The sequence below is a fragment of the Nyctereutes procyonoides genome, unplaced genomic scaffold (genome assembly GCF_905146905.1).
Source record: "Nyctereutes procyonoides isolate TBG_1078 unplaced genomic scaffold, NYPRO_anot_genome, whole genome shotgun sequence".
Taxonomy (NCBI): Eukaryota; Metazoa; Chordata; class Mammalia; order Carnivora; family Canidae; genus Nyctereutes; species Nyctereutes procyonoides.
Genome location: NW_026575122.1, coordinates 8,680,830 through 8,752,918, shown reverse-complemented (window position 1 = coordinate 8,752,918; position 72,089 = coordinate 8,680,830). Strand labels below are relative to the sequence as shown.

The 72,089-nt window shown below is 37.1% G+C and overlaps 1 protein-coding gene across 2 annotated transcripts; it reads left to right on the top strand.

The window, feature by feature from the left end:
- Positions 1-12,694: 12,694 nt before the first annotated feature.
- TMEM144 (transmembrane protein 144) lies at positions 12,695-47,114 on the top strand. Of its 2 annotated transcripts, none has more exons than XM_055336508.1 (12): positions 12,695-12,946; positions 16,962-17,133; positions 19,313-19,435; positions 19,978-20,077; positions 21,714-21,794; positions 29,359-29,440; positions 32,265-32,341; positions 34,439-34,557; positions 36,899-37,018; positions 38,141-38,238; positions 40,188-40,241; positions 45,417-47,114. In XM_055336508.1, the coding sequence occupies exons 2-12, from the start codon at positions 17,025-17,027 to the stop codon at positions 45,498-45,500; spliced, it is 1,047 nt and encodes a 348-aa protein (XP_055192483.1). In that variant the 5' UTR covers positions 12,695-12,946; positions 16,962-17,024; the 3' UTR covers positions 45,501-47,114. The 2 variants fall into 2 exon arrangements, with proteins under 2 accessions (XP_055192483.1, XP_055192484.1); XM_055336509.1 differs by lacking the exon at positions 12,695-12,946 and adding an exon at positions 13,635-13,712.
- The last annotated feature ends 24,975 nt before the right edge of the window (positions 47,115-72,089 follow it).

Sequence of the window (72,089 nt, the reverse complement as noted above, 5' to 3'; positions counted from 1 at the left end):
CATTGAAACACTACTGTGTGTCCGTTGCACTAAACTCCACGCTTCTGCAAAATCCTTAACTCTTTTCTTTTCTTCCTTTGCTGAAACACTCTACAATCCCTCCGATGTGCAGTCCCCCACATCTTGATGAATCAGTAAACCTGACTTATTTAGTCTACAGGTTTGTCCCACGGGGTCTCAGGCTGATTGAGCTAGGAAAAGACCATGTCTTATATTTTAGAGTCTCCTTTAAGCACACTAAATCATCTGTATTTTATCCTGTTCCAGAAACAGAAGTAAAAAAGTGATCTGATTGCAAATCAAAGTATGTTTACAGCTAAAAGTTTCCATGTTATAAACATAAAAATTTCTTAAGACCAAAGAGGAAAAAAAATAGATTTAAAATGAAACAAAACAATCAGAGTTGTTTTCCATTCACTTTGCTAAAACTCAGGCTGTGCCTCTTAGAATACAACAATGGTCAAAAAGAGGGGTTTTTCTCCTTTTTTTTTTAAAGATTTTATTTATTTATTCATGAAAGAAACAGAAAGAGGCAGAGACATAGGCAGAGGGAGAAGCAGGCTCCTTGTGGGGAGCCTGATGTGGGACTCGATTCCAGGACCCCAGGATCATGCCCTGAGCCAAAGGCAGACACTCGACCATTGAGCCCCCCAGGTGCCACAGTTTTTCTCCTTATTAATATGATGAAGCAAGTAATATGACAGGACCACTGCATCACTTGAGAGATACTAAAATACTTTAAATGTGAACCTCCAAAAACCTCTTTCCCCATCCTCATTCTTGACCTATGACCTTGTTTTCTATCTCACTGAGAGGCTAAAAAAACAAACAGGAGAATGTGCTCAAACTCCCACCACTTCTTCCCACCCCCCTGCAATTGCATCTGCATACTCAGTATCAGTGACCTCTCTGTGTACCTAACAAGGGCTAGCCTCTGCTCCCGTGCTAGATCCTGTCCGCTCATGCCCAGGCAAGGCCTTTGTTCCAGTACTTCTCTTCCTTTTTTCCCCTGGTAGTCCCCATCCGAATCAGTCCCCAGTGACCCCCCACTCCTGGTATCCATGCCGTTATGTAATCTCTTCTCTGATGGAATGTGGGATGAGCCCTGTGACCCATAGAATACTGCAGAAGCAATGGTGTGTGACTTCAGAAACTACGTCATAAAGGACAATGACACTTCTACTTTTTTTAATTTCTCACCCTGGGAAAAGCTGCACCATGTCATGAGATCATTCAAGCAGTCCCATGGCAAAGCCCGTGTGAAGAGGAACTGAGGTCTTCCACCACCAGCTAGACCCAACTTGACAGTCGTGTGAGTAAGGCAACTTGGATGTAGAGCTTCTAGGCCCAACCACATCTTTAGATAACTGGAACCTCAGCCAACATCGGACTGCAACTTTATGAGGGAATCAGTGGGAGTCTGCCCAAGGTGCTCCTGAATTTTTGACTCACAGAGACTATAAGAGATAATACATGGTGTTCTTAAGCCAGGAGAACTTGCTGTGCAGCAGTAGATAACTAGTACACCTCCTGTGATCAAAATACTTTAGTGGCTCTTGGTTTTCCTCAGAGAAAAAGCCAAAGTCCTCTCGATGACTGACATCTTCCATTACCTCTCCAACTTCATCTCCCACCACTCTCTTCTCACCTTAGCTCCAGCTAGAGTGACCTCCCTGCCTTCCTCAAATATGCCTCAGGGCCTCTAACCACCATTTCCTCCCCTCTCCCCCACCTCTTTCAGGTCTTTACTCAAATGTCCCTCTCTGGATGAGGCCTTTCCTGGCTACCCTTCCAAAAATGCAGTTTCCCTACCTACACCCACACCCACACACATTCTCCATTATCCCTTCCTTTTTCTGTTTTTGTTTTTTTTTCCTAGCATATATTACTATTTAATATACTATATATATATATATATATATATATATATATATATATATATATATTGCCTATTATCTGGCTCCCCTTATTAAGGCGAAAACTGAGCTGATGCAGCGATTTTTGTCTACTTCCAATGCCTAGGGCAGTGCGTGATTTATTATAGTACGTATTCCATAAAGATTTGTCCAATGAGTATATGAATGTGAAGGCTGTAAGAATACCTAACTAATAGTAACTTTAAAAAGGCTTCAAACATAGAACTTTTGCAACCCACTCCGACTTTATAAAGCTGCTTCTAAAATTTACTGCTAGAAAAAAAAAAACAAAAAAATAAAAATAAAATTTACTGCTAGAAAAGGCTTTTCTTTCTTTTTTGTTTCACACAAAAAAATGCAGTTAAATGGTAAACTTTTCTAAACAACTGTTTGCCTTTTTCCTTGTGAAACTCAGATCAAAATTGAAATGAAATTATAGTAATTATATGAGTCCTCGGGGTCTGTACCTTTTGTTTCCTCTTGATTTTTTTCTCATTCTTTCAAGTTCCCTGTTTTTAATCCTTTATTCTTTTTTTATAATAAACTTGTTTTTTATTAGTGTTCAATTTGCCAACTTACAGAATAACACCCAGTGCTCAACCCATCAAGTGCCCCCCTCAATGCCCGTCATCCATTCACCCCCACCCCCCGCCCTCCTCCCCTTCCACCACCCCTAGTTCGTTTCCCAGAGTTAGGAGTCTTTATGTTCTGTGTCCCTTTCTGATATCTCCCACACATTTCTTCTCCCTTCCCTTCTATTCCCTTTCACTATTATTTATATTCCCCAAATGAATGAGAACATACACTGTTTGTCCTTCCCCGATTGACTTACTTCACTCAGCATAATACCCTCCAGTTCCATCCATGTTGAAGCAAATGGTGGGTATCCTTCATTCTTATTATTTCATTGTATGTTCTCATTACACAAGTTCCAAAGACATTATGAAATTAATATAAATAAAAACAAGTAAATAGTGTTTGTGTTTTCTTAAACTCAGAACAGGAGATTAAAACCATCATTGGTTTAGTACACTTATAGAAATGTGAACTTTTTAAGGAACAAAGCTCTTTTTTGTGAATCCTTTTTTAAAAAGTCAACATAAGGTAATAGTTTTATCATCCATCAACTAAACTTTATTCTAAAATATTTTACTGGCATATATGCTGTGAATCAAGATAAGAATATTTATTTCAACATTAAGTCATCAATTCTCAGTACCGTAGTATATTTTACCCAATTTAAAATTATTCTTAGAAAATGTTGTTTGCTTTCATTATATAATATAACTCTTCTTGAAATTATTTGTGTTAAATTGATTCCTTCTTTTCCAAAGAACTCAGGATGAGCTCTTTTATATATTTTTTAAGATTTTATTTATTTATTTATTTGAGAGAAAGAGAGACAGAGAGAGTACAGAGGGAGAGTGAGAGGGGAAAAGCAGACTCACCGCCAAGCAGGGAGTCTGATGTAGAAACTTGGTTCCAGGACCCAGAGATATGACCTGAACCAAAAGCAGGTGCTTAACCAACTGAGCCACCCAGGCGCCCCAGAAGAGCTCTTTTAAACACTAAAGTACATGATTACACTATTTGATGAATCAGAAGGTTTTTTTTCTGCCTTCACACTATTCATAATTTCTCATTATATAGAGAGACCCTCAAAATGGGGAGCAGGAGCACACACATTCTGTAGGATCCTCTAGGATCACTTAGCAACTAGGGGAAAGAGAGAAAATAACTGAGATTTTTTTTAAAGCTGTTTTATCCATACACATAACAAAGGGGTGTGACAAATGAAAAACAGGAGTTCAGAGATTATATATGGAAAACATTGGTTTTGATTCTATAGAAAAGAATAAAATAGTACTTGACAGTAGATGTCTCACTTTATAAGTACTCATTTAGTGAATGGTTGAAAAAGACACACAAAATATATCAAAATATATAAGTACATCTATTATATATTTAAATATATATATATATATATATTAAATTTGATGTAGTTGGTATGGTTTACCTGACTGAGAAAAGAGTGTAACTGCTATAAAATAATCACAGACTCAAAATAATAATATTTTTGTAGATTTTATTTTTAGAACAGTTTCAGATTTATAGAAAAAAAATGAGCAGATAGGACAGAGTTTTCATAGACTGATTCTCTCCCCTCTCACACTTCCCCTATTGATAACATGTCGCATTAGTGCATATCATTGCCCATTAATGATGTGTTGCATCATTACAATTGATGAGCCAATATTGATACATTACTATGAACTAAAGCCCAGAGTTTATTACTATGTACAGTTCTTTGGGTTCTGACAAATGTACACTGTCAAATACCCACATTAGAGTATCATTGGAATAGTTTTACTCCCCTTACAATCCCTGTGCTTCACATATTCATCCATCCCCTCCTTTCCTTGAGCGCCTTGCAAACACAGACCTTTTTCTGTTTCCATAGTCTTGCTTTTCCCAGAATGTCTACAGTTGGAATCATATAGTGTGTCTTTTTTTTCAGATTGGCTTTTTTCACTTAGCAATATGCATTTAAAATTCCTCATCTCTTTTTGTAAATTTTATACTTCATTTCTCTTTATTTTTATATAATATTGCATTGTACGATATACTATGTTTTGTCTATCCACTCACCTAGTGAGAGATATCCCAGATGCTTCTAAGTTTTAGCAGTTATGAATAAAGCTGCTATAAACATTTGTGTAGGCATAAGTTTTAATTCATTTGGGCAAATACCTAGAAACTTGATTGCTAGATTATATGGTAATACTACGTTTAGTTTTTTAAAAAACTGTTAAACTGTCTTCCAAAGGAACCACACCATTTGCGTTGCCACCAACAAGAAATAAGAGTTTTGGTTGCTCCACAACCATACATACCATCAGGGGATATTGTCAGAATTTTGGATTTTAGCTATTCCAGTAAGTATACAATGATTTTAAACTGCAATTTAATTTGCAATTGCCTAATGATACATTATTTTGAGTACTTTTTCATATGATTATTTGCCATTTTTGTATCTTCTTTAGTGAGACATCTGTTCCAATCTTTAGTCTGTTTTTCGAGTTGTGTTGTTGAGTTTTAAGAGTCTTTTAAATATATTTGGATGGAAGTTGTTTATCAGGTATGTATTTTGCAAATATGTTCTCCCGTATGAAGGTTGCCTTTTCATTATTTTAATATCTTGCAGAGCAGAAGTTTCTTTAATTTTAATAAGTTCAATTCATCAATTGTTTACTTCATTAATTGTGCTTTTAGTGTTGTTTATGAAAGCTCATCACCAATCCCAAGTTCACCTAGATTTTGTCTTATGTTATCTTCTGCAAGCTTTTAACTTTTGTGCTTTACATTTAGGTTTATGGTATATATTAATTTTTGTGAAAGGTGGAAGGTCTGCATCTAGCATGGTCTTGCACACGGATGTCCAATTGTTTCAGCAGCATTTGTTGAAAAGCCTGTATTTTCTCCACTGAATTGCCTTTGTCCTTTGTCAAAGAACAGATGATTATATATGTGGAAATCTATTTCCTCGGCTCTCTATGCTGTTCCATTAATCTACATGTCTATTGTTTCATTCTTACCATATTGTTTTCATCACAATACTTGATACTAAGCCTTAAAGTTGGTTAGTGTCATCTCTCCAACTTTGTTCCTCATAAGTATTATATTGGTTATTCTGGGTATTTTGCCTTTCTATATAAACTTTAGAATCAATTTGTCAATGTTCACAAAATAACTTGCAAGGATTTTTATTCGGATTGCATTCAATTGATCGACCAAGTTGGGAAGAAGTGACATCTAAACATTACTAAGTCCTCTATTCATGAACATGGAAATAGGTCTTCTCTGATTTTACTCATCAGAATTTTGTCATTTTTCTCCTATAGATCTTGCATGTATTTTGTTAGATTTATACCATTTTTTATTTTACTGAGTGTTAATGTAAATGGAATTGTTTTTAATTATAAATTTTATTGTTCATTGTTGGTATACAGGAAAACAATTGACTTTTCTATATTAACCTTGTATCCTGCAACTATTGGTGTTTATTGGTTCCAGGAATTTTTTGGCAATTCTTAAGAATTTTCTATATATACAATCATATCATTTTGAACAAAGGCAGTTTTATTTCTTCCTTCCCAATCTGTATAGCTTTTATTTCTTTTTCCTGTCTTACTATATTAGTTAGGACTTTAATGTTAATTATATTAGTTAGGACTTAGTTATGTAGTTAGTTATTAGTTAGTCATATTAGTTTAGGACTTAATGTTAAAAAAAGCAGTAGTGAGAGCAATCATCCTTCTCTTGCTCCTGATCTTAGCGGGAAAGATCTAAGTTTCTCACCATTATATATGTTTGCTGTAGGTTTTTTGAGGATGTTCTTTATCAAGTTGAGGAAGTTCCCTGTCTGTTCCTGGTGTGTTGAGTATTTTTATCATGAATGGGTACTGAACTTTGTCAAACGCTTTTGCTGCATCTATTGGTAGGATCATGTGACTTTTCCTTTTTAATCTGCTGATATGATAGATTACAGAAACTGATTTTGATTGTTGAACCAATTTTACATAGCTGAGATAAATCCCATTTGGTCATGTCATATAATTCTTTTTTATACATTGTTGGCTTATATTTGCTAATATTTCATTGAAGATTTTTGCATCTATGGAACTATGAGACAAATTACAGAATTTTCCTTCCTTATAATTTTCTCATCTAGTTTTAGTACTAGGATAATGCTGGCTTCACAGGATGAGTTAGGAAGTGTTTCTGTTGCAGTTTTCTGAACAAGATCATAGATAATTAGTATGAGTTCTTTAAATATATGATTCGCCAGTCAACTCATCTGGTTTAGAAGGCTACTAATTATTGATACAAGTTCTTTAATAGATATATTAGATATAGATATAGGCTTATTCAGATTATCTATTTCTCCTTGAGTGAATTTGGCAGATTGTGTCTTTCAAGGAATTGGTCTAGTTCATCTAGGTTACCGAATGTGTGGGGGTGGGGGTGTTCATAATATTCATTATTCTATTAACTTCCAGGGGATTAGTAGTGATGCATCTTTTTCATTTATAATAATAGTAATTAGTGTCTTCTTTCTTTTTTTAAATTAGCCTAGCTAGAGGTTTACTAATGTATCTCTTCAAATAACCAAATTTTTGTTTCATTGGTTTTCTTTTCTGATTTCTGGTTTTCAATTTTATTGAGTTCTACTCCAACCTTATTTTTACTTCTCCTTACTCTGGATTTCATTTGTTCTTCTGTTTCTAGTTTCCTATTGTATATACTTAGATTATTAATTTCAAAGCTTTCTCTTCTGATGTGTGAATTCTAGAAGTTTCCCTCTAAGCACTGATTTCACTTCATCTCATAAATTTCATAAATAGTGTTTTCATTTTCATTTAGTTTGAAGTATATTCCATTTTGAGAGCTTTCCTTTGGTCTATGACTTATTTAGGTGTGTTGTTTATATTCAATATTTTGGGATTTTCCAGCCATCTCTCTGTAATTTATTTCCAGTGTAACTTCACTGTGGTCTGAGAGCATACTTTCTATGATATTTATTCTTTTAAATTTATCAAAATGTATTAAATAGCCCAGAATGTGGTCTATTGTGGTCAGTGCTCTATGTGAGCTTGAGGAGAATGTGTAGTCTCCTGTGGTTGGATGAAATATTACATAACTGTCAGTTAGATCCAGATGATGATAGTGCTATTCAGTTCAACTATATCCTTACTGATTTTTTGCCCGCTGGATCTGTCGATTACTAATGCAGGGGTGTTGAAAACTCCAACTACAACAGTGAATTTGTGTTGACTTCTTGCAATTTTAACTGTTTTTGCCTAATGTATTGACACTCTGCTGTGATGTGCATAGGTCTTACCTCTTATCGTCATGTCTTCCTGGAGAGTCAACTTCTTTATCATTATGTTATGCCTCTCTTTGTTCCTGATAATTTCCTTGTTCTGAAGTCTTTGTCTGAAATTAAAATAGCTATTCCTAGCTTCATTTTGATTAGTGCTAGCATGATATATCTTTCTCCATCCATTTTAATCTGTGTCTTTATAATTAAAGTAGGTTTCCTGTAAACAGCACGTATCTGGGTTCTGTATTTTATTTGCTCTATCTTTTAATTGGTGTATTTAAGTCACTCACATTTAAAATGATCATTGATAAAGCTGGATAAATATTTACCATATGTTGTTCCCTATTTGTTGTCCAGTTCTTTGTTTCTTTTGTCTTCACCTTTTTTTTTTCCTCTACTTCCTCTGGTTTCAATTAAGCATGATTCCACTTTCTCTTCTCTCTTGGCATATCAACTACACTTCTTTTTATCATTTTTTAAGGAATTTCCCTCGAGTTTAGAGTATACATTTGCAACCAATCTAAATCCACTTTCAAATAACACCATACCTCTTCACAGACAGTGCAAGTACTTGATAGTAGACTATTCCCCGTTCTGTTCTCCTGTCCCTTCTGATATTGCTGTCATTTATTTCATTTATGCTATAAGTTATATAACCATATAATCTATAGCCATCTAATACATTGTTGCTATTATTATTTTGAAGCTATCTATTAGATCAATTAAGAATGAAAAAGAAAAGATCTTACTTTGCCTCCATTTATTGTTTTTCTAAAGTTCTTCGTTTCTTCATCTTGATCCAACTTTCTGAACTACATTCATTTCCTTCTCTATGAAAAACTTCTTTTAACCCTTCTTCCAAGATAGGTCTATTGGTTAAAAAAGAAAAAAAAAACACCCAGTTTTTGTCTGAGAAAGTCTTCATTTTCTCTTCGCTTTTAAAAGAATAGTTATACTTGATTCAGATGTCTAGAATGGTGGACTTTTCTTTCAATATGAAGTATTTCATATAGTCTCTTCTTGCTTGCATGGTTTCTGAAGAAAAGTCTGATAAAATTTGAATCCTTGCTCCTCCATAGATAAAGTGCATTTTGCCCACCTCTGGTTCTTTCACTATTTTTAGTTTGTCTGATTTTCTGCTATTTGAATAGGATATGCCCACATGTCGATATTTTCTGTTTTTATCCTGTTTAGTGTTTGAGCTTCCTGGATCTGTGATCTGATATCATTTGTCATTAATTTTGAAGAAATCTCAGCCATTATTACCTCAGATACTTTTCTTCCTTTCTCTTTTTCCTTCTGTTGTTCTCACTACCTTTATGTTACACTTTTTCTCCCCATAGGTTTTAGATATTCTGTTGTGTTTTTTCAATTGTTTTCTTTATATTTACATTTGCAAAGTTTCTATTGACATATCTTCAAGATCACTGATTATTTCTCAGCTATAAAAAAAAGCATTCTTCATTTCAGTTGCAGTGTTTTGTTTTCTAACATTTTCTTTTGATTCTTAAAGTTTTTGTCTCTCACGTAATAAATCATTTTTTCTTGTATGTTAATTTTTTCTAATAGAGTTCTTAGCATATTAATTTTTTTCCAATAGAGCTCTTAGCATATTAATAATAAGCATTTTAAATCCAAAGTCTGATAATTCCAAAACCATATCTGACTCTGGTTCTGAGGCTTGCTTTATCTCTTTAGACTGTGTTTGTTCTTGCCTTTTATTATGCCTTGTAATTTTTTTTACAAGCCAGATATTATGTGTCAAATAATAGGCACTGTTGTAAACAGGCCTTCAGTGTGAGATTTTCTTTTTATCTCACCAGAACTTAGGCTGTGTTTAATATTTGCTATAGCTGTAAGGTGTCACAGGTTTCAAGTTCGCCTAATGTCCTTCCTTCTTTCTCCTCTTTTGTCTTTGGGTTTTCTTGGAAACTCCTTCTTAAACAGCGTCTGTGTCTTGCAGCTCTCTCAGTTGTAATCCACTGTTATTGTTGGAACACTTTAAATATGGTCATAAGATATTGAGGAGTGGAAGCACTCTATACTCTAATGAGTAAATCTCCATTTTTAGTGAGCCAGGATCCCTGGACTGTAAATCTGCTGAGGAATTTCCTAACCCTTTTTCCCCCTCCCCTCATGAGAGACAAGTAAGCTAGAAGGGGCTCAAATCACTCAATTGCTCTTCTTCCAATTCCAAGTCTGGTAAAGCTCTGATAAAGATAAACATCTTAAAGAAAGCATCTCTTTACGTAGAAAGTTCTCTTTATTTCAGAGAACAGAAGACTCTGAGCATGTTTCATAATGGTTACTTTTTCCCTTGCCTTTCCAGAAGCAAGAGAAATTTTTCTTTGATCTTCACTGTGAGAACTTAGCTGAGCTCCTGAAAGTAAACTCAAAGTATGCGTGCTCCCCTGACACTAGGTCCTCACCATTACTGTTGAAGAGTCCCCTGCCCATTACTGGCTCTAGTGGTCATAAGGTGTGATCTTCTGCATTCACCTACCCCTGCAGTTTTCAGGGAGGTGGTTTACCTAGAGTCTCAACTATCTGGTGGACCTAAGAAGAGTTGCTGATTTTCAGTGTGTTCAGCTTTCTTCTTATCCTGATGACAGGAGGGATCACTCCCAAGATCTTCAAATGCCAGAGCAGAAGCCAGAATCCTAATAATATTTCTTATACATTTTATCTTTTGACCACGAAAAAAGGGGAGGTCCCCAGATCTTATTATGTCAATAATAACATATGAAGGAAACAGGTTTAGAGAAATTTAATGATTTTTCCAGAGATAAATGACTAGTATATGAAGTTAATCTGGATCTTCTAGTGCCTCCTCAAACTCTTCCAATACAAGTCTTTATGTTTTGACATTAAGGCATATGAAACAACTTGAAAGGAGAGTTTAAATTAAGCAGAGAATCATCCATGTTCGAGTTGGATTTGTGGCATGATGTGAAAAGCACTGGACCTCGGACATCCTATAATAAATGTCCCCAATCCTGACTCAGCCCCCAATTCACTTTAAGATTTTAGGAAATTCACAATAATATGAGTCTCGATTTCCCAATGTGAAACTAAAGCAAGAGTGAACACATGGATTATTGAGGTCTCTTGTAATCATGAAGTGAAACAATTCTGGGTTGGATTCTGGGAGGAGAGACAGATTGTGACAAAAGGGCAACTTGTTTCCTCAAAATTTTACTGAAGTGCCAAATTAATTTCTTCCCTTGGGTGAAAATCCTTAGCTTCCTTAATTCTTTAAATAACGTGATACTTTTCCTTCCCATCTGCTTCTTACACTATTGGGGTTTTTTAAATATTTTATTTATTTTTTATTTATTATTTTTTAGAGGGAAAAATATGAGCAGGAAGGGATGGGGGGAGACACACACACACACACACACACACATGCACACACAATTGCCAGCAGGCTTCATGCTCAGCATGGAGCCCGAGGTGGGGCTCAATTTCACAACCCTGAGATCATGACCTGAGCCAAAATCCAGAATCAGCTGCTTAACCAACTGAGCCACCCAGACACCCTTGCTTCTTACATTATTGTTTATGCATATGAGTAATGTTTAAAGCAGGACTTCCTTCCAGGATACCTCATCTCTGAGCAGTCTTTATGCTTTCTCCCCCTTGTAACTCTGCAGTCATTACCAACTACTAAATTGTTTCTGCTAAATGTCACTTCCTCAGAGAGGCCTTCCTTGATCTCTTAGACTAGGACAGAGCCCGGCACTTCCCCTTTTCTAAATTTATTTGTTTGTCTCTGTGTCCCTTGTCCCTTGCCATTCTGGAATACATATGAAGCTAGGACTCCCCATAGGTTACCCTGCTGCACTCTCAGGGCTCTTGAGCCCAAAAAGTGTTGTCCAACAGAACCTTCTGCAATGATAGAAATGTTCTGTAATCTAAACATGCAGCTACTGAGCCCTTAAAAAGTGTCCAGTACAAGTGAACTACTGAATTTTTATTCTAATTTGAATTCAAATAGCCATATGTTACATATCTCACAGTGGAAGACTAAGGCAATGTTTCTCAAAATCGAAATCAAGATATCAGGAACCTGGATTTTTAACTCACTCTCCAGGTAATTCTTCCCAGGAATAAAACTTGACTCTTGATCTAGAATGTGATTCTGGACACTGGCTTCACATTAGAATCACCTGGAGGAGAAAAGGATTCCTAAGCCACATCCCCAGAGATTCTGTTTCAGTCGGTCTGCTGTGGGGTCCAGATATTAGTATTTCAAAAACTAAACAAAACAAAACCCCGTCTGTGAAGGTAATAATATGCAATCAAGTTTGAGAGGCCTGGAACACACGGTACTCAATACCTATTAGATAAACATAGAGGGGGGAAAAACCCGATTTGGGCGCATTTAGGAAGCCTTAGTGATTACAGGGGAAATCTTGTGATGTCACAGGGATGTTAGTGGTTCAGATGAATTTCTTTTATTTTTTTTTAATTTTTATTTATTTATGATAGTCAGAGAGAGAGAGAGAGAGAGAGAGGCAGAGACACAGACAGAGGGAGAAGCAGGCTCCATGCACCGGGAGCCCGATGTGGGACTCGATCCCGGGTCTCCAGGATCGCGCCCTGGGCCAAAGGCAGGCGCCAAACCGCTGCGCCACCCAGGGATCCCTCAGATGAGTTTCTTGAGGGCCACAACAAATCCCATTTTAGCCTTTTGCGGTTGTGTGAGATCCCTCAGCCTCCTGTGTCACCAGGAACGACAGGAATCCTACCCAGCCCCTTGACTTGTAGAGGGTGCCGGGCACAGAGCTCCCAGCAGGAACAACCGGCTCTACAAAGGCACAAAGGCCTTTCCAGGCTGATTGACAAACGGCCTGGGGGCGCCTCCGGGAGTCACGTGAGTCTCCAGGCCAAGGCGAGGGAGGGAGGCGCCCTGGGCCGCCCCGGCCTCCCCGGTTAGGGCCTCGGGGTTAGAGCCCCTCCGCGCCCGCTGTGCTCGTCCCCGCGACGGGGCGGCGCCGCGCCGCAGACCTGGGGGTCGCAGGTGCTCGAGCCCCGGGCCAGGTGGCTGTTCCCGCGGGGGGAAAGGCTGGCGGGCGGCGCCAGCGGCGGGGGACACAGGCGGGGACCGAGCGGCCTCCTGGGCGCGGTGCGGAGCCGCAGCGCGGTGAGTACGAGCACCTGCGGGGACCCGGGGGCGAGGAGGAGCACCTGCGGGGACCCGGGGGCGAGGAGGAGCACCTGCGGGGACCCGGGGGCGAGGAGGAGCACCTGCGGGGACCCGGGGGCGAGGAGGAGCACCTGCGGGGACCCGGGGGCGAGGAGGAGCACCTGCGGGGACCCGGGGGCTCAGGAGGAGCACCTGCGGGGACCCGGGGGCGAGGAGGAGCACCTGCGGGGACCCGGGGGCGAGGAGGAGCACCTGCGGGGACGCGGGGGCTCAGGAGGAGCACCTGCGGGGACCCGGGGGCGAGGAGGAGCACCTGCGGGGACCCGGGGCGAGGAGGAGCACCTGCGGGGACCCGGGGGCGAGTAGGAGCTTCTGCAGGGACCCGGGGACTCTGTACCAGCACCTGCGGGGGACCCGGGGACCCAGTACCAGCACCTGCGGGGGACCCGGGGGCTTTGCGGCGGAGCCTCTCATGATTTTCCAGAACACGCTGATGCTTAAAAGGAAAAACCAAAGCTCAGAAGTCAGGAGTCCAGCGCTGCCAACTGTACCCAAGAGGCGGGCGGAGCTCGCGGGGAGCGTGGAGGAAATTAGCGCGAAACTAAAAGTGAAATCTTGGCTGCAGTAGAACGAGCCTTAGTGACCAGAACGTGCCAACTACTAACCAAAAAAAAAAAAAAAACAAAACAAAACAAGACCCTCCATTAGAAGCTCACAGTGACAGGCAAAATCGAGAATAAAAAACATTTACTTAATAAATGAAGTAAGTATTAAAATACAAATGAATGTGGTTTAAAAAAATCTCAGAGGACACTGGAAAGCGAACATTTAAAAACTATGTTTTGTTTGGAAATGGTTTGAGAAATGGTTTGTTCATGCAACAGGTCTGCACTACAAAAGGATTGAAGTAACGTGCTAAAAGCCATCTGGCCTTACCTTTTCATATAAATCTTATTTTTTATTGACTTAGAGAGGCGGGTTCTTCCTTAAAGACCGGGCATATTGCCAACCCGCCAGCCCGCCGTGCAAACTAGACCCCTTGCTTTCTGAAACGTTCCAGAGTTGTGGGCAATACATTTCATTTACTTGCACCAATAGCTTTAAGTAAATTAACATTGATGATGTTCATGCAGCAGTCAAAATGCAGTTTATGCCCTCTGATTGGCACTTCAAATTAGTACTTCAGTTGGAATGAAAGCTAAGTTTAGGGCTGTCAATAGTCTTTAAGAAAGCCATCTTTTCACTAAAAAAAAATCTGTCACTTCTGAGGGTTAGGCCTTCTCTTATCAGTGTGCTTATAGAGGTTTTGTTTCACTTTGCTTATTTTAATTAAAATAGAAAAAAAAAAACGATTTCTTAGCCATCAACCGAATCTTCTTGGTCCCGTGAATCCTCCCCAGGTAACTCCCGCCCCTCTGGCCTAATCCGGTCCTGATACCTTAGCAGCAGTCCACCTGCCTGACTCTTGAGCAATAGTCCATGTAAGCAATTGCAGGGCTAAAACGTGGCACCACAGTAAGACTATTATTTTTATTGGAGTAGTGTTATTGTGTTAGTGTTTCAATACGTCTCAGTGTCTCTTTCTCACCTACGTCCCCAAGGAGGATATTGTCTTACAGACGTTGGTTTTGGTTTATTTCAAGACAGCACATACAATTTCAAATAGGTGTTTTTTCTTACTAAGATTTATTGAGCAATTCTGAAGTTATCCCTATTTTCAGTTAAATTATCCATAACAATGCCAAAGAATATATATTGTAGGTAGTTCTATATTTAATATTCTCAACAAGAAAACCTAAGAAACAATACATGGAAAAATGAAACACCTTTTTTTATGATTTATTTATTTGAGAGAGAGAGAGAGAAAGAGCGCCTGGCAGGGAGGAGCAGAGGGGGAGGGAGAGAGAAAATCTCAAACCTTCCCCAGTGAGCGTGGAGCCTGACTCAGGGCTCAATCTCATGACGCTGAGATCATGACATGAGCTGAAACCAAGAGTCGGGCACTTAACCGACTGAGCCACCCAGGCTCCCCCAAACACCTTTAAAGTAAATATCATTGTAAAATAAGGTAACAAGGAAAGGTGATTTCAGATGTCCCCAAGAAGTCATCACCCAACATTAAATCTGGAGGGAAAAAAAAAAGACTGGGTTGATTATCTTCCATTCCAGAAGGCTTAAGGAAGTGAAGCGAACCAAAGGGTCAATGTGCAAAATATGGTTTCACAATGGTATTGTGGAAAGACTCTGATTATCTCATGTAATAAAAGAGAGTCCTTTTGTGTTATTTTTCTCATGTAGGTTAAACAACTAAAAGGGTGAATCATGTTCCATAGCCTTTTCCAAATGTAACGAAAAATATCTGATTCTTGGCTATTTGTGATTTGGATCCTTTTCTTCATAGGGATTCAGACTTTTTAATAAGCTTAGCGGTGCTGTCCAATAGAACTTGCTGTAATGGTGGAAATGTTCTATAATCGGCACTGTTCAGAATGGTAACTACTGGCTACGAGGAGCTATCAGGCACTTGATATTTAATTAGCTTGGCTAAGGATCTGAATTTTTTTTTACTTAACTTTAATGAAAATTTAATTATCCACTTGTGGCCAGTGGCCACCAGATTGCACAGGTGGCTGACCAGCCGCCTCACATTGTTCTGCTGCCCAGGTGATGGTATCGTGCATCACACCACTTTAGGAGAGTCCTTGGGTTTGTTTCCAAATTTTAACTTAAATCCTACTTAGTTAACATATAGTGTAATATTGGCTTCGAGGGTAGAATTTAGTGATTCATCACTTATATACAACACCCAGTGCTCATCATAACAAGTGCCCGGCTCCTTAATCTCCATCATCCCTCACCCGTCCTCCACCCAGCTCCTTCCATCCACCCTCAGTTTGTTCTCTATCCTTAAGAGTCTAGGAGATTCCCGAAGGGATATTTCAAGGATCTAATCTTGAAGAGATTTAAGAAATTCTTGAAGAGATCTTTAAGAGATTGTTTTATCTGTGCAGTTTTCTTTAAGTTGTAAAGATATAAGGTTTCATGAACTTCTTAAATACACACCATGAGGGTACTACTGATGCAAAAAGTGCCTTTGCCTCTAGGTAGATCCGAGTATGTAAAAGCAATACAACCTAAATGTGCCCTTAAGCTCCTATTTGAAATAAAAAAAAAAAAACTTTTGCTTTTGACGCACTAACAGTTCTTTTTTTATATAAATATATATAAATAGGGAGAGGGAATCTTAAGCCGGTCCCACACCTAAAGCAGAGCCCAAGGCAGGGCTTGATCTCATGTGTGATTTGAAGTGAAAAGTCAGATGTTTAACCTACTGAGTCACACAGGTGCCCCAGGCTGGTAGTTCTGAAAGTTGTCACACATCCTCTCTCATTTGATTGTCACAACAACCAAATGAAGTAAATTGAGTCTCGGTCCATAAATCTTTTCATTACACCAGTCCACCTACACAGGAGAATTTTGTATAATATAATAAGAATTATCTCCAGGGGTGCCCAGGTAGCTCAGTTCATTAAGCATCCACCTGTTGGTTTCGGCTCAGGCCGTGATCTTGTGGTCCTGAGATGGCTTGAGGATTCTCTTTCCCTCTGCCTCTCCCCCCTCTTGTTCCTTCTCTCTCTCTCTCTCTCTCTCTCTCTCTCTCTCTCTCAAATCAATGAATGAATCTTAAAAAAAGAAAAAAGAAAAAAAATTATTTCCAGATCTTAGAAGAAGTGTTCCAGCTCTAAAGACAAAAGTTATTTTTCTCTTATTTGCACATTAGTGATCAAAAAAAGTATTTGTTGGTAAAATAAAAGAAGAAAACAAATGAACGTGGGGTGTGAACATATTACATAACTTCCTAATGTCCTAACTTTTTACCTGGAGGAAGGAATCCTAGCATACTTTCGAAAACCTCAATAAATGTCACATAGTAATCACAATTTGTTCACAGAACTCACAGCTTCTTAATGGTTTTATTTTTTTTAATGGTTTTATTTTTGATTTATTTCAGAAGCTCTTGAAAAGGACATCAAGTGTGAAGTGAACCGGCTTACTCGCAGGCAGCGCTGGAATCATGAGCAGTAACGGAACAGACCTAACCATTGGTTTCATCTGCTGCTTTGTAGCCGTCCTTTTGTTTGGCTCAAATTTTGTACCGCTTAAAAAATATGAGACTGGTGATGGTAATTATTTTTCCTTCGTTGCTAACTTTATGTTTAAATGTCAAGTTCTCTTTTTTGGTCTTTTTTTTTTTTCTTTTAATGATGGCCACAGATCTTCTTGTACCTGGCACCAAATGAATAGAGCTCACGCTAAATCAGTTGATGGTGCTCGTGCCAGTTTATCTGAGATTTAGTCAGTAGAGAATAATCGTGAGCGTGTGTTCCATGGTAAAGCTGAGAGAGTGACCAGCAGGAGAGCTTTCTAGCCATATCTGTCATGTTTACAAAAGGTTAGTCGGTTCTACTCACATACACTTGTTTTGAAAACATGAATTTCGAACATGCTTCATATAATAGAGAGCACATTGAGCCCAACACAAATGTTGTGTTTATGTGCAGTTTTGACTCTGATACAGTGTCAGGTGAACGAAGAAACCTGCACCCAGGTGAATAAAGAGGCCCAGTAAAGCCTGAAAGGCGCTTGCACACACACCCTGCAGCATCCCGAGCCCCCTCAGCACCACACCCAGTCCCATCTGAGGTTAGGATCCCCCCACCCCTCCCCCCACTGCCCCCCCATCCCCCAACGTCACAAGCTGCCACACTTCCAATGCCCACTTCCAGAAGCAAACCACCAAGTTCCAGTTCAGGTGCCATATTTTTGGAAGACTTGTGAATTTCTTGGCCACTAAGCCAGTGTAAAACTGTACAACCGTTTTTTATTGGGTTCCTGTCTTTTTTTTTTAATATGTTGTTGATGAAATTTTTTTTGAGTGCTATTCCCTTCTTCCCCATAAAAACTCTACAGTTTTTTATTATGTGATTTTGTGTAGTGCAATGTTTTTAGGAACACACGTGGCACATTATAGTTGCCCTGCCTGTAATGTGAACTTCAGGGAAGGAAAAGCAAGAAGTTTTCTCTCTCTCTCTCTCAATCTCTCTCTTTTTTTTTTTTTTTTTTTTTTTTTTTTTTTTGAATCCACATGCCTTTAGCGTTACAGCCAGGAGAAGGGGATGTTCAGATGTTAACGCTGAGCACCTGGTGGGAAGCAGTTACTTTGCCACCTCAGCTCCTTATGACTTGCTGCTACTTAAACAATAGGATTACAAATCTTTTTCTTTCCGAGCCTTTCTTCTCTTTTTCTTTGGAGTTAGGATGGAAACGGAAACGACTAAAATAAGAACAAAATATATACAAAGGGGTAGAGGAACTGGCTTTTAGGTGTCTTTCCACAACTGTGTGGTCCTGAACAAGTCTCACTAGCTCTTTTGTTCTCAGTTTCTCTTTTGTAAAATGAAGAACTTGTTAAGATGAAGTTCCCTTTCATCTCTGGGATCGTCCCTTTTTTGTCCTAGAGGTTAACAGCCATTTTTTGTTCTCTCCTCCACCATGAGACTGAATCTCAACTATCTTCCATAGGGGGAGTCAGAACTGCTACACTGAGTCATAACTGCCCTAATATTTCTTCCAGTGTCAACATTATATTTAACCTTTTAATCCCCAAACCCTTGGTGGTACAGAAGCGTCAGGTACAGACATACTTCTTATCACCGTGTCTTCTTCAGCTAATTGGCAAATGGCAACCCAGAGCACAGAAAGGAGAATGCCCTGACCCAGAATGCTAATTGTCACGTTTGTAATGTTTGGTCATCACAGGCATTCAACTCTAACTGGGAGAGGTCTACATGTGGCCATAAGTGGTTTTGTTTTTATCCCAAAGATGGCATAAACAATCCCAAAGATTTAACTTACTGTTGTGCTGTTCTGAAGTTCTGAATGCCATGTTTTGGTGAGAGATGGCACTAGCTGTGGCATTCGAATAAGAGTACGTAGACTTGGTCTTGCCAGCACTCTTTGGTAGAAAATTCTTGACTTGTCTAATAGGTGAAACAGACAGAAGAATGTTACGCAGGAACACACTGTGTTTGGTAAGCTGTGGACTAGACGGCGTAGGTTTAAATTCCAGCTGTACCAACCATTAGCTGCTGAGACAGGTTGCTTCATCTCACATTCATTTTTTCCATTTTTTAAACTAGAGTTAACTCGGATGCATCGTAGTTGTAAAAATTATATTGAGTGTGCAAAGTACCCCCATATAAACATTCAATAAGTTGTGGCCATTCCTGTAGTAACATCTCTTTGATACTCAGAAGCATTAATTTAGTTTGAACAACTGAAACCAATTTCTTTTCTTTTCAGGAATGTTTCTCCAGTGGGTACTTTGTGCTGCCATATGGTCAATTGCCCTTGTGGTCAATCTGATACTACATTGCCCTAAATTTTGGCCTTTTGCAATGGTTGGGGGCTGCATTTGGGCAACAGGTAATGTAGGATATAATTTATTCTTTAATTATTTAATACTGTGATCACAATAACTCTGAGGACACCTAGGTGGCTTACTGGTTGAGCGTCTACCTTCGGCTTGTAGTCCTGGGATCCTGGGATCGAGTCCTGCATCGGGCTCCCTGTGGGGAGCCTACTTCTCCCTCTGCCTGTGTCTCTGCCCCCTCTCTGTGTGTCTAGCATGAATAAATAAATAAAATATTTAAAAAAGAACTCTGGTTCATAATAAAATAGCACAAACAGCAATCCTGAATAATCCACCATAGATAAATAAAATCTTAAAAGAAAAAAAGAAACTGAACTAATTTCTATTATCAGGTCATGATCACGGGATCCGGGATCGAGTCCCAAGTCGGGCTTCCTGCAAGAAGCCTGCTTCTCCCCCTGCCTATGTCTCTACCTCTCTCTCAGTCTGTATCTCTCATGAATAAATAAATAAATCTTTTTAAAAAATTAATTCAATTTATAAATGTATTTTTGTCTTAAAAATAACATCTTTTCTCTGTATGTTACATCCGCAGGGAACATCGCTGTTGTCCCAGTTATCAAAACCATTGGTTTAGGCCTTGGAATCTTAATCTGGGGATCATTTAATACATTAACTGGCTGGGCAAGCTCAAGGTAACGCAAAACAATTTCAACTAAGATTCTCTACACTGATGTAAGGCAAGTTCTAGGGATTGGGCTAGCTAAGAGGAATAACCTGGTTTTTACCTTCACAGAGATTACAAATGGGAAGGCAGACACATAAAATATGCAATTTTTAATTATTATATGCCCTAAATTCTAATATCTGATCTAGATATTTGGTTAAGATACAGTAAAGCAGTATCTCCTCAGAACAGAAGGAGGAAGAGAGGAGGGGAACTGATGTTTATTTTCTCTTTTTATTGTGTGACAATTTGCTGGACATATTGCATCATTTTACATGCATCATTTTCCTCATTTTCACAAATATGAGGTGAGCACTGCCTTATAAGAGAGCTGAAAGACAAAGAGATGGAGTAACTTGCTGAATATCACAGAATGAATAAGCTAGGCTTCAAATCCCAGTCTCCTAGTTTTAAAGCACATATTCCTTCTAGAGCCTGGGCCAGGGTCAGCAAGCCATGGCCCACCTTCCCAGCCATTTTTGAAAATAGCATTTTATTGGAACATCCATCCATTTCATATTGTCTGGGGCTGCTTTTACACTACAGCGGCAGAGTTGTGTAATTGCAAGAGACCAGCTGGCCCGCAAAGCCTAAAATATTTACTCTCTGGCCCTCTAAGGAAAAGTGTGCCAACCCCGGCTCTAGAGGAGTCCAGCAGGGTCACCACAAGCCACATGTGTCCATTTATATTTAAAGTTAAATGAATTAAAATCTAATCAAATTAAACAGTTCTACAGCTGCACTGCCCAAATATATATATATGTCAAGAGCTCAATAGCCATAGAGGGCTAGGAACTCCCCTGTTATACAGTGCACCTGTAGAAGATCCTCCTCATCCTAGAAACTTCTGTATGACTGTGCTGCCCTTGGTTAGCATTAAAATTAACATTCAAGTTGAGTTTGGGAAGAGGAGTAGAAGGGAGGATGTCGCTCTTACTCTTTGGGCTCCTCTTCCCTCGCAAAGCATTATAACAACCTCAGTAATAATAGAACAAAATAACCTCCAATTTGTTCTTTCCTGGCCTTTCCCCATTCTCCTACCTGCTTCTCACAAGTGCTATTTTCTTTTGCTTTTTCTTCTTGCCTCTTTCATTCTTGCCCGGAGTGGTTCATAGTAATTGTTGGTCATGATTGCTACAATCTCAAGGTGTGAAAAAAAAAGGGGGGTGGGGGGGAAGGTGATGCAAAAAAGTAGTGATCATTAACCAAGCAGTTACCTAAAAGTCTGTTTCAATAAATGCTATACAAAATTTCAGCCAGTTATTTGGCATTCAATTAGCCACTTAATCTATTTTGTCTTCTTCCTTAGTCTTAATAAGAAAGGGACCCTCATAAGCACTTTTACATATACTAACTCATCTAAAATATCTTCATAAGAAGGAAGGTGTTATAATATATAATAAGTACACCTACCTTGTAGGTACCCCATTTTAAACATGGGGAGCCGGAAGCATGGTAAAGAGTCAACTTTTTCAAATCACAGTTAATAAGAGAGGGATTTAGGATTTGAATCCAGGAATCCGCCCCTGAGTCCATGCTCTTGAACACAATTGATGAACACATTTTCAAAAACACCTACTTTGGTGTAACTTTCTCAATTCCAGGTTTGGTTGGTTTGGAATGGATGCAGAAGAAGTATCAAACCCGGTGCTAAATTACATTGGAGCTGGATTATCAGTAGTAAGGTACACAGTCATTTCTGATTTAAGTGTTCTTCCAAACGTTTACAATATTTAGAATACCTTTTAGAGATCATAATGTGTTTACATTTTTTTAAACCTGCATTTCATAAAAGTGACATGATTTGTTCTCAGATTCTTCATTTACATTTACAGATTTGGCTTTTCGAGGAGAAAGCAGGCCAGCTCTGGGGTCGCAAGCCCCAGCTTTAGTTCTGAAAAGCTCTGAGACCCTAGGAAAATCATTTAGCTGCTTTGAAGCTCACTTTCATTATCTGTGATTTTTAGAAAAATCATAGTACATAGCTCATAAATTGGAATCAAATGGCACATTATTTTGCAAACTAAAAAATACTATGTAAATAAATATTATGCTGGCTCCCAGATGCCCCCAGAATAGCCATTAATTCTCTCCTCTTATTACTCATTTCCTCTTTGCCCCCCAGTTTCCAAACTCCTGTCACCTCATCTGGTCTTATCCCAGTCAGATAACTACTCCCTCACCTATAAAAACACATATTCATTTTTGTACATGTTTTTGGATGTATCTGTGTCTAGTCGTATGCACTATATGAATAAAGATGAAAATGACTTTAAATCTCTGGCAGTGTTCAATCAATAAAACTCCAACAGGAATTAGGTCACCTTAAATTCAGTCCCTTTCCATTCTAGACTCCATTTATATTCCCTGTCAGTGCTTCGCATAATGGATAGCACTGTCTGGAAAGATTTTAGTACTTTTTTATTCTTCAGGGAAAGAACACTATATTTCTCTTCCTACTGCAACGATGGCTTTTCCCCAGCCACATTTCAGGAACAATCTCTTTGTCATTGAAATGTTGCCTAAGAGAGTGGTTCCAGGCCAATTGGAGAAGAAATAACATAGATTATTCTAAAAAAGCAGATTCCTGACATTTTTGGTTAGAGGCAATTTTATGTATTTTGTACAATTCACATGACATCCTGGCTTTGAATAGCTCTCTCAAAACCAATTTTTTTTTAATTTTTTTTAATGGAGTTCAATTTGCCAACATATAGCATAACACCCAGTGCTCATCCTGCCAAGTGCTCCCCTCAGTGCCTGTCACCCAGTCACCCCCAACCCCCCGCCCACCTCCCCTTCCACTACCCCCTTGTTCATTTCCCAGAGTTAGGTGTCTCTCATGTCAAAAACAATTTCTTTACGCCCCAAAATTGTAATGTAGCGTGCCTTAGTTGTGACTTAATAGTAATTTAAGGCCAATTTACTCAGTCCATCAGACATCATTTTTCTCCATATTTCTTCTTTCTTTAGAAACTGTACATTCTCTAAAATTGCAAACTATGCATGTCCTGCCCACTTCTTCCCATATGACCTTGGGCAAATCACTTGATTTCTCTAAGCCCTGGTTTCTCCATCTGGAGCTAACATAGAAGTAATAATTGTGCCAGCCTTATAAAATATTTTGAAGATTAAATGAGAAGAAATATGTCAAGGGCTATGTATATTTCTAGGCATATATATGGCTAATGCTCTATAAATTGGATAATTTTTATTATAAGACTCATTATTTTGATTAGTAACTAGTTCATATGCAATCACTGTTTTCCCTTTCAGTCTGTGGTAAACTGTCAGTGCACCTGGGGAATCAGGCAGTTAGATTAGGAGCTTGGTCTTTGGCACAGAAAGGCAGCGATCTCTTCCTGTAGTGCATTCTGGCTCCCGTCTATGTTCTTTACCAAGAGGACCTCCTAGAAACATTCATTTGATCATTTTAACTCCATTAAATCAGTTTGTTCAAAGGGCATTCATTCATTGAATAAGCTTGCGGTTTCATGGCCAGTGTAAAGAAAATTGGAATATGGTTAGATTTGTTGGTCACATCCTTTTGCTTTTCTTTTCAAAACTGACATTATTGATCCTCTCCTCTGTAGAGTCCAGTTTTTAAAGGATAGGTGGGATTGTTTCAAGGCTTACATTTTTCCTATATGTAAGGTAGTATCAGTCAGGTTCCACAACCAAAACCCCTCTAGGTGGTTTTTTGTTTTTTTTTGTTGTTGTTGTTGTTGTTGTTGTTGTTTTAATTTTTTGAAGGTGGGGGACAGAGGGAAAGAGAATCTTAAGCAGGCTCTACGCCTAGCACACAGCCTGACATGAGGTTCGATCTCATGTCCCTGAGATCATGACCTGAACTGAAATCAAGAGGCACTCAACCGACTGAGCCACCCAGGTTCTCCCACTCTAGGTATTTTAAACAGAAGAGCATTTCACACAGGGAATTGCTTACAAAACTGCAAGGCCCAATGGAGCAAAAGGAGTAAGGGGACTCTGCCCAAAGTCCTAGAGTCCACACCCCAACCAGCACAGTTGCCTCTGCCCTGAGTCATCACCGCAGCTGAAACTACCAGAGCCACCATCAAAACCAAATGGCTTCTCCCAACTTGTAAGTCTGTTTGTATGCCTCCCATGGGCAAAACCTAGCTGTTCCACAGTTACTCCAATTCAAAATTTTAGTCACCTTAATTTTTTTTTCCTTTCATCCCCCATCTTATATATAATCCTATAAAGTTTTTTCTGAATGTTTCACAGGTTTTTCCTCTCTTCTCCCCCAGTTCCCTACTATACATCCACCTGCATATGATTATAAAAATCTCACGTCTGTGGGGGCCTGGGTGGCACAGTTGGTTAAGCATCCAACTCTTGGTTCCGTCTCAGGTCATGATCTCAGAGTCATGAGGTGGAGCCCCATATCAGGCTCCACACTCAGCTCAGAATCTGTTTGGGATTCTCTCTCTCCCTTTGCCCTTCACCCTATTCACTTCTCTCTCTCTCTCTCTCTCTCTCAAATAAATAAATAAATAAATAAATAAATAAATATCTTTTTTTAAAAAAATCCAAGAGGCACTCCTGGAGAGGAGCAGCCCCTGCCACCCAGGACTAGGCCCCTTAGGGAGGAGGAGCAAGAAGATGGTGACAACCCCACAGATGTGAGCTTGTGCCCAAAGCAATGGCACAAGCATCATGTCCTTGATCATTCTCCCAAAGACCAGATTTCACAAGTGCCAAAAATGTTAGCAGATAAATTTGGAACTACATCTAACGTTAAGTCACCAGTAAACTGCCTTTCTGTCCTGAGAGCTATTACATCTATAAAACAAAGACTCAAACTTTATAACAAAGTGCCTCCAAATGGCCTGGTTGTTTACTGTGGCACAATTGTAACGGAAGAAGGAAAGGAAAAGAAAGTCAACATTGACTTTGAACCTTTCAAACCAATTAATACATCATTGTATTTGTGTGACAACAAATCCCATACAGAGGCTCTTACAGCACTACTTTTGGGTGACAGCAAGTTTGACTTCATTGTAATAGATGGTAGTGGTGCACTTTGGGGCACACTCCAAGGAAACACAAGAGAAGTCCTGCACAAATTCACTGTGGATCTCCCACAGAAACATGGCAGAGGAGGTCAATCAGCCTTGTGTTTTGCACGTTTAGGAGTGGAAAAGCAAAACAACCATGTTCAGAAAGCAGCGGAGATTGCTGTTCAGTCATTTAATTCTGAGGACAAAGTGAATGTGGCTGGTCTTGTTTTAGCTAGATCAGCTGACTTTAAAAGTGAACTAAGTCAATATGATATGTTTGATAAGAGGTTGCAATCAAAAGTTTTAAAAATTTGTTGTTATTTCCTATAGTGGTGAAAATGGATTCAACTAAGCTGTTGACTAAAGTCCTCTCCAACACAAAACTCATTCAAAAGAAGAAATCAATAGGATGATACTTTGAGGAAATCAGCCAGGGAAGGGAATGAGAGCTGTTAGAAATTGGAAGCTGTAGAGATTCTAATAGTCTATGAAAATTTGGATCTAATGAGATACATTCTTCATTGCCAAGACACAGAAGAGGAGAAAATTCTCTAACTACAGAATAAGAGAAGGATAAATCTCAATTCCCAGACCAGGAGACAGGACAAGAACATGAGCTGATTGAGAACATGTCCCTGCTGAAATGTTTTGCTAACAACTATAAAAAAAAAAAAACTGAAGCTAGGTTGGAGATTGTCATAGATAAGTCACAAGAAGAATCCCAGTTTCTGAAAGGATTTGGTGGGATTGGAGGTATCTTGCGATACCAAGTAGATATCCAGGGAATGGAATACCATGGAGGAGATGATGAATTTTTTTACCTTGATGACTACTAGGTAGTCAACATGGGTCCAGCAAAATGTGCCTCACTCTCCAGCATCCAATCCAAGGAGCATACCCGTGGTGGAATCCAAACAGATCCCTGCCTTACAATTGGCACATTTCCAGAACTTTAATTCATGACCATTGGATATTGAAAAGAAAACAGAAACAAAACAAGACCCAGCAGTACACTTTGGTTGTCATGGTGTCAGTGCAGCAGCCTACAACTAAGTCCCTAAAATGCCACTCTGGACTAATTTTAAAAAGAATCCCAGTTTTTACTTTTACTCCATGGTGAAATTCATTGCTCTTGTATTTTATGAAAAAAAAATAATTTTTTAACCTTCATACATAGAACCAAAAATACCTTAACTGCTATAAACTTTCAAAAGTTAATAGAAATGAGATCACTTAAAAAAATCTCACATCTACTTTCCCTAGTTCCATTTTTTCCTATTACTAGTATAACTTCCTTGTATCTGCTACCAACTCAGTCATCACTCTCCTAATTAAGAACTTTGGAAGCCTCCCATTGGATTCAGAATAAATCTGTCTTCTTAATCTGGTATTCCCCCCACAGTCACAGATTCAAGCCTTCTTCCTAGATCGGCCTTCTCCCTGTATTGTCAGTTCATTGACTCAGGATTATCTATCACATCATATCCTAGACACTTCCCCCAGCCCGAACACCCTTTCCTCAGCTTCCTTCGCCACCCTTAAATGTCAGTAGAGATTTTCCATCCTGTGCTGTTTTCTTGATTTCTCTTCTTCTAATTAGAGTTATCCCTAAACTTCCACTGCATTTTGAACTTCTTCTATTATGGAAGGGCCTCTTTTGTATTATTCATACAATTCCTTTATCCTTGAACTGTGAGATCTTGGAGGACAAAGTCTGTTATTTTCTTTGAATACAATCTCTCCCATCATCACCAACAGACTTTGCCACACAGTGTTTGACACTTAATAGATGCTCAATGAAGGCTTGTTAAATTGTCAGGGTGAACACATACAAGTTTTGCTAATAGATGTAGAGAGTTGTAAATCTAGGAAAACTGGAAAGATTGAAAATGTAGAGAAGCACTCCTGGGTATGACATGTTGATATTTTTTTTAATTTTCCATGCTTTTGACAACATTCACAGACTTTATCATGGATCTTTGTGTCTGACACACTGTACCAAGTTCTGTAAGTCTGTAGCCCAAAAGACCTGTGGCCTATTTGGTTTTATGTTCGTAAACATAAAATAAATTTCATTACCTTGTCCTAATTTAGTGCTCTGCACCCCTTGTTGACCTAATTGAGCTGACTTACCTATTTTGTGACAAGCACTAGTCACACAAGCTCAAAACCACTGATTTCTTAGTCTTGATGTTTTTTCTTATGCTCAAAACCCCCTCTTCCATCCAATAGGCTCTTTATTTCCTAACATGTTTTGAAATTTTACCATGTTCTAAAAAGTACACTGAGAATTTTATATTCCTTGTTATTTAATTCTCATCACAGTTTTGTAAAGTGGGCACATACCCATTTCTATTTATTTAAATTCAATTAGGCAACATATAGTACATCATTAGTTTCAGATGTAGTTTTCAATAATTCATTAGTTTCCATTTCTTTAGATGAAAAAAATCAAGACTCAGAGAGGCCAAGTGATTTGTAGGAGGGGCAGACGGTCATTTGAAGAAACATTCAAAGACTTTCTCATTGGTTCCCTTCAAGTATCTCTAACATACCCTCCTGTATTCTTATTAGGAAAACACACTGGTCTACACAAAGCTGAAGGTTTCCATTGTAACTTTGAGGAAAAAATGCAACTGAGACATCTAATAATAGCTTTGCAAATAAGCATGTATGTAAGCACACATTTAAGTAAGATACACACATTTAATTAGGTTTTATGCACTCATTTTTACTAAGTGTTAAGCACTTTGAGGACCCTGAAGGAGCTCTTATCTTCCACTGAATTAGAAAATCTGTAGGGAAACAAGTTTACAAGGCTTTGTGGTAAATGGTCTGGATTACACAATGACTATTCTTAGTGTTGTGGAAATTCAGAGAAGAGGAAGAGTCAGTGAGCATGGAGCTGGGAGTGGGGGTTTCTTGTCACATTCAGCACTTCAGTTCTTCAGTTTGGATAAGAAGAGGGGAGTATGTGCTGTGTTCAGCTAAGAAAGAGAAGCAAGAACAGGTGGTTTCAAAAGATGGGGGTGAAAGTGAGGTTGGAACAGGGACAGGTCAAAGTTGAAAGTCCATGTGGAGAATGATGTGGAGTAGGTTATGGGGAACATAATGCAGAGAATAATACAACTCAAAAAGGACAGTTCAATTTGCTACAGAAGGGAATATGGAACCATTCAAGTTTTTAAAGCAAGTAAGAGACTGAACCAAGGAAGCTAAGAAATTTAATTTATTCAACACATCATAAGCACTAGTCTGCACTTAGGTACCTACACTATTTCAGCCTTCTCTGTACTTGCAAAACTTCTTATATTGCTATAACTTTTGAACCATGCAAACATATTTTTAAAAAAGAATGTCAAAAGTATACCAGAGTTGTTAGTTTCCTTAAGTCAATTTAGTATTTTAACACATTTTAACCTATTTACATGGTTCAAAAGTCAATGGTAAGTGAAGCATCCAATACAAAGATACTGAACTTGAACAGACGGTGCATTTTGAGAGAATGATGAAGGGGGAAAGTCATCGGGCTTATGTGTGTTTTTTTGATCTCTTAGAATATACTCTGGAGATCTTTCCATATCAGAGCACACAGGGTGTCCCTTCGTTTCTTTATATATATATATATATATATATATATATATATATATATATATATGTATATCTGTGTTGCATTCCATTGTGTGGCCATGAAGATTGCCTCATCTGAGTGTGGGTGTGGTGGTGTTCTAGAGCCTCAGAGTCTCCTCCAGGGGGTTGTACAACACACACCTGATGATAAAGTTTGTCCAACAGAGGGTGTTGTTAAATGTTTAGGGTTTTGTCAGCATAATAGGTGAGAAATAGTGCTACAGAATAGCACTTTGCATTTTTTTTGTATTTTTTTACCGTGTGTTTCATTTGTTTTTTTTTACCATGTGATTCCAGAGTTAAGCAAGAATTAAAGAAAAATGCAGCCGTTGACTGAAACAAGAAAATCAAGAGGAAGATCTGATTTGAGGGGAATTCTTGTGAGTTAGGCTTTTAACTCATTGCAGTTAAGGACAACAAGAGATGTCAAAGAGAAAGGCAATCCTAGAGAAATGTCAGGGCCCCTGAGGAGGCAGTGTGGGAGTAATCATTATACCAATAGGCTGGATTTAAGCCATGTTTTCTCATAAAATTCAAGCAGCTTAATATGAATCAGGGTTATGATAAACATCTCCAAAATTTCTTTTCCTTACAGTGCTTTCATATTTTTGTTCATCAAAAGTGAAATACCAAATAACACGTGTTCGGTGGACACCACACCATTAATGACAGAGCATGTAAGTACAATATGAGAAACAATATGATTAGAAACATAAAATTAAAATAAAAGGAAAGTGCATAGATTTGAAACACAGATGAGAAGGTAGTTTTTTTTTTTTTTCATTCGGGGCCATTGAAAACATGTTTGCATATTTATAATAGTTAGATCTACATATCAACCAATCAAGATTGCCACAGGAAAACTTCTCAGCAAACACAGAGGTCTATTTATATCTATTAATGGTAGGTCCCAACTAGAAGATGTATCTACAAGCTCATATTTTGGAATGGCTTAAGATTTCTGTAATGGGAGCACCCTAAGTACTAAAGAGGAATATGAAAGCCCTTTTAGGAAGAGGGAGGAGGGAGGCCATAAGGTAGACCCAGAGAGAGCAGTGGAGAATAGATCAGAGGCAGCCAATGAAAGAATAAATCCAGTCACATGAAAAGGAAGTCATATGAAAGGAAGAGTAGGACTTGATTTTCTTCCTTTTTCTCTTTTGTCACATCCTGTTCCACTCAAAGGTAAAGTCAAGAAATATATTTTAAAAAGTCGCTGTTTGACCTTGAAGAACCTAAATTAGTCTGGAGTAGCAAATCTTGATTAAACAAAACAACCCTAGGGATCCCTGGGTGGCGCTGCGGTTTGGCGCCTGCCTTTGGCCCAGGGCGCGATCCTGGAGACCTGGGATCGAATCCCACGTTGGGCTTCCGGTGCATGGAGCCTGTTTCTCCCTCTGCCTGTGTCTCTGCCTCTCTCTCTCTATCTGTGTGACTATCATAAAAAAAAAAAAAAGAAAAAAAAAAACAACCCAAAAAAGAGATCTGACAAAGCATAGGGGCCAGTGGCTACATATACAAAAGTGATTTTGGGGCAAACTCCCATTACCATGAGCCCAGACTCAATCCTTCCTATTTCAAGTATCTCTTCTATCTGCTGTGGGCCCAGGGCTATCTAGCTGCCCTCAGAAACCAGTATACAGGGGATCCCTGGGTGGTGCAGTGGTTTGGCGCCTGCCTTTGGCCCAGGGCGCGATCCTGGAGACCCAGGATCGAGTCCCACGTTGGGCTCCCGGTGCATGGAGCCTGCTTCTCCCTCTGCCTGTGTTCTGCTCTCTCTCTCTCTCTCTCTCTCTCTTTGTGTGTGTGTGTGACTATCATAAATAAAATTTTTTTAAAAAAAGAGTTTCTTTAAAAAAAAAAAAAGAAAAGAAAGGAAACCAGTGTCCTATACCCCTCCAGAGTCATTGCCTCCCTGGAAGGTGCTGCCTCTACTCCTTACTTCAAAATTAACCTTTTCTTCTTCCTTCCCTCTTCACCTATCAAAACCATTATCGGGAGCGCCTAGGTGGCTCAGTGGTTGAGCATCTGTCTTTGGCTCAGGTGGTGATTCCAGGGTCCCGGGATGGAGTCCCACATTGGGCTCCCTGCCTGGAGGGAGCCCTCTGCCCATGTCTCTGCCTCTCTCTCTCTCTCCCTCTCTCTCTCTCTCTCTCTGTCTCTCATGAATAAATAAATAAAATCTAAAAAAAAAAAGAGTCCTCAAATAAGATGACTAAAACCTTAAATTGACATGTTAGTTAATAATTAGCTTAAGTATAAGAGAAAAGAGATTTGTTAGCCCATAGATATCTCTAATCCAGAAAATGTTGCAGAGAGAATGGAGGAATTGGGATTGAGCGGACGTTTCCAAAATCCCTCATCTCCTCTAGGAAGTCAGATACCTCCTGACCAACCACCCTTTAAACCAAGGGAGAGAAAAAGGAAAATGCAACTCAGAAAAAGATACATAGTATCTTAGTAGTAGGTTAACTGCCTTAGATTTTTCTAGGCAAGATGGAAGGATATGAGCAAATCAAGTGTAGAGTTACATAAACAGCACGGCTGGGTATTGTGCAACCATACACTGTGAGCTCTTCATCATTGAAAGAAAGCAGTATTGCCAAACTTGAGTTAATACATGACGAAGAATTCAAATCTAGTTTCTTTTTTTTTTCAAATCTAGTTTCTTATCTCTTACAAAGACTTTAGGAATATCACATTAAAGAAACTTCAGCTAAAAGGCAAAAATGATTAAAATTCAATATTAGAAATATTTTAAGTGTGCTTGTAATTTTTCCTTAGACTATTAACCTAAAAAAAAGAATGTTAACTTTACATGAAACATGACTGGAAATGTTTTATTAACTAATTCAGTTTTTAAAAGTGAATAAAGGGCAGCCCAGGTGGCTCAGCGGTTTAGCGCCGCCTTCAGCCCAGGGTGTGATCCTGGAGACCCAGGATCGAGTCCTACGTCGGGCTCTCTGCATGGAGCCTGCTTCTCCCTCTGCCTGTGTCTCTGCCTCTCTCTCCCTCTCTCTGTGTCTCTCTCAGGAATAAATAAATTTTTCAAAAAAATAAATTGTGTTTAAAATAATAATAATAATAATAAATTTTTTAAAAGTGAATAAAAAAGTACCTATCAATCTGAAGTATTCCATAGAAGAGTCTGAGTTTTCCTGGGTTCTAATTTTTTATATATTATTAAAACATGCAGATTAAACACAAGCATTGTTAACTTCTGTTACTTTTGAAGGGTGTATCAAAACAGCCATGTATTAAACTGAAAAAAATTTAGACAGAGAAGCTGCCCACAGCCAAACCATCTGAATGAAAGAGGAAAAGAATCAGAAACATTTGAGTCTGGAGAGATGCGCAGAATCAGAATGCATAGTGTCACATGCTCATATTTTTAAAGTATGTTTGAGAAAGAAGAGAAAAACCCTGAAAATCTTCTTGTCACCACTATGACTATCAATTGAATGCTGTTTTTGTTTTTGTTTGTGCCAATATTTTCAATAGGTGATCAACAGCAGTCAAGATCCCTGTCCTGATTATTCCTGGGTGGATAAACTTTCTAGAGCACAGCAGCGTACAGTGTAAGAAGAGGTTCTATTATTCTCTTTTATATTTAATTAAAGCAATGATTATCAGAGTGAAGTGCTACTCATCTAAGTTCAAGAAGCAAATGGTATCATAAGCTTTGACTCCCGTAGTGCTGTGGTGGACAGATTTTCTTGTCCCCTGCTGAATTTTCAGTTTGAGAGGTCCTTGATATCAATGTTTCTTTCAAGAAATTCCTAAGCCAAAAAAAAAAAAGAAGAAGAAAAAAAGAAAAAGAAATTCCTAAGCCACTGCAGTATTTCTAGCCAATAAATAGCTTACAAAAGCAATCTCGCTTTGCAGTACTTTTGTGCCTAAAGTAAAAGAGGTAATATAGGCCGGAGTATATAATGATCAACAGGCTCTCACCAATCACGATCAAATTAGACAACACACTCCTCTAATACTGCACTGCCCAGGACGCTTGTCCTCCGCTGGAAATCCCTACACTCAGGTGTTAGACAATTTTATAATCCCAAGATATTCATTTTCAAATATAGTAGACATTTTGGGTTCCTGTAATTATACCCCTCACTGTCATAAAGTGGGTCCCTATATCTTAGGGTTTCTTGTGGGATGGCTCACCAGCAGCCCCTATATCTTAGGGTTTATTGTGGGATGTTTTTGGATTAGCAGAGAAATATGAAAGCATGTAAGTGGATAGATAGCTTGAATTTTACAGTTGATGACTGTTTCGGACTTTATGTGGTGACACACATAAGCGCTTCAAGAATAGAAAGCATTTTCTCTGTTAGTATAGACATGAACCTCACAGTGAGGAAGAGCCTGTCCCTGGTGCATAATAAATGCTTGATAGATCTTTGAATGAAGGAAGGAACGAGCTCATGAACAAGCTTTGGAAGATAAATATGTTACTGTTTTTGCTTCAGAGTAAAACAGATCTCTCAAAACATTTTTTCACAAAGCTTCTCCCTTCTAAAGGAATATTTTTTTGGGGAAAAAAAAAGGCATTTTTGATTGTCTTATGATTAGCCAGACCTGGTCTTTTAGTCCTGTCTATGGCTGGGACACCTCTTTCAGGACTGTGGCGTCCAGGCTTCCCCACGACACACGGATTTCCAGTGTGGATAGAGCTGATTGCCAGGTTGGCCTGTGAGTTTCTATTAAAATAGACTCTAAGAATTTGTTTTTAAGTTTGGAAAGGAATGTTTTTGTTCGCTTGTTTTTGCCTAACATTCTGTTTTATGCCATTGCCCATTGTATTAAGTTAAAGGGACTGTTCCAAAATATTAATCATCTCTCAACAAAATTATCGGGAACACTTGCCTCATGCAAATGTGGCCCAAGACTGAGGAGGCGCCATGACTCCAGTGCTTAAGATGAAGTATTCTGTTTTTATAACAAGAACTGTAATACCCAAATTATTTGATTAAATCAGCATTTCTTGACCATACCCTCATCAGTGAAGGCATGGGCAAGTCCAGGGACATTCATTTAGTATTTTGTCTATCCTAGCCCTGTGCTGGATAAATTGAGTGTTTACAAAATAAGCCTGGGGGATCCCTGGGTGGCTCAGCGGTTTAACGCCTGCCTTTGGCTCAGGGCGTGATCCTGGAGACCCGGGATCGAGTCCATGTCAGACTCCCTGCATGGAGCCTGCTTCTGCCTATGTCTCTGCCTCTCTCTCTGTGTGTGTCTCTTATGAATAAATAAATAAATCTTTTTTTAAAAAAAAAATAAGCCTAGGGCATAGTATCAGTGTACAAATAGTTCATATTTAGACAGCCAAGTTTATTATGCAGCCAGTATAATGATAGCATAGTCACGTCTATGCAGTGACAATTTATAATGATAATCCATCAGAACTTCTATGAATCGTATACTTCCAAAACCAGGCAGTGGGGGACAGAAGCTGCACTTTAGGTCTTGATGTCTTTCTGACCCTGATGCTCTGACCCTGCAAGGTATTTCTTTGACTTTTGACAGTCACAGAGCTTGAAATGGATGTGTGATTTCTGCATAACTGCTTGTGATTTACACTTTGAAGCATGCTTTAGTTATGATTCCATTTGTGTGTTTGTCAGAAGTATTGCTGTGGGCCAAGATTAATAGTGATGTATTTGTTTTTTAAGGGGCTGCAGTCTTGCAGTGATATCTGGAATACTCTATGGGTCTACGTTTGTGCCAATAATTTATATCAAGGACCACAGCAAAAGAAATGATAGTATATACGCAGGGGCAAGCCAATATGGTAAGGGTAAACCATTATTTTGCTTTATAAATAAATTCAATACCTGTTTTTCTTAAGAATACAAAAAGAATGTGGTCCTAGTAAATCCTGGTGCATAGATTTGATCTTACTTTTTCACTGTAAGTGGTGAATTAGAAAACCACTGAAGACTAAAAGTAATAAAGGACTGTTTGAGTCATCTCACATGATCGGCAAAATACAAATATAATCAAGTTTATTCTAGTCAGGATTTATATCAACTACTTAGATCTTAACACATGCTTCTTAGCTTTACAGTGAGATTCAGAGATTATCTTCCAGTTAGATAATCTCTGAGAAAATATATATTCTTCTGCTCTTTCAGGTAAACGTCAAAGTATAACTTTCCTAATGGTCAAAGTATGGCCTAGTCAGAGGATATTATTTTTAAAACATAGAGAAGTGCATTGAAAGGCTCAACATAATGCTCCCAGATTACCTCAGTTTCCGGATGTAGAGTCTGTCTGGTGTAAACTCAACACCGTGTCCAAGAGCCTTGTACAGGCTCATCAGAAATGAAAGAGGGTCTACTTCAGGGGTCCTATCATTTTGTTGAAGCATGGCTTCCACCCATGAACCCATCAAAGAATGAGATCATAGGCAATAAAGTTCTGAATTGGATGATAGAGAAAACTAATGTGATCTGTGTTCAGAAAAGGGTAAAATTTGGAAGGCAAAAGTTATGAGGGAGAGACTGATGACAAAACTGGGATTTGAAAGACTTTAATGGAATAGATAGACTGCATTGACACCATTGTTTCTTCCTTCCTTTTTATATTCAGTCCAATTAGCATTCAAACCTTTTACTAACTTCCGTCTTTTTTTAAAGATTTTCTGCAACTTTGTGTGTTTTTATTATTTTCATTTGTAAAGGATAAAAATCAATAAAAATAGAATAACATAGGACAAATTAAAAGAGAAAGAAAATCAAGAGTTAAAAAATAAAACGAAACCAGGAATGAGTCTAAAAACCGTAACATATTTGTACACTTGCTAGAAATGAGCCATAAATTTGGCTCTAAGATTTCTTATAGACACAAGGGAAATCAAATCAGTCCCACAATTCAGTGAACGCAAGATAAAAAGAACTAATCATCCAGGAGCATGGTTGTTCTTGGTCCTGGGCCATAATAAATAATGTCCTCTTTACATAATACATAGTCATTTTTTAGGGACCTTTCTTATGACAACGTTAATGTCATCTAATAGGAACACACTTTATTCCAATTTATTAAAAAATAGTTCCAGGGAGGTACAATTTTTTATTTCATTTATTTAACAAACACATAAGTATCACATGTACTGTGCTAAACACTACTCTAAGCACATGACCATAATAATTCACTTGACCCTCATAGTAACCTTATTGGTTAGATAACATTATTATTCTTGTTTTACAATTGAGAAAATTAAGACAGTGAGAGATTAGGTAATTTGCCCAGGTCTCAAAGTTAGCAAGTAGCGGATTGTAGATCCCTCCCAGGTGATCTGTGCTTTTTTAAACTATGTTATGCTGCTCCTTGTGGTAGTCCATAGATATGTTGTTCTTACCTGATCCAGAAAGAGGGTTTAAGATTTTAGAAGAAAAGACACACTCTTTGACCTTTGAGCTTTTCTCCTTAAACATGACCCCTCATCTTTGTCAAAACCTTAGTTGGGAGAAACATTAAATCCAATGTGACCTTCCCAGCCAAGAACCTGTAATAGACCCATTTGTCTGACTAAATACAATCTGTTTAAACAGTTGGTGTAGTTGGGGTTTCTCGGATTTGGACCACCATCATGTGTCATTAACACTTGCATGTAATAAGGCTTAGAGTAAACAATTAAATAAAACCCTCTTTGGTAGAACTTCCTGATTATCTTTCCATATAGCTGTCATCTGCAACAGACACACTGGTCTCCAGATCAGTCACCATATAAAATTAGTACTCCCCAATATTCTTCACAATGCCCCCCCACTACAGTCTACCTGGAGATTTGCTACAATTGCCATTTGTAAAATTAAGTCGAAACCTATTCTAAAAAGAAGGTCGTATTCACATAATGTTTATAGTTTCTTATTTACCTTTCCAAGATAATCATAAAAACCGTGTTTTAGATCTGATTGTAGTGACTAATTTACTCTTAATATTTCTAAGTTTTAAATATATTCATTAAAACTCTATGTACAGCATGTAGAAAGCCAGGATGATAAAATATAATTAATGGTTCCTTTACTTTTAAGGTTAATTTTGGTGAGTTTGTTTTGTTTTTAGAACTCTAAATATATTTGAAATGAATGAAAGTATACATTTGAGAGTTTTATGATCTGCATTTTCAGATTTAGACTACGTTTTTGCACACTTCAGTGGCATCTTTTTTACAAGCACAGTCTACTTTCTGGCCTACTGTATAGCCATGAAAAATAACTTTAAGCTATATCCTAAAGCAGTCCTGCCAGGTAAGAATATTTACTACAAAAAATATTTTTACTCTATGAAAGTCTTCTCTACTCACTTAGCTTGAGTAATCATCTTCTGGAAATCAAGCCATCCCTGTGTGTGTATATCTGTGTATATGTTCATTCCCTAATTGCTTTGGCCCTACTCACCAGTAAATATGAAAGATTTAAAAACCATGAAACTGGGTGTGAAATGACAGTCATTACAGAACCTGAAACTTGAACAGTGAATCTAAGATGATTTCCTGTGCCAAAATACCTTGAGTATTGACCTATACAAAGAATGCTTATTAAAAGTCAGTGTCATGTGACTATTTTTTCTAAAAAAAAAAATGGTATGAACAAAGAGAACTTTGTAGTCACTTGGGTAAATATTTTCTCTGAAAAATAAGGAGAAATTGTTTTAGATTTTGAAAAGGGCATATGATAAATGCACATACTTTGGACTTCATTCATTTGGCACTGGTGGTAAAAAAATATACATATAATTCCTCATTTACTTAGAAGTTTGCCATAATGCAATTTAGAATATAAGTCCACAAGTAAAAAAATGTTAAGAACAAAATAAAGCATATGTCAGAGATTCATTTTGTTTACCGGATTCATTTAAGTCAAAGTACGCCACTATATGGTATAGTATACAACTATACCATTATAAAAATAATAGGATATTTATTGAACACCCAACTAAAGTATCCTAAAATTTTTATCTGGTATTTTCATTCAAAATCTAGGAGCTTCCCCACCACCACTTTAACTATAAGATCATTCTGAACTTCACATTTTATGTTGAGAGTTGAAAGTAAATGGTGTTTGCAGAGCATGCTCAGATCCAGTATCTTCCTTAGGTCCCTCTCCACTACCCAATCTTTACATCAACTACAACTTTGGGTATTTTATTTAATGTCAATAAAGTGAAAAGATTGATAGTTATACCCACAGCAGTCACGAGCCAAAAAAAAAATGATTTGGTTTCCAAAATGACCATAAAATCATGTTGGCCAAAAATGTCTATAGGAATGCATTGATACGAGCACTTTCATATTCCCACCATATTGAAGGCATGGACTTTTCAGGAAAGGAACATGGCTTTTAAGTGTGTGCTGTTTGCATGTGTTTCAGGATTCCTGTCAGGAGTTCTTTGGGCAATAGCCACCTGCTGTTGGCTCATAGCCAACCACTCTCTCAGCGCTGTGGTCAGTTTTCCAATAGTCACTGCGGTAAGTAGCTGAATGTTTTTCCAAATTTTTGTTTTGCAAATGCAAATCTGATCTTTCTGAAGCATTCCTAGTGAATCACTGAGGACTTCAATTTTTTGGAGTTCAATTTTTTAGGAGTACAGTTTGTAGAACAGATTCATGTACTCTCTCCAACACCCCCTCACCTCACGTCCCTGATTGCTAAGGGAACACTGATTGCTACCCTCATTCTAGCAAGTTTGTTCATTTTAGATATCCTTGTAGTCTTTGGCAACTTTACCTAATGTCATTTTGGATACATTATAATTTACTGTTTATAACAATACTTATCTCTGTATAACAGTTTATCAGTTAAAAATGCTTTTGTGTATATTTTGACACTTGAATCTCATGATAACCTTGAGAAACAGGAAGTATTTCAGAAAAGGTGCCCCTTTTCTTTCTTTCTCTTTTTTTCTTTTTCTTTCTTTGCAATAACCCGTAGACCATGTCCAAACAAATATTTAGGAAATCATCAGCCAAAGAGCCTCAAAGGACAGTGATACCTTTTGGCATTGTCTTCTATCATGTTCTCCGAAGGGAAAAAAATTTCCGGATTAGAGAGGATAAAATTCTTGAGCAATTGGCCTGATAACATTAATATTACGTCCCCTGTTCTATTGTTTCCTCCCATCCTGCCCAAGTCACTATGGAACTGCCTAAAGGACCCAGATGCTTCTTGTTTGGTTTGGATTTTGAGGCTTAGGACCTTACGTCATTGATAAAAGACAGTTCCCTTGACCTATTTCTCTGACTCTTTTGATGTTGAATTTTCCAGACGCTGATAAACAGGGTAACGTATTTTTATTGCTTCGCTTACATGCCTGGAGTGGAGTCAAACTTTGTTAACCCAATCGTGTAGACAGTCGAGTAGTGGAGGGGAAGAAAAATGTTGGAATTGTTTATGAGAAGCTCTTGCAGAGTTTGTGCAGCGCTTGAAAAGGAATCATAAAAATGCTGATACAATACACTTTCTCCACAAAGACCACAATTAATCCAAACTCCATTTTTTCTTTCCCAGTTTAAAAAAGTTAATAAACTTGAATAGCTTTGTTTCAAACTGCAGAATCATCCTTTCTTCCCACCTCATTTCTTCTCATTTCCCTTTCCTAGATTATTTCATTCCTGTCTGAATAAACCTATTGCTTATTTTTCCTCACATGGCTTTTCTGACTTCCCATAATACTGTCTTTAGATCCATTGGAGTGTAACTTTAGACATAGTTCATCACTGTGCAATAGTATCAGTTTAAGAATTTTTTTAAGTGCATTATTCACTGAATCCAAAAGAACATACAGTTTCTTCAGTTATAAGATGGCTTCATGTCAAAAAGAGTTATAAATTACTCCTACACTTTCAAGGCACCTGGGTGGCTCAATCGGCTCAGCGTCTGCCTTCGGCTCAGGTCATAATCCCAGGGTCCTAGGATAGAGCCCCGAATCCAGCTCCCCACTCAGTGGGGACCTGCTTCTCCCTCTCCCTCATCACCTTCTTCTGCTTGTATTCTCTCTCTCTCTCTCAAATAAATAAATCTTTAAAAAAAATTATTCCTAGACTTTCTCCTGTTAATCCCATTTTTGTGTCCTTAGTTCATTAGAAAACATAAGCCATTTGCTTATTAAAATAGTTTATTTTTAGTAGACCACATTTAGTAAAATAGATCACATAATAGTATAGCATCATCAATGTAATAAATATGAAAATCATAAAGAAACAAAATATCTTCATTTTTTACCTAATGTTACTTTAGTTTAATATTGAGTTAAGGTTGAGATTATGAATAGTTTTCCCTGACAATACTGCTATACTCTTTTTACAGTAAAAAGTTATTCAATTAAAGTATGAGGTCAGCTTCCCAGTTTACTGTATTTATGTAGAGTATAAGTCACAGAAAAATAACCAATTTAATTGAACTTTTTCTTTTTGTTAAGGGTCCAGGATTTATAGCTGCAATGTGGGGTGTCTTCATGTTTAAGGAAATAAAGGTATGTACAAGAAAGGACAAATTTAGAAAACAGGTGTAGAGCCACGTAAGAAAGGTATTTAATACTGTATTTGTGTTATTTTCTGAAAACTGTATGTGATCCCTAAGCCCAGGGCAGAAAACACATGAATGGATTTGACAAATCAGATGTTCCAAATGTTATCATCCCTAACAAGGAAAGAAAATACTGAAGATATGATCAATATTATGAAACATGTTTCTCTCCACCCCAGCCCCCAGTGGGGAAATGCTTTAGTTGACTTTAGTTTCTTTCCCTTAAGAGGTTTTGGTTACATAATCCAATAAAATATGATGGGGGAGATTTTATTTAATGTAAAATATTATAGATAAACAGGATGAAATATTTTTTATCCTAAAGATTAAAATATCCCTGAGGCAAATGGAATTTGTGAATGGATTTTTCTGTTGGTTCTCATGCCTCCCAAAGGCCCCTATATAAAACCAGCAACTTTATAGGAAATTAATATGGTACCAGGTGACTAGGACCACTTCTCTTTCAAGTGTAAATGATGGTGATTTAAAACTGCATTTATTAAATAGCTGTAGGATGTGTGTGTGTGTGTGTGTGTGTGTGTGTGTCTTCATTAAAAAGTATTTTAGGAGCACCTGACTGGCTCAGTCGGTGGAGCTTAGGACTCTTGACCTCGGGGTTATGAGTTCTAGACCCACATTGGGTATAGAGATTGCTTAAAAACAAAATATTTCCCCAAAAGTCTTTATTTTAGAATTTTCCCCACTTATTTTTATTTGAGGAATATATGTGAATAGTATTTTGTAATAGGTTTTACTAAAAATATATATAATTCAGAGATATTTTGTCAAGGTATCATAGACATAATATTTTCTGCCTTCATTCATATGCATCTGTAACAACAAATAATCCCTGGTTCTAAAAAATCTGATGTTCCTAATCTCTGGGAACCAAAAAGCAACCTGTATACCTGGGTAATCCTTAAAATTATTATTCAATTTTATATTTAAAATATCATTTCATTTATTCTGAGTGAAATGTTTTGATTTAGAAAGCTTTAATTTGATAAGATTCTCAAATTTTAAAAAATAGTGAATTTGTTTAGGATTTAGATGCCAGGATCTCAATTTTTGTATTTTTTAAAGTACACAAGGCAACTTAAAACATCTATAAACCCATAAATTACTTCCATACACATTTCTCATTTATTTTAGTTAGGGTAGTTTTCCACAAAAAATAATTCTGTGTCCAAAACATGCCATAATTTCATTGTAAATATTTCATTCACCTCCCAAAGGATAAATGATTACTATTTAGGAATTGGGTATTTATTATCCAGTATAACATCCTGAAGTCCTAGAAAATCACAAGTGAGCATAGCTTATTTGCAATTTCAGGTAAAAAGAAGCACAAACGAAGAATGGATTTAATATAAAGGATTTGAAAATATTTTAGTCACTACTACTGTAATAATGATACGGACTTAGAAATCCTCTTCCCTAGTTACAAGAACTTGAGAGAGAGAACCCCTGGCTATTGAGCTTAGTGTTAATTCCTGAGTCCTCTAAAAAAGACACTAAAAGACATTGAAAGAAAGCTTTTTTTAAAGATAGACTTTAAAAGATAACTCAGACCAAATAGAGAAGGATTTTTTTCTTGATTTTTTATTTATCTATTCATAGAGACACAGAGAGAGAGAGAGGCAGAGACACAGGCAGAGGGAGAAGCAGGCTCCATGCAGGGAGCCTGACCTGGGACTCGATCCAGGGTCTCCAGGATCACGCCCTAGGCTGCAGGTGGCGCTAAGCCGCTGCGCCACCGGGGCTGCCTGAGAAGAATTTTTTTTAATGATAAGCCATGACCAAGGAGGGCTTAATTCTGGAGTACAAGGATAGTTCACAATATGAAAATTGATCAGGGTAATATAATATTAAGTAAACAGAGAAAAACAATGTGATAATATATATTCAAAAAATGTGCTGAAACTAAAAACCAGTTTTTAATTAAGAAAAAAACCTCTTAGAAGTGCTACAAATAGGAGAAAGCTGCCAAAAAACAAGAGCAAACACATAGCTAAGGTGAAACATAAAGGTTCTAAATTACATCTCAATAAGGCTGAGAAAAGAAGTTCTCTGTAAGTTGAAAATCAAAGATATCTCCATCACTGTTATTATTCAGTGTTTTCTGGACATCCTAGCCAGTGTGGTAAAATAAAATTAAGAAAGAAGGAGAAATAGATGTAGGAAAGAAAATGAAAAAACTGTCATTTGCATGTAACATTATCTTCTTTAAAGTGGAGTTTTATCTGAAATTCTGAAAATAAGTCCTAAAGTTTGGCCAAGTACATATGTAAAAATGAAGAAACTGAGGACCAAGCTAAAAGCAAAGACCTTCTGGGCTTAAAAAACAAAAACAAAAACAAAACCTTCTGGACTTAAAAAAAAACAAATTTTTTTTTATTGACCTTCTGGGCATTAAAAAAAAAAACACAAACTTACAAATCTGTCTACAAATAAAAGTTAAGTGTCCAAAAAAAAAAAAAAAGTTAAGTGTCCAGTAAGACTTATCATTCAGTGGAGGTGCCTAATTGCCTCTTAACAGGTGGTTTAAAGGCGAGTTTTAAATACTTTACATGCCAACTAGTTTAAGAAAGAGCTATCAACTAAATACTGAAACCAAAATCCTAGAAGAATTTTTGAAAATAATTTTTCTTAGAAACAAGATAAAACCCTAGAGGAAAACAAAAGCAAAACATGTATCTTTATGACTTTTAGATCCTATCAGTTACATCTTGAAGCATCTTGAAGACACATATTTGAAAGTCTGCAACCTACAGCAGTAAGAACTTAATCTGAGATCCAAGCATTTTTTGTGTAAAGAGTTTGATGATTTCATCGAGTCTTAATGCCATCAGGGCACCAGTTGGAGGCTTTCCATTTCCAATGTTCTTTTATATCTGATATCTATTCGTCTTTAGAAAGTTTGTTTTAGAATTCTACTCCTAGCTATTTTAAGCTAGACATACATTATTATTTTTAGAAACACGCCTTAGTCACAATGTCTACAGAAACACCAATGCAGGGAATTACTACCACGACAATTTATAGGGCGGTAGCTACTCCCAGATAAAGAATGAGATGATCTGCTATCTTAATAGCTGCTTCAGAAATCTGAGTTAAAAACTTTTCGCTTTGGGGAGAATGTTAGCATGAACTTTCTAAGCATTAAGATTCACATTTGACAAAGGGAAACTGTTGCTACTGCCCAAATATCATTGGTCTTTGTCCTTGTGAGACTAGGCAGGTTCTTAACCTCCTCTAAACCTAGGAGGCAGACAGATTCTTAACCTTAAAGGGGAAAAATATTTTACTCTCTGAGGACATTATTCTTATCTACATAGACAATAAAGGAGAGGGGTCAGCAAAGTATTCACACAATCGGGTTATAGAGTGCTGATAACTGAGTACCCATATGTTGTTTTTTTCTTATTTAAGCCATTGTATCAATTGTCTAATTCACAAAGGACATTTAGAAATCACCTGATTGTCACTCATTGAGCAACTATTTGAGTGCCTTCTCTCCATCAGGGCTGGTATCTGCAGTCTTTAGAACTGATAATATGTCAGAGAACCTTAAAGCCTTAGCAGGAGTGTGTGTGTGTGTGTGTGTGTGTGTGTGTGTGTGTGTGTGTGTGTGTAAAAGCTGTTCTGTGCTTGACGAGGCTTTGTGGTGCTGTCTTTCGTCTGTGGAACTCGTGTTAGAGTGACTTCTGGTAGGATTCACACTCACAGTGAATCAGAAATTTCAGTTGGCTCCGACCCAACTTACAAACAACCTCCCTCTCTGGTCATCAAATAGAGATCATTCAATCCATTCTATCCCAATTCTTTATGAAATTGAGGAAAGAAGATATATGCCTTTTAGAATTTTGGCTGTGTGTTAATTGGCATTAATTTTAAGAGCTGATATTAATATTATATGATCTGTCAGGAGATCTCAATGTGGTTTTAGAATTTATATCTCAAGTTAGGGAGATGCTGGCCGGTTAGGCATCCAACTCTGGATTTCTGCTCAGATCATGATCTCAGGGTCGTGAGCTGGAGCCTAGCAGTTGTGCTCAATCTTTTTGAGATTTTTTTCTTTCCCTCTGTCTCTCCCCCCCAAAATAAATAAATAAATCTTTTTTAAAAAAGGTATTTCTTTGTTACTCAAAGATGGACTGGCTTCATTGGGAACTGGTTGTCAGTGTTTCCCATCTTTAAGACCAGTACACCTACCCATGGCTGGGCAAGACAAACTTAGTCTCTGTTTCTTCCTCACCATTCAGATCCATCTCTGTCTCTCCATCTGCACCTCATCATCTGTGCCCAGGAAGACTGTAGTCGCCTCCTTAATCATCTCCTTGCATCCATTCTGGACCCCTCCAATCTGTTCACCATCTGCAAAAAAAAGTGTGGGCTTTATGAAATGTGAATCCCATCTTTTCACCACATCCAGCAGCCTGTTTCCTTAATGTCTTCCCATTCCTCGGAAAAATAAAACCCCACAGTGTCCGTGGCCTATGAGATCCCCGTAAGCTCGGGCCATAGCTCTCCAACCTGGTTTTGCTCCACTTAACTCTCGATGCTGTGGTCACACTGACTTCCTTTCCATCCCTGGCAAGTATCACACTTTTCTATTACAACAGAGTTTTGCACACAAAATTCCTTCTACCTGGAATGCCTACCTGTTCCCCTGCCCAATTAATTGGTACTTACAGTTAGAAGCTTAATTTCTCACCCTCCAAACCAGCCTCACTAAGATTCCTTTGTAACACACCCCAAAAGCGATCATGGTCGTTTACTCATTAACACCCCTCTTGCTTTGTAACATTCTTTTCTGTGATTATTAACTTCTGTCTCCCATATTATACATTTATCTGAATAAGCACGCATTTTGCTCACCATTCTAACCCCAGCACATGTTGATGCAAAATGAGTGTTCACATGCATTTACTGAGTGAGTGAATTAGTAAGGTTCTGATGGGTTTTCAAGAAAATCTGGATGTTTATTTGGAGGGATAGCAAAAGGCATACAGGTGGCTGGAGCAGATGGTTAGTAAGGTCCCTAGCAATTTGGACATTCTGCATGTTTGCTTCAGATTTTCTTAACTACACTTACTTTTTTTTTTTTTTAATTATTCAGGGTCTACAAAACTACCTATTGATGATATTTGCATTTTGCATCATCTTGACCGGAGCATTATGCACGGCTTTCTCTAAAGTCTAACAATCCCAAGACCAGCAGATGGCAGCAGTGGGCAAGAGGACACTGCTGCAGGACTGGGCCCGATTATGCTGAGAACAGAGTTCATTTTCATACAGCAAATGGATCTCTACCCGTCTTGGACTGGGTAAATGATTTTTTTTCACAAATGTAAGAATAAAGGAAAACTAAGTCTCAGTCAAGTATAAAAATGAAAAATTCTTCTAATGAACTGTTTATGAAGGTAAGACTTCACCAGGTGGCTAAAATGTCTTCATTCTTACAGCATCATCTGAGAGTGCTCCTTTTACCACAATGTGCACTCGGTCTTGAGCAAGCTGCAAAACACTGAGGGGCTCACATACACAGAGAATTTTTGTACATGTCCAAGTTTCCAACATATTGCCCTCATTACTGAAGAGAGGCAGAAAAATGTTGGGGAGAGACATGGGGAGTCAGATGTCTGGATCCTTTGCCAGAGAAAGTAAATGTCAGAGTTGGTAACTGGGTATTAAAAAGGCCATTTCATTTTTAGGCCAAATTTATCTTTACTTCAAATTAATATTGTCCAACTCTACATCCTCCACTCATGCTAACTCAAAATGCTTTTCTCTCCAGATAAAATCCATCTTCAGAGAACAAAAAGTTCCAGCCATTGAGAATATGTGTATAACACATATACAGACATATATAGGTACACAGTCATGAACAGACACACATATGTCTGCATGATTCCAAACTTGGGGGAAATTCTAGAGTTGCTCCAGCAAGGGTCTAGCTTATCAAAGTAAGAATTTACAGGGACCGAACATACATCCTTTGTATGTAAAATTTATTATTTTTTTCTGAAATATACTTTTCTAAAATCCCTCTTTAAACTGGAAGTTTTCGTCCTGTTCTAAATGGTGGATTCCATTAGGTAAAAAAAAAAAATAACGGCATGTTATTTATATATATATATATATTCGGAAGAGATAGAATAGCATTCTGCATAAGTGTATGCACTCTGGCACTAACCCAAATGGATAGAAATCTTCATCTTAATTATATGACTTCGAAGAAGTTCCTGAGCCTCCTGTATCAGATTGCTCATCCATAAAATGGACATAATGATAATGATCATGATCATGGTTATTGCAAGGTTCAAATTAATCAAAATCTGTAACATAAAAAAAATCTGTAACATATGTTGAGTGTCTGGCACTTGGCGAACTGTATAATTTTTAGCTATTATTGTTATCTACTGTTTGAGAAGGAAAACCTGTCTATAGGTTGGAGAATATTTTGTAGGAGCTACTGCCCTCACCACCAGCCCATCCAGACACTTAAAATTCATTCCTCTATTTGAGTGCAATTTAAAAAATGATACTAGAGTCTCTATTTCATTATTGAATTCTTTGATTGTAACACCTTACAAAAATTCATTCTAATTTTAACTTGAAATACCATTATTTTGATAACTTTAAATAAATTGACACTATGCAAAAACTAGTTTTCTTAAGTATATTTTCAAATTTCATATTGATAGCATTTAATTATTCTGTAGTTGAGATGGCCAATTTATATGCAAAATTTTAAATGTGAAGCAAAGCAATTGAGGAAGAAAAATGAAAAACAAATCTTATTACCACTATACAGTCTCTGCCACCACACAATGCCTTTGGTGTTAGGAAGAGGTAAGAGTAGAGTGGGGGGGGGGAGGAAACAAGCTTTTCCAAATGGTTACCATGGAAAACACATGCTATGCAGAGGTTAGTCTAAACAAATGATTACCAAATCTCCACTTTCTTTGCTCAGTTTAGGAAGTTAATACCTATCTCTCTAAAAGTTTTGAGGCATTATGTTTCCTTGTCTGGTATGGTCAAATTCTTGTGTTTTCACTTTTTCTCATTTCGCTGTCTCTAAGTACAGAGAAGGCACTACCCAATAGGGAAATGGCCACCCAGTGAGGCTGGCATCCGGATTATGGGAATGGCTTATTATCAGAATAAAAACTCCTAATTCCTTAAAATTCTTAATGAGTTTCATAGAATAGTACAGCATTTTCCTACCAAATCTCCATTTATTCCTATTATATTCATTTATTTGTACTTAGAGTTGCTAAGTACTAGACCTATATGTATCAATATTGGTGAGCTGGAAAACACGTTGAATTAAAAAGATAAGTTGTAGAGCCATGTGCACACTATGATACCCTTTAGGCAAATTTTTAGGAATCAAGATAACATATACTTTTTCGATAAATGCCTATCTATGCAAAAACCAGAAAAATACATATACAAAGCTCATAATAATGTTTGCCTCTAGTGAGAATAAATGAGATCAGAATGGCAACACTGCGGTCAATGTGAGCTTGAACATTATCTATAATACTCTAATTTTTATGGCAATGAATTCATATACTTGTTCTTTAATATGTGTTAAAGAATCAACAGCAGAAGAGCTCAGGACATGTGTCTAAATGTTAAAGTAATTAAATCTAGGTAAACAGAATATGGCTGAATGTTATTTTCCTCTTTATCTAATACTTTTTAATTTCAAAGCAATCATGCACACACACGAATGAAAAACACAGAGATTAAGGCAAAGTTGGGAAATTTTCCAACTTAAAAGTGCCACCTTCTAAAGGTAGGATTTAGAAACACTTTTCTAGTCTCCCTTGCAGTAGGATGTGTCGTTCCTGATTATGTGGCCTCCAAGGTCAATTCCATGGTCCTGCTAGAGATTCTGTGAGCTGCCTAATACTTGTTTCAGAAATTTGGCCTCATTAATACAAAAAACAAAAACACCCACAAATCTAGCCTATTTTAACCACCTTTAATGAGGTGTGATTTGCATCCAATAAAATTCTCCCAATCAGGTGGACAATGTTATGAGCAAATATGTACACTCATGTAATCACCACTACAACCTAGATACAGAACATTTCCAGTGAAATGTTCCCTTCTGCTTCCTTGTAGTTAACCCCAAACTACCAGTAATTTATTTTCTGTCATTCTAGAATGCTTTTGCCCCTTCTAAAATTTCACATAAATGGAATTATATAGTATAGACCTTTTTGTGTATGATTTCTTTTATCTTATAGCTACTTTTAAACTATATGATCTAAAACAATTATAATTCATTATTAATTTATTAACTTAATTATTAATTTATTAATTGTTTTAATGATTATTAATTTAATAATTATTTTCTTTAGTGGAAGAAAACATATATGTCTATTCAAGATGACAACTAAAGGAAAAATGATTAACATTTGGAATTGTTATATTTAAGTATGTGATGTGTCTTGTTCCACAAAATCATGGTTTTAAATTAATTTAAAAAATTCTTAGGGACCCTCTGAGTCCATCTTCAGTCTATAATGTTTTCTTTTGAGGGGGCTATTAAATACTAAGCTGCTTAAACTAGATCCCCTCCATTTTCTATATTTTTAAAAAAGTGTATATTCTTGGATTTCCTTCAACTATCAAATTGAAGGATAGTTGGGGCTGCAAAGTGTGAATTTGCATTTTTTTACAAGTACTCTTGGTAGTTCTTTTTTTTTTAATAAATTAATTTTATTGGTGTTCAATTTACCAACATACAGAATAACACCCAGTGCTCATCCCGTCAAGTGTCCCCCTCAGTGCCCGTCACCCATTCACCCCCACCCCCGCCCTCCTCCCCTTCTACCACCCCTAGTTCGTTTCTACTCTTGGTAGTTCTTATCACACTTGTGCTCTAAATTTTTTAAATTTGTGACTTATATTTTGCTATTTAAAATATTTCAAAGAGCTAGGCTATGAAAAAATAAAATTCTCTCTCTACTCCTAAAGAGAGTGAAAGAAAATAAAAGAACAGGTATCCATTTAACTTTACAAAGACTTTTGGGAGAAAAAATGAAATGCTTAAAACCAATCTGTTTAAATGGAATTATTTTAAAAAATAAAATAAAAAATAATAATAAATGGAATTATTTGACAAAAAAACAGTGACAATATAACTGAATATCATATTGTCTTTTTGGTCAAACCACTTAACTTCCACATGAATTATTTCTATAATTCATATCTGTTTTTTTGGTCAAACCACTTAACTTCCACATTAATTATTTCTATAATTCATATCTATATGAATCTTTTCATATCTATATCTGTCATGATGTCCACTTTCTCATTCCTAATATTGGTAATTTGTTTCTTCTCTTGTTATGAACATTCTAGCTAAAGGTTTATCGATTTTATTCATCTATTCTACAAACTAGCTCTAGATTTACTTGAGTTTTCCCTATTGTGTTTTTCTCTTCAATTTTATTGATTTTTCTTCTCTACTATTTGTTCTGTTTCTTGTAAGTTTTTAACTGGCTCTTATTCTCTATCCCCTTTCTCTTTTTCTAGGTCTCCAATTATACACACATCTATTCTACCTGCCTTGACCTTCCCAAATTCTTATTTCTATCTACTCAACTCAGGGAAGGCTTCTGAACTCTGTGTTCCTTCTTACTGTACTGCAGCCTCCAAATTCTTACCTAGGCAGTAAAATTGAAAAATTATAGTGCTCAACTTATTTTTTTTTCCCCTTCTGACAGGGATCATGGTCATGTCCTGCCTGTGGCCCAGTGTTCCATACATTTTACACATTTTGCTATTTCTTTAATGTTTAAGGATTAATATGGTTCCTGTTACTCCCCATCTTTGCCAGAAGTAGAAATCCTCTGATTAGCATTTTGTTACATTTTAATTTTAAGTTCTCTTTTGTCACATTTTCGTGAACAGCAACATCAAAGAATAATTCAGCATTGTAGTTGATTCCATATAGCTCCCCAAAAAATATATCTAGGTCCTAACTTCCAGCAACTATGAGTATGACCTTATTTGGAAATAGGGTCCTTGCAGATGCAATTAAATTATGGATCTTAAAATGTGATCATCTTGGATTTAGGAGGGACTCAAAATCCAATGACTAGTATCCTTATAAGAAAAAGGAAAGATATTTGATTGAAAGAGAAGAAGGTCACATGAAGATGAAGGCAGAGATTGGTGTAATGTAACTATAAGCCAAGGAATACCAAGGATTGTGGAAAGCCACTAGAAGCTAGGAAACAGGCATGGAAGGGGATTCTCCTTCAGATTCCCTAGAAGGAACCAACCTTGACAGGCTTTTAGCCACTGACTGTGAAGAAATATATTTCCATTGTTTTAAGCCATCAAGTTTGTGGTAATTTATTGTCCCACCCCTAGGAAACTAATCCAACGAACATACAAAATAAGACGCACGAATGGAACCCATAACCTTTAATACTGCCAATACTACTCAGATAAAAGTGTTGGCTCAGTTGCAAAGCAAATATAGAGTAAGAAAAATTACATGTTGTGAAGGTCTCAAAAGTAGCTTTTTGTCTTGACAATTTAGTACTTCATCTTTAGATAGTACAGGATGGGGCATACCTCTCTTCCTGTTTAAAATGAAATAGAATAAGTCAAGTGATTTTTGTTTGTTTGTTTTTAAGAAATAAATGAACCAGATGACCTGGAATGTTGTAGAAAGCATTTTAGGCACATATCTCTCTATAGAAAAGGTTTGGCAGGAATTAGATAAAGGAGTAGGAATTTTTTTAAGTTTCTTGATACTAACAGGAAGATTCTTCTAGCAAACAAAGGACATCAGAGCTAACTCGGTTGTTTTTTAGCTACTGAAGTCCTTATTGGTAATGCATCTCATTTTTTTATTGAAGACACTCTCTCTGGACAACAGTTAAACTCCTATCTTTTTGGTGGCGTCTTTGTCTGATTTGGGAATTGAGGTAATGCTGGCCTCATAGAAAGAGTTTGGAAGTTTTCCTTCCATTTCTATTTGTTGAAACTGCTTCAGAAGAATTAGGTTTTAATTCTTTAAATGTTCGGTAGAATTCCCCTGGGAAGCTGTCCAGCCCTGGACTCTTGTTTGTTGGGAGGTTTTTGATTACTGCTTCAATTTCCTTGCTGGTTAGGGGTCTGTTCAGATTTTCCATTTCTTCCTATTTCAGTTTTGATAGTTTATATGTATCTAGGAATACATCCACCTCTTCCAGATTGCCCACTTCGTTGGCATATAGTTGCTCAAAATATGTTCCTATCATTATTTGTATTTCTTTGGTGTTGATTGTGATCTCTCCACTTTCATTCACGATTTTATTTATTTGAGATCACCTCATACCAGTCAGAATGGCTAAAATGAACAAGTCAGGAAATGACAGGTGTTGGCAAAGATGTGGAGAAAATGGAACTCCCTTACACTGTTGGTAGGAATATAAGTTGGTGCAGCCACTCTGCAAAACAGCATGGAATTTTTTTAAAAAGTTGAAAATAGAGTTACCCTGCAACGCAGCAATTGCACTATTGGGTATTTATCCCAAAGATACAAATGTTGTGATCCAAAGGGGCACTTGCACCCCAATGTTTACAGCAGCAATGTCCACAATAGCCAAACTACGGAAAAAGCCCAGATGTCCATCAACAGATGAATGGATAAAGATGATGTGGGATATGTATATACAATGGAATATTACTCAACCATCAAAAACAATGAAGTCTTGCCATTTGCAATGACGTGGATGGAACTAGAGGATAGTGTGCTAAGTGAAATAAGTCAATCAGAGAAAGACAATTATCATACGAACTCATTCATACTGTGTAATTTAAGAAACAGAAGATCATAGGGGAAGAGAGAAAAAAATAAAACAAGATGAAATCAGAGAGGGAAGCAAACCATAAGGAGAGATTCTTATAGGAAACAAACTGAGGGTCATGGAGGGGAAGTTGGATGGGGCCATGGGATAACTGGATGATGAAGCAGAAAAATTACATGTTGTGAAAGTCTAAAATGTAATGTAATGAGCACTGGGTTTATATAAGACTGATGAATCACTGATCTCTAACTCTGAAACCAATAATACGTTGTATGTTAATTGAATTTAAATAAAATTTTAAAAGAAAAAAATAATTTTACCTTTTGCCTGAAAAAAAATAAAACCTTTAGAAAATAATAATAAAATAAATAAAATAAAATAATAAAATAAAATAAAATAAAATAAAATAAAATAAAATAAAATAAAATAAAATAAAAAAAATAAAATAAAATCTTTAGGGATGCCTGGCTGGCTCAGTTGGTAGAACATGTGACTCTTCATTTCAGGGTTGTAAGTTCTAGCCTCATACTAGGTGTGGAGATTACTTTTAAAAATAAAATCTTTAAAAATAAAACAAAGTTGGGAACCCCGGGTGGCACAGCGGTTTAGCGCCTGCCTTTGGCCCAGGGCGCGATCCTGGAGACCCCGGATCGAATCCCACGTCGGGCTCCCGGTGCATGGAGCCTGCTTCTCCCTCTGCATGTGTCTCTGCCTCTCTCTCTCTCTCTCTCTCTGTGACTATCATAAATAAATAAAAATTTTTTAAAAATAAATAAAAATAAAAATAAAACAAAGTATAAACAAAAATTGGCCTTTCATAGTAAATATAATAAACAGAAAATAAAAGGAACTTCCTCAATAAAGTAAAGGCCATATATGAAAAACCCACAGCTAACATCATACTCAACGGTGAGACTGAAAGCTTTCCCCTTAAGATCATGAACAAGATAAAATGCCCCTTTTTCCCAGCTATTCAGTATAGTACTGGAAGTAGTAGAGCAATTAGGAAATACAAAGAATTAAAGGGCACTCAGATTATAAAGGAAGAAGTAAAATGATTTCTGTTTGCAGATTTGACCTTTTAAGTAGAAAATCCTAAAGGTTCCAACAACAAAACAAAACAAAGCCTGTTAGAGCTTATAAACTAACTCAGTAAAGTTGCAGGATACGAAATCAACACATAAAATTGGTTGTATTTTTTTAAATGAGACTTCTAATAAGAAACTTTTAATATTTTTTTAAGTAAGTCCCATACCCAACTTGGGGCTTGAACTCACAACCCTGAGATCAAGTCACATGCTCTACCAACTGAGCCAGCCAAACACCCCAAAACTTTTAAGTTCCTCATACTTCTATAATGTTTGAACATACAAAAGTAAGCATATATTGAAATGAAAAAAATAACAGCAACAACAAATATTTTTTCTAGTTTCTTTTAATGTTCATACCTGCAAAGCTTTTTCTTCCTCATTTGTCAATTCCTGTGAATGACAGTAGTGCTGTGTGTGACGCCCATTGATTCTGTAATTGACAGTTCCCAGATTTTTTCTGACAATATCTGTATTAGGGTTCAGTACAAAGTATTAAGACAACCAATCGATCAATCAATTCCTATCTTTCTAAGCATCCTGAGGAAAAATAAAATTGAACAGAGAATTTTAACATGTGTGCCATGACTTACTTGTCACTTGTTTACACTGATGTTAGAGTAACCTTTATATAAATAATTGGCTCACAGATTTTGGAGGTTGAGAAATCTCAAAATCTGCAGTTAGCAATCTGGAGCCTTGGGATAGCTCATGATATAGTTACAGTCTGAGTCAAAATCTGAGAAGGAGAAGCATTGATGGTGTAAATTCCTGAGTTTGAAGGCCTGAGAACCAGGAGAGCCAATGCTCCAAGTTCTCCTCTGAGTCCAATCCTCCAAGGCAGGAGAAAACCGACATTCCAGCTCAAAGATGTCAGGCTGACAGTGAATTCCCTCTTAGCCTTTAATGAATTGGATGAGGCCTCTGACATGGGTGAGGGCAATTGGTTTTAGTCAATCCACCAATTCAGATATTAATCAGTTCCCGAAACACTCTCACACACACACCAGGAATAATGTTTAACCAAGTATCTGGACACCCTGTGGCCCAGTCAAGTTGACACATAAAATTAACCATCACACGTAGGCAAACCATTTTGCAGTAGTTAGCTCTTCAACCATAAAAAGAATTTGAGTTTAAACTCCTAAATACGCTGCTTGGTATTACTAGTCTGTGGTGATTGCTTTAGAACATGTCTGAGACTATAGTAAAAACACTTTTTTATAAACACACAAAAGAACATGGAATTCTTGGGAAGTTTTCCTCTGGCTCATACCTGGGTTTTACTCATTTATATTGAAGTCAAAATAAGCTCTAGTCAAATCAAAGGAGTTGGGGGAGGTGGGCGGTAAGGAGCCTACTAAAATATATTGTTAGAACTTTTTTAAAAAATCATGCACAGTCTAAAGAAGGAAGCTCAATATATTCTCTCCGCATACATAATGTATCTCTCAATTGAAACACAATATATAACTCTTGAAAGACAAGTAAATAAAATAAATTGTCATTTACTTGACTGGGCCCAGCACTATGAGATTAGTGGTCAGTCCATTCATGATAAATTTTAAAAATACATAAAATGTTTTATTATTGATAAAATTCCATAAATTTGAAGGTAAAAAACATGTTAAGACTGTGTTCAAAAACAATATATTTGGCTCAAAATATTGTATAGTAAGACAAAGAGGTTTGGGGGAACTTCGAGGATTAGTCTCATTAAGTCAATTTATGAAATTTGCATGTTGAAAGAACATGGATAAGAAGAGTTGAAGAGGGGCACCTGGGTGGCTCAGTGGTTGAACATTTGCCTTTGGTTCAGGTCATGATCCCCAGGTCCTGGGATCAAGTCTTGAGTCAGGTTCCCCCAAAGGGAGTCTGCTTCTCCCTTTGTCTGTGTCCCTGCCTTTCTCTGTGTGTCAGTCATGAATAAACAAAATCTTAAAAAAAAAAAAAGATGAAGAGACAGAAATAGCCCAACAAATAGAAAAATTATACTTGAATATGATATTTACTTTATTGAAGCACAATTTATGTACAACAAATGCTCACTCTGATGAATTTTTACAAAGTTAAACATTTGACCTGCCATCACACAAATCAAGTTATAAAGTCTTGCTTCTACATAGACCCAAGAAATTTCCCTCATGACTCTTTGCAGTCAATTCCCAGGCCTCTACCTTCTACCCACCCCACACCCTGCACACACTCTTCTAGGTAATCACTGTGCTTCCATCATTATAAATTTTGCTCATATATAATGGAATCATGCAATGGATATAATGGACCCATACAATGTTTCCCTGGTGTTTGCTTATTTTCTCTCTGCATAATGTTTTTGAGACTCAAATGTTTTGTTATATGTATCAACAGTTTGTCTCATTAATGAGTAGTGTTCCATTGCGTTTTATGAATACGCCACAATTTGTTTATCAATTCTTCTGTTCAGAGACTACGAACACTCCTGCACTAGACTTTCTGTGGAGATATGCATGCATTTCTTTCTCAGGCATGTACTGAGATGAACTGGTGAGTAAACGTTGAGAAAAGTGGTCCTAATATCCAGGACCTGGCCCAGTACTCTCAGTTAGGCCTTGGGGTTCTGTTGAACGAAACAACTTCACAGAACCTCAACATCCCACAAGGCCACCTTGTGACCAAGAAAGATCAAAAGAAAAACCCACAACCATATCTGAGCCCAGACAAAACATAAATATCATCTGAGCCACAAAATATCCCATCTGGCTGAGATGAGTGACTGACTGCTTTACCAGTGACAGCTTTGGCCTCTGTCTAGTCTTCCCTCCTCCTAGATAAGATTTATAAAGACACCCAGTCATAGAATTACTCACTTTCTGACAACATCCAATCCAGAGCAAAGCCCCACTTCCTTAAGCCCTCTCCAAAACCACCTAACGGAGCGTCAATCCTAAAGTGTCTAACACCCTATAATTACCAATATACACAAAATAGGGGGAAGTAGAAGATGTTAGAAACACCACAGAGATGTTAAAGACATCAAATGAGCAAAATACCAAGTGTGGGAAACCGTATGTGACAAATGACTTGATTCCTTCAACAAATACACGTGTGCGCGCGTGTGTGTGTACATATGTATTTCTATACATCTATATAATATGTATTTAGCTGCTCATATATACACGTGCGTGGAGGTGTACATTGAGAGAAAGAGAGAAAGGTCTTTAGATTTAAAATAACTTCATAGACATGTGAACCACCAAAAGCAACATCAGGACCTTATTTCAATCCTTATTTCAATAATAAAGCATTTGGAAAACTAAGTTATCTTGAAGTATGTTTAGGTTGGATAATGGTATTTGGGTTGCTTTTTAGAAGTGTCCTCTTTTTTTAGAATTTCCAACTGAATTACTTATGGATGAAATCAAATGAGGCCTCGGATTTGTTACAGAATGATATAGGAGTGGGGTTAAGTGGGTGGGGCTTTTAATAACAAAGTTGGACATTCGTTCATAGTTGCAGAAAGTGGTTGATGGGTGCTTGGAGATGCGTTATGTTATCATTTACACGTTCGTGTATGTTTGGAATTTTCTCTAATAAAAATTTAAAAACATTTTTAAGTTAATATGTAGTAAACAAAAAATAGCCTGTCATTTACTTCATTTGTCTTTCTTTTATTACTGTTTTAACATTTTTCTGTTGAAGTTTTCTCTTCAATGCATTGACATTTTGTACCACAATCCTTTGATCTATTAGAATATTAATGCTTACTTCTGGGTTTGCATGTATTCCATTTTTTTTAAAAATGCTCCTCTTTCTAGTTTACCATCTGCCCATCTCAATTGGAGTTTTTATTTCAGCTTAAGTGCACTTTGGGTCATTTCTTTGAAACAATACATGTCTTCATCTTCTACTTTACAGTCTCACTTTCCTTAAGTCCTTCTTGTCTCTCTGCAAAGCCAGAAGTATCTTAATCTCAAGATCCATTTCTGATTTACCTTTGTAGTTTACCCTCACTGTATTGTAGCCAACATAATATTTTTAAATTTTTTTATTTATTTATGATAGTCACAGAGAGAGAGAGAGAGAGAGAGAGAGAGGCAGAGACACAGACAGAGGGAGAAGCAGGCTCCATGCACCGGGAGCCCGAGGTGGGATTCGATCCCGGGTCTCCAGTATCGCGCCCTGGGCCAAAAGCAGGCGCCAAACCACTGCGACACCCAGGGATCCCCAATATTTTTTTAAAAATAGGTACACAATGCATGTTTATTGAGTGAATTAAACTAAGCTAACTCCTAAAGGCCTCGTTTGGTGCTAAAATTATCTCCTATCACATATTTAGGTTTTATATTAAAAGAAGTTTATTTGAGAAAAGTTAAGGTATTAAAATTCAAGACCATTTCTAATTTCACTATGTAACTGTCTTTTAATAAGAGCTCACATCCAATTAATATAGTAGATTAAAACAAAGTTTAACAGGAAATCATTTGAAATCCTCTAATTATCAGAAAGAATGAAAGCAAAACAGTTTCTGTCATCTTTCTTAGTTACAAGAATGTCTTATGACTAGAATAAAAATAGAAGTCAAGTAAAATTATACATTTTGGAGGCTGTTTTGGGGGGATTTTTTTGAGGTTCAAGGAATACATTAGTAAAAAATTTTGTTGGCTTCCATATGAAATTATTCAAGCTGATGTTAAAACTAAACAGCCAAGAAAATGTGGGCTTTAATTTTCTCTAGATAGAAAAAGTAATATTCCAAATAATCTTGGAGTTAAAAATCTTATATTTCTTAAAGCTGTAATGAATTACACAACCTTTTTTTGTTTTTTGTTTTTTGCTTTTGCTTAAGGATCAATACTAAGATATATCTAACATTCACACAGAGTAACGAAAAAGCACTGTGTTTGGTTGCTGGGTTAAGATTCTATATCCTGATATTCTCTGACAGTCATGCATGTGTTTGTGTTCCTAAAACTTTCATTTTAATGTGCATGATAAAATAAGGCATTAAATAAGTCATAGTCTACTTCTCTCAAATGAAGTAGCCTAAGAAATCCAGGAAAATATTCTTTTCTGTTATTTCTATATAAATTGTAACATACACCAATACCTAAGTCCAAAGTATATATAAGTGGTGTCATCCAACACAACCTCTGCTTCTAGCTCCTGCATCACAGTTAAAGTTTGGAACAATTATGACCTCTCCAAAGAGAAGCCATGTATAATAAGGAGAAATGTTGTAGTCAAGTGAGTTGAATAAAAGGAATTATTCACTCAAAGTAAAGCATCTGGTTGCCTCACCTTTAGTTATTAATGTGTATTAAATAATTATCATTTAATTCATCTGTAAAAATACATTTTCAAGTTTGACCACCAGAGGCCAGTGCAGGTTTAATCGTAATAGTCTTTATGTTTAAAAAAAAAAAAGTAAACTTCTTTCTTTTTTTCTTTTTTTAATTTGGGCTTCCTTTCTCTCCTCCCCAACCTCTGCATCTCTCTTCTGAAATGACTGTACTTTGCCATTTATGGATTTTTTTAAATCTGGACTAAGAAGACTATTTTCTACCTTACACTCCACACATCTCAGTTGAATTCTTGGTGTGGTAATCTGTTTTGCAGTCTTGGGTTTTTATTACTTTTTTACTTTATTATTTAGTCTTTATCATTTAATTTCCTAGAAGTGGAACACATCATAAAATAAAACCATTTTTAGAGTTATGTAAACAGAAGAGCGTGTTGCCTGAGAATACTAAGGGCATAGGACAATTCTCAAAGCCGGTGCTCCTAGCACTGGTGAATGTGGTTGAAAAAATACTGAGCTAGAAGCCACATTATTCTCTGACCTAATGACACAGACATCATTACTAAATCATTAGGCTGAACGGCTTCAGTTTTCTCTAAGATGCTCTAATAATTCTTCTTCGGCTTCATTAGACATTTTAGGTCACAAAGACCTGGGACTATTTGCCCTGCTATTTTTGAAGACCTTTTTGCAACCCAGAGGCGGAAATGTTTTCCCAATAGGCTATTAAGTAATCATTTTCTGTAATTGGATGGATTCTGAATATGGATTCTTATGGCTTCTTACCATCACTGGGTGGACTGGCTAAAGGAAGGTGTGTCCTCAGTTCCTGCTTCCTGGCTACAGAATGATGTAAATAAACTAAGGTAAATGTCTGATGTAAGGTCGGGTACCCAACAATCCTCTTTGTCCCAGCTCTGAAATGCTTCATGGAAAATTACCAAGAAGCAAATTCCATGAAGATAGGAAAGTTGGACATGTCTAAAATACTCAAATCAGAAGCTGAGATACTTTCCAGAACCTTCTTCATTTCTCATTTACACAACAAAAGTCCTTTCAAATCCTGGTTCTTCACTTTTATCATCTTGATCAAGACACTTCTTTTTGAGGACCTCAGGTCTGAAATTCAAAATCACTTATATGTGTTGTCCTGGTAATAAAACCATAAACTTTAATACAGGAATGTGACAGATTTCTTAAATTAATGGTAAGAAAATATATAAAGTAATCTAAATCTCACAATATATATTCCAATAGATTTTTGTGCATTTGATGTGGGGGGTGGGGGAGCAACTGGAAGGAAGGCAATTTGGAATTGAACGTTTTCATGTAGGAGGGATTTTCTGCAAAAACCAGGCTCTTTCTACAAGCTGCGCTATTTTATGTAAATGTGGATCTCTTTTCTGTGGCTGTTGCAAAAATTCAAAATGCCTAATTATTTCTTAACTTGCATGCTTTGTGAGATTGACTTATCCTCCTGAAAAGATGTTCCAAAATCATAAATCAAAGAAAGAAAAACGTAATTCCTCTGAGTTTTTGTGTGGTTTTACTGAGTTCTGCATCCCCAGCTGTTTGACTTACTATTGATTCAGGCAAACTTTTCAGAAAAATCTCTCAGAATCCAACAGGGCTTTTCTTATGACCCATTCTTATGCAGTTTATTTGTGGGAGAAAGAAAGAATGGAAAGAGGGAGAGAAGCGCATCAACATAAATTGTTATTCATATTGGTTGGACTTTACCCTAAAAGAAAGCTCTTTATAGAACAAGAATTTGTTGTTTTTTCACAGAATTTATGATGCCCATCTACATTCTCACTAAAATGGACATAGATTTTGTTTAAATTGGTTTCCCAATAAAACAAGTTTATTTTAAAGCAATGAAAAAACAAAAGTATATTGTTTTTTTAATTTGTTATTTAAAAAGTAAATAAAATGCTACCAGTAATATCTTTGCATGTATATTTTGTGCATTTCTGTGTATATGTTTGTGAGGCTTATTTCTAGTAGAATTAATTATTGTATCACAAGATAGATACACATTTTAAATTTTGATAGATACTGCCACAATACTCTACGAAAGTTGTAACTGTATTTTAACCCTGTTAACAGATTTCTCTCTACACTGCCAAAATGATTTTTATCGGTTTCTTAATTATTAACCAATGTGATTTGATTAAAAACAGCATCTAAACATCTAGGATGTGTAGGTGTGTATTAGTTTGTGAGCTGAATTGATCAATTCTTTCTACGTATATCGGCTCTTTATATTGCCTTTCTTGTGACCTTTCTTCATATTTATATCTCTTGACAATTTTTTCTAGGAAATCTGGGGATTTAAAAGGATAACTTGTAGGATCCTTTTGTTATATTAAGGAAATTAATCTGTTCGCCTGTGGTATATATTTTTTGGTAAATACTTTTCCTAGTTTATTTTTTATTTTGGTTTTGTTGATGATTACCACCCATACATTTAATTCTTACAAGGTAAAACGTATCAAGTGTTCCATTTAACAGATTTTGGTCACACTCCCAAAATAATTCTTTTAAATCTCTATGATTTTTTTCTAACACTTTTATTATCATGTCTTATTTTTAAAATGTTAAATCATATGGAGTTAATTTTAGAGCAAGGGGTGAAGATTTACCTATACTATTTTCCCCAAAACCTCATAACTTTTTTTCAGCACTATTTGTTGAATAATTCTATTTTTCTTCAAAGTTCTGTAATGTTTTTATGTATGACAAATTCCTATAGGCACTTGAGTCAATCTCTGAATCTTGTAATCATTTTCTGTGCTAGGATCAAAGAGTTGTACTTACTGTCTTAATAATATGGTTTAAAGTTGTTTAGCTTACTCACTGATATTCCTCTTCCATTTCAGGTTATTTCTGGTTATTCTTATATGTTTACATTTCAAGATAAATGTTCCAATCAAACACAGCAGCAACAATACATCTGTTGGGTTTTTTCATTTTGTTTTGTTTTGTTTTAGAAGGAGGAAGGGCAGAAGGAGAGAGAATCTAAAAGTCTCCACACTGAGCATGGAGCCAGATGTGGGATCCATCTCACAACCCTGAGATCATGACCTGAGCCAAAATCAAAAGTCAATCATTTAACCAACCACCCAGGGGCCCCCATCTGTTGGCATTTTGATTGGATAGCATCTAAATCTATAAATTTAATTCAGGGACAATTGACATCTTTCAAATTTTTTAGTACTTTGGTTGTGTTGCTGCATGGTTTTTATTTTATTATTATTGGTTTAAAATACCACTTCTTGAAGAAAAAATAGCTCTTAGTTTTATTTATCAATTCTGTTATTTACCTTTTATATTTCTGTTTTAATCATTTTAATCCTCTGTATTGGGACGCCTGGGTGGCTCAGCGGTTGAAAGTCTGCCTTCAGCCCAGGGCGTGATCCTGGAGTCCAGGATGGAGTCCCCACAAGGGTCTCCCTGCATGGAGCCTGCTTCTTCCTCTGCCTATATCTCCACCTCTCTCTGTGTGTCTCTCGTGAATAAATAAATAAAATATTTTTTTAAAAATCCTCTGTATTTTAATCTGAGTCACATGTTTAATTCAATATTTTATTCTATCTCACGGTAAAGTATAAGTATTTATATCTATTAAGTTTTCTATAAATATAGCTTAAGACAAATCACCTAAATATCAATACACAGTTTTTATCTTCATTTTCTAGACATTCTGCACTATTGGTTAAAATATTCTGTTTTGCACAAGAATAATTAAGATAGCATTTTAACATTTCCACGTGGTTAGGGGCATCTAGGTAGCTTACTCAGTTAAGCACCTGAGTCTTGACTTTTCGGCACAGGTCATGAGATCGGACCCAGTGAAGTCGAGCCCTGGATCTGGCTCTGTGCTTAGGGGGGAGTCTGCTTGAGATTCTCTCTCTCTCTCTCTCTCCCTCTGCTCTTCCCCCTTGCTCAATCTCTCTCTCTCTCTCTCCAAAATAAATAAATACATCTTTAAAATTTCCAGGTGGTTAAAGTTTTTGAATTTTTATCTTTATCATTTTTATTATTCACAAAATTAATGTAATCCATATTCTTTTTATTTATTAAAACTTATTGAAGCAGTTTTTGTGCACTAAGATAGGATCAATTTCTATAAATATTTCATGGAAGCTTAAAAATAAGATATGCTAACTATTCTCAGGTGTTTAGATTCTGCATATACAAATCAAATCAACTTTATTTATTGTCTTTTTCACATCCTTTAAACCAAATATTTATTTTTAAAATTTAATCTGTCAGTTAATGTTTCTGTTCATTTCCTTTTCTATTTCTTGTAGGTTTGCTTCTTGAATTCTGATGTTATACTACTTAGCTCAGAAAAATTTATTCCAGTTAGATCTTCATTACAGAAGGTAAAATTTTTCTTTATAAAGCTCCACTGTGCCTTTTAAATGTATTTTTTGACTTAACTTTAGCTGAGTTGCTTATGAGCAGCATATAGATAAGTTTTGCTTTTTGATCCATTGAGTCTTTTAATCTAACCAATGAGTTTATCCTATGTGTAGTTATTCTTATAAACGCTGCTTAGTTTCACTTCTTCCATCTTATTTTGTTACCTTTTCATTTTTCATAACTTCCCTCTTCCCATCTTTTTCTGTACAATCTGTGTTTTCTGGCCTTCTGTCTGTGTAATTATAAAGTGTATGGGCCCCTCTTCACCTTTCTGGTGTGGTGTAGTGTCTCTAAAAGTGTGAACCAGAGACCAAGAGAGTCACCTTGGTTCTTGTCACACAGGCGGATCCCAGGCCTACTGAATCCAGAATCTGAGAGGTTGAAAAGGTATAGACTTGCTCTTCACAAGCTTGCCAGGGTTTTTTCAAATTCTACCAAGTCTTATTTAATAAAGCGTCAAACATAGGGAAATTTGTGCAACAAACCCAGATTTGAAAATCTGAAAGAATAGTAATAGAAACACCTGTACACCCTTAACCTAACTCTAATAATTGTTAGCATATTGCTTCCTTTACTTGCTCTCTCTCTCTTCCTGTCTGTCTCTCTCTCCTCCCTCCCTAGAGTTCCTGAAGGTAAATTCCACTCATGAAACAAATCCTGCCACGTTATTTTAACGACCCCTGCCTTTATGGCTGAGGACTAGAATATTGTGCTTCATGATCACAATATTATTAACACAGCCAAAAAGCTTAACGTTGATCCAGAACTATTATCTAATATGACATATGTGGTTGATACATTAAGGGCCATTGTGAACCTCTAAGACGCTAACCAAAGACCCACTGCAAGCAGAGACTAGATACCCAAATGCTAACTAACTAGGGCCTGTCTTTTTTTTTTAAATTTTTTTTTAAATTTTTATTTATTTATGATAGTCACAGAAAGAGAGAGGCAGAGACACAGGCAGAGGGAGAAGCAGGCTCCATGCACCGGGAGCCCGATGTGGGACTCGATCCCGGGTCTCCAGGATCACGCCCTGGGCCAAAGGCAGGCGCCAAACCGCTGCACCACCCAGGGATCCCTAGGGCCTGTCTTTATGGAAGGTCATTGGTGCCACCGAGAAAGCTGGTCAAGTTCTCTTTTTTTTTTTTTTTTTTTTTGATTTTTATTTATTTATTCCTGAGAGACAAGGGCCTTTGAAGAGAGGATTCCAGCCACCCTGTGGTTCCCTCCAGCTGCATGGGCAGTGCTAACATTATCAACAGAAGAGAATCCACAGAACCCTGAGAAACAATAAGTAATTATTTAAGCCATTGAATTTGAATTTGTTGCACAGCAATAGCTACTTGACACTTAGTCTATATTTAAATTACCCTGATTTTTAAAATAATGTCCTTTATAGCTTCCTACCACTTTTTTGATCCAAGTCCATTCAAGACTTACACATTGAATTTAGTTACCATGTTTCTTTACAGCCTTTCTATTTATACCTGTCCCCTGTCCTAGCTGTTTTTATCTTTAATGATACTGACTTTTTTATTGAAGAATCTAGGCCTGTTGTCTTATAAAATAGCCTATAATCTTGATTTGTCAGATCATTTCCTTGTGAATAGCTTCAATTTAGCTATTTTTATCAGTATACAATAGTTAATACGGTATACGTCCCATTGTATCATATCAAGAGAGATGCTGAGTTTGATGATTTTATTAGGTGTTTCCTACCAGATTGAAATATTATTAAGAAATACTTTGAGGCTTTGTTAATATCCTGTTCCCCAACTAACTTTCCCCTATTGGCTACCACATCCGTGATGATCCCTGGTCTGAACAAATTATATCAGTGATTACAAAAAGGTGATCTTGTATATTTTTTACACAATATTCTTCTGTGAAAATAAACTTTTCCTGCTCCCTCCCTTCTCTCTTTTTCTATGGACTTGGAAACTCATTGTTGTTGTTGTTCAATGTGTCAAAATCTGTTGTAAATGTCATTGTTCTTCATACTTCAGCTCCTCAAAGTGGGCCAGCAGGGAGGGCCTCTCAGTGCCTCCCTGTCAGTCTTTGTGCACTTCTTAGCTTTCTGATACATAAACTCACCTTCTACTTCACCCACCCAAACCTTTATCAATCCTTTCTTCAAAGATATTAGTTCATTTTACTGGGAAGTGACACATAGAAACCAAGAATTGTCTAATTCTCTTGCATGCTGGAAAAATCATTTTACTTACGTGTATTCTTCATTTGTCATTTACTTCCCACATTTCTTTTCTGCTGTTTTGTAATATCTAACTAAAAGTCATGTCTTAGATCTTTCTAAATATCATGTTTTCAATGAGTTTGTTATATTTAGATATGCAATTTGCTCAAAGATATTGTAGGGGAGGGGCTGGGGTAGTAAATTATAGCTTTTATTCCAGCAATCACTTTCAGAATTTTTTAGGTCTGTTGTGTTCCTGTCCCAGTGGGTTAGCTCCTTTCATCCTCTGTGGTTTCCTGTTCAGAGGAAGAAGATGCCCCCAGCAATAGATGGACATGGCTCAAAGAGATAGCACGTAGCTCATAGCTGTTCACCTGGTTACTAATCCCTGTTCTTCCAACTTTGATCAGCAGCCTGCTTCTCTGAATTAAGAGTCTAGATCAAACAAAATAAAGAGGACACCTCTGCATGTTTCCTTGCCTTCTGCGGCAAAGAAGAGGCCCCAACAGAGGCATTTCCAGCTTTCCCTACCCTCACTCTATTTCTCAGTCTTCCTAATAAAGGATTTTGGTAGAAGCCACAGGATAATTTCTGCATGGCTTCACCTAGCACAGCTTATGTGTTGGTTAACTCTCTTTGGATTTCAAGGGACGAAAACGTAGCACAAATTAACCTGAAATAAATAGAATGTATTTATTTGTTTATATAAATAGGGAGAGAGTAAATATAATGGTATTCAGGCATGACTCAGTTCAGAACTGGTGGGCAGTCTCTCTCCCTCCTGCCACCTTGTTCCCTTCTCCCTTCGCTCCCATAAATGTTCTATGACTCTCTTTCAGCCCTACATGTCCTTGCTTGCCTTTTCTTTCCTTATTCTTATATAAGCTATCTCCACATGTTAGTGTGAATTCACAAAAAGCTCCAGCTAGCTACCATTCTGGCTCCAACATCTCTTAAGAAAAGCGCTTTCTATGTCAGCTAGAAACTACAGAGTCCCGAAAGAGAATTTCAGTCACCTGCTTACCCTTGGAGCAATCACTAGACTGGGGGAATGGAATATACCATGAATGAGTGGACTGTTAACTCCTATGTGAGGAGGGAGAAATCTGTGAATGGCACCCCCAATAGAACATGATCAAAGAGGGAAAAAAAAGACTCAGTCTCTCAAAAGACCACCTCACAAAGGAAGGAAGAGGCACATCAAAAAAAAAAAATAGCATGTATCCACTACAGCTCAGCTTTTACAACAGCAGCATCTCTGACCCAGAAGATATGAGGCAAGACATTTTGGTTTCGTTATACCTATGTCCAATGAGGTAGCATCTGCTAATCCAACATATCAATGGCTCTTCAGAACCATATGTTGCTTCATGACATCAGAGACTGACCATAAGAGAGAGCTCTAATAGAAAAAGGAACTGGAAAGCTCTGAAAATCTTATCATTATGTTTAGACTAAGTTATGCTGCATCGCCAAACAATCCCAGAACCACAGTGGCTTATTCAGCAGGGTCTCTGTCTTGCTTTGAGATCTGGTGTTCTACATCCTCTTCATTCCAGGACGAAGGCTGAAGAAGCAGCTTCTATCTGGAAACTTCTGTTCTCCTGGAAGAAAGAAAAGGGAGAAAGCAGAACCATGTGGTGGTGTTCAAAACTTCTGAAGTGATGCCATTATTTCCACTCACATTCACCTTTTCCCGGTCAATGCCAGTGTCCCAGCCAACTCTGGTATCAACAGGGTAAAAAGTATATTCGTTCAGCAGAGACAGGTGAGTAGAGAAATGCCTGGTAGAAAGTGGTTCAGGAAAGAGAGGCAGAAATTATTTTCTCAGTAATGCAACTGACCACAACAATTAAAAGGGCAAAGAAAACTGTCTTTTTGAGGAAATGTAAGCTATCTCTGAAGACTTCTAGAAATAGCATGTCAGCAAATCGTAAGGGGAGATCATGGCTAGAGTTTCTCTGAAATACCGTCCATCGGAACCAAAGAAATATTGTTGATATGATTGGCCTAGGGAAAGACTGAATATACGGAGCTAAGCAAATGTGAAAAAGAGAAGGAGAAACTGTATATATCTTCCCGTTTCAGTAAAGAATGACCTATTCTTGGGGCACTTGGGTGGCTCAGTCAGTTAAATGTTTGCCTTAGGCTCAGGTCATGATCCCAGGATGCTGGGATCAAGCCCTGCATTGGGCTCCCTGCTCAGTGGTGGGGGTGGGGAGGTGGGGAGGTCCCTCTCCCTCTGCCTTTCCTTCCTGCTTGTGTTCTCTCTCCCTCTCAAATAAATAAATAAAATATTTAATAATAATAATAATAATAATGACCTATTCTTAGGGTGGCCATATTATTTAATCACACAAATCAGGATGCTTTGGAGAATAAAGGGGGGGAAGTTTTTTATTACATTGCACCAACTAATTAGCCTTAGCAAATCAGGACCTACAAGCTTCTACTTTTATCCTATGATTGCCATAGATTCTAATAATAAATTTTTGTGTATTCTAATTTATTTATTCCGCAAGATGAGTTTCATCACTGGACTCATCAAAATTTTAAAGAACACTGTTTAAAGTACAGCTTCTTGAGCCTTATCTATAGAATTAAAATCCCCACATCTGGGTGGGTGTGGCTCTATGAAAGCATGGAAGTATCTAGTCACTTCCACTCTAGCCTCTCCTGTAGAAATACTGTACTTCCTATCCCACTGACATGAAGTTTAGCTGTGTGACTTGCATTGGACAATGGAATGTAAATGGAGTGAAGCTCTATCATAGCAGAAGCTTTAAGGCCATGGTGCTTCCACCTTCTCTGTCTTCCCTGTGCCAGGAGGATCAGCAATGTTCCATATGGGGGCTGCTTCTTCATCCTTGGTCCTCCAGTGAAAAGGACATGGATCACAGCTATAGGTAGCCTAAAAGGGTCATGTAACATGAACGGAAATCTTTGTTGTTACTAACTATGATTTGAAGCGCATTTGTTTCCACAGCATAACCTAGCAGGATATGTCTGTATCTTATGTGAAAACCCTAATCAGAGATACCTGGGTGGCTCAGCGGTTGAGCATCTGCCTTATTCTCAGGGCGTCATCCCAGGGTCCTGGGATGGAGTCCTGCCTCAGGCTCCCTGCAGGAAGCCTGCTTCTCCCTCTGCCTGTGTCTCTGCCTCTCTTTCTCTGTGTCTCTCATGAATAAGGAAATAAACAATCTTTAAATTAAAAAAAAAGAAAACCCTAATCACATTAAGTATTCATGCTTCATTAATTTTATTCATTATTCAGTTTTATTTCTTAACCTAAGCATCTCACACAGGACAAAGTACAGATGATGTGTCCAATGGTTATTGACTATTTTCATTTGACTAGTTGTATTTGTAGTACTATAGATTCGCTGCCAATAATTTTCACTAGTTTTGATGTACTCTTGTATTATTTTTTCTGAAAGAAGGAACACATGCACACTGTAGACAACTTGAAAATATACAGTGCAAAAAAAGAAATTACACACCCTCCTATAAAACTTAGATTGCCACTGATGATATTTTAGTTAATTTTCAAGTGCTTCCCAGAGATGTTTTCATTATTTAATCATACTATACATTATCATTTTCTCATTTTTTCCTATGTGAATATGTCCTACCTCGTCAAAATGCTACAAAATGAATATATAGTGTTCCAACATGTCGAAGTCACAACTGAGCTAACCCTCACCCGACTAGTTGTTTCCAATTACTACTATAATTAATGCTATAACGAGCACCTTTGTACTGAATCTTGTAAGCATCTCTATTTTCTTATATTGAATATAAGAAAACTTTAATATAAGAAATATTAAATCCAGAATTGCAGGGCCAAAGAGTATAAACAATTTTAAGACTTTTTAATATGTATTGCCAAATTATTTTAAAGATTGGTTTTACCAAAAATATATACTCAACATGCCTTTGCCTCATAGCACACTTACCAGCATAGTACCTGACCATTATTTTTTTCCAGTCAGATAATCAAAACTAAGCTCATTATTGCTGTTTCCATTTCTAAGAAGCTTGAACATTGGTTAACCATTTGTCTCTTCATATGCTTTCTGTTGCTGTAATCTTAATGTAATTGGTCCATAGGGAGTCTTATTCAAAGTCCGCATCAATTTGTAAATGAATTCTCAGAATACATCTCATTTGTAAGTTAGAAGTTGTTTATATTAGAGACATGTTAGAATGGAACAAGAAAGATAATTCACTAGCAAACTCTCTATCAGCGCTATCCAATAGATTTCTGCAGAGATAGAAATGTTCTGTGTCCGCACAGTCCAGAATGGTAGCCACTAGCCACATGTGACTATCGAGCCCTTGAAATGTGGTTAGTATGACTATGGAACTGAATTTTTCAAGTTTATTTTATTTCAATTAATATAAATTTTAATTTTAATAGCCACATGTGGCTAATGGTTATCATATTTGACATCACAGCTCAGGGAATGGATCAGCCTAGGCTTCATACTTGACCTACTAAATCCATAAGCAAGAGGGAAAAACACAAGATCAAGAGGCAAAGTGCACAGTGTGAGGCAAGCTCAGTATCTGTAATTTAGATACTCAATGCATTTCTATGGGTTTTTCTTTTTTATTATTTAAATTCAAGTTAATTAACATATAGTGCAGCATGAGTTTCAAGAGTAGAATCCAGTGATTCATCACCCACACATAATATCCAGGCCTCATCCCATCAAGTGCCGTCCTTAATGCCCATCACCCATTTAGCCCATCCCCCCACTCCACCCCTCCAGCAACTCTCAGTTTGTTTCCTATAGTTAAGAGCCTCTTATGGTTCATCTCCCTTTCTGTTTTTATCCTATTTTATTTGTCCTTCTCTTCTGCTATGTTCATAAGTTTTGTTTTTTTAAATTCCACAAATGAGTGAAATGATATGATAAAGGTCTTTCCGGCTACCTTATTTCATTTAACAGTATGCTCTCTATTTCCATCCACATTGTTGCAAATGGAAAGATCTCATTCTTTTTGATGGTTGAATAATATTCCATTATACTTATATACTACCTCTTCCATATTCATTCATCAGTCAATGGACATTTGGGCTCTTTCCATAATTTGGCTATTTTTGGTAGTTCTGCTATAAACATTGGGCTGCATGTGCCTGTGGGTTTTTCAATTAAAGTGGCCATGATATCCTTGCATATTCATCTTAGCATATTTACCATGTACCAGTCTGTATCCCAAATGCTTTCACATATTAACACGTATTCTAACAATTAGCCTGTAATATAGCTACTATCAATTTTTCTCCATTTCACAGGTTAAACAACTGAGGCACAGGGAGTTTGGCTTGCCTAGGAACCTAGAGTTGATAAGTGCCAGAGCCAGGGTGCAGCCCAGCTAGTCTGGCTTCAAAATCCATGCTTTTAACGCATCCACTCCCTAATATTGGCTGCTCATATATGATCACTAGGGGTACAGAGTATGTATTGTACTTAATGAAATCAATTATACTATTGCCTGAAATGCCTCTAATAAGAGGTAAACCTTTTATTTCACAACTTAGAGTTAATAGGCTTACCGTCAAATCCCTGGCTAAAAACAAGAATTGTTTGTGAATGAAAAACTCACTACAAGAAAGTCAGTCAACCCATACATGAATTGAACTGGCTATCAAATCATTTACTCAAGTATTTGTCTTCACCGAATACAAATCTAAAAGACTTCCCAGTTTGGCCAAAGAATGGCCTTGTTTAACTTCCACAGGGTGAGCCAAATAGAAGCAGTGCTTGGTGTTATTTGTCCTGCTCAGGAATTTTGCTCTTCAAGATTTATGAAAGTTGTATTTGTTAATCATTTAAAAGCCTTGCTCTCAGGGGATTGTTTTATTAAGGTTATGTCCTTTATCATGTGAAATGTGTGTTTAGTGATTAGAATAATGTATCAACTGACTCTTTTAATCTGTAACTTTCCAAAGCACAAAATTAATCTACCTTCAGTTGGCTCAACAGGAAGCCAATCACAAAGGGAATCAAAGTTTTCAAATGGAGATCAAACTTCTTTGAGTGAAAAAATTATTTGAAGGGATGTCTACTTTTCTTTGATATATAATTCTGAAATTGGTACTGGCAACATTTTAAAATTTTAAAAGATTTGAAAAAAAAAAGATTAAAGTGTCAGACGAAATTAATATAATTGATTTCCAAACAACTTGTTTCACTGTCATCACATATTCTTTCAGTAGCAGGACTGCCTATGCCTATGCCTATGCCGTATGCCTATGCAAACAACTGTGCTAGGCGGAACTTTAAAATCGTCCATGCTGTGATGATGTCCCAACTTCCACTTGATGGAACAACTATCTGATGAAGGACAACTAATGAAAATGCAAATGACCCTTGGATCAGATTTAGAATGCTGCTTCAACAATTTACTAAACCCTACTAGTCTCTTAGGTGTGGACAAGTTAGAGTTGAGGTTTTGCTTGAACTGTGGCAGTGCAGCTTTGTATTAGAATTTATATTAGAATTAAGGTGAAGCATCGTGCAGAGAGTCATGTTCAAGACTTTGAACATAACAATAATTTTCAGTAATAGCTAATAGGAAGAACGTACAGCTCGATGACAGAGAGGCAAGAGTTAAAATCCCAATCTGCCACCTACCAGTAGTGTGATACTGGATAATTTAATTAACTTCTCCAAGCCTCGGTTTCTTTATCTATTATGAAGACCCGCTAGTTGCCAGACTGCCGAAGAGCACAGACGTGGGGATGGCAACGTTCCAGAGGCTGGTCACACAAAGAGGCAGAGAATGAATGCTTAAGCTGGGAGCCTGGAACACAAGGTGGTATCAGCGGTCATTAGAACGAAAATGAGTTCACAAAAAAGGCCAAACCCCAAATTGGTTTAACCAGGTTGCAAGGGACAAAGCAAAAAGTAACAACAGCTACAATAATGAAGTAGTGTCAGATGCCTGTTAAAGT

Coding starts and splice junctions, on each gene's coding strand:
- TMEM144 (XM_055336508.1), top strand. CDS start 17,025: ATGAGCAGTAACGGAACAGACCTAACCATTGGTTTCATCTGCTGCTTT. Junction 29,441..32,264: donor CACCATTAATGACAGAGCAT/GTAAGTACAATA, acceptor TATTTTCAATAG/GTGATCAACAGCAGTCAAGA. Junction 40,242..45,416: donor TCATGTTTAAGGAAATAAAG/GTATGTACAAGA, acceptor TTAATTATTCAG/GGTCTACAAAACTACCTATT.